The sequence below is a fragment of the Equus asinus genome, chromosome 18, assembly GCF_041296235.1.
Source record: "Equus asinus isolate D_3611 breed Donkey chromosome 18, EquAss-T2T_v2, whole genome shotgun sequence".
In the NCBI taxonomy this organism is placed as follows: Eukaryota; Metazoa; Chordata; class Mammalia; order Perissodactyla; family Equidae; genus Equus; species Equus asinus.
The window spans coordinates 8,059,718-8,131,806 of record NC_091807.1 but is presented as its reverse complement, the minus strand read 5'-3'; the positions used below and the strand labels follow the sequence as shown (position 1 = coordinate 8,131,806).

The following is a 72,089-nucleotide window of genomic DNA, read 5'->3' as shown; positions in this document are numbered from 1 at the left end:
TTTGTAAATGTGTTTTCCTGCATCCAACCCCTCAGATCACATTGTTTTCCATCAGACGGGAAAAAAAATTATACTGATAATTAGTTTTCCTATGGGACAATGTTATAAGAAAGTTTCCTCTTGTCAACTTTGATTGAAAAAAAAAGAAGACAGCATTTTGCCAGTGAGTGCATATTGGCTGAGGTTTTCAGTGTATTCTAGATTTATTTTTAACCTTGGCTTTCTGTTTGAGCCAAAAAAGATCATCTTCTTCCCGAGGATTTTTCTCCTCTTTTGCTGATTAGCTATAGAACGAGGAGAAGCACCTGACGGGCCACATTAAGAAGGATGCTAAGCGGTTTACAAGTCTCAGTAATTAATGACTATTTTTATCACAAAGAATATAGACTGGCTTCTTCCGTCTATCTGAAACTCAATGTAAGCCCCTATAAGCTTCAATGCAGCATAATTGGTGCAATAGAGCTGAAAATGAGATGGAGGATATAATGCAGCTCCAGTAATCCTGCCTTTAGCTAAAATGGAACAGTAGAAGCCCCTGGCAGCCTCCAGCGTGGTTGCCACTAAGATTTAAAACCAGCCAGCTGTCTAGTGTTCCTTGTGAAACCCACATCACTGTTTATATCCTCAAATAGAGTTAAAATGTTTCAAATAATGACACTTACGAGAATGATTTACTGTGGTAAACAATTTGTTTCTCAGCCTTTTGGCTCTAATTGGGTGTTTTCTCTGATTAGGAACAATCATGGACTATGTATTTGTATCAGTTTTTATTCTGACCACCCTGTGCTTACAAAGGGCTCTCAAACCTCTTGGGATGAACAAACAGGTTTTGCTTTCTCAGTGTTGTTATTAAAAACCCACTCTCTTGTAAATCATAACATGCTAATAATAGGTCTGAGAACTCAATTGGGAAAATGCAAAAAGCTCCACATTCATGAAGGCATGCTAAGTGACAGCGTGGTAAGTGCTGGGCAATGTGTTTGTTTTAGATTTGTGACCATCCCCTCTGTAGCCTGATAGCACTGCTCTGGCCAAACCAGCCATAACCACAAATAAGTGCCTGGTAGGTCTCTACAATGTTTCTGGAAAGAGTACTCAAAACAAAAAAGCAAACAAAGGGAGGGACGGGAATACCTCCTAGGAGGTTCTGAGACAAGTCAGCATTATTTTCAGCTACCTCTGTAAATAATGTGTAAGTGCTTCACTGACGTTCTTCCTCAGATGCCAGGACCACCAACTGTAAAAGTAAAAAGACTGGTTTCTTCAAAAGAAAGTGATGTTTACAAACCCAAAGGAGCATCTTCCATGAGTATTATATAACAGCTGCATGCCACTTTTCTGTGGATGTCACAAGTCAGAAGGTCTCTTCTAAAACCATTTCTCGAGAATGTGCCAGGTACTCAGAAATCAAAAGATTCATTGAAGAAACCACATAGAATCAGATTAAGCAGGGGTGTAGTTAGATTGAACACGATAATACAGATAAATCAAATGGGATAGAGAAAGCAGTTGTAGTTCAAATCTCTTAAGAATTATTATAGATGATGAGATCCTATGTTTGGATGGGAGTCCAAAATATTACCTAACTCATTACTCCATGACGTGTAACAGGAGGGTTTCAACATGAGTTCAAGTCTTCCAACAGACTGTCTGCTCCCCATTTCACAGCTACAGGAGACCTCAGTAGGGGAACAAGTTCGTGAGGCATCATGGAGGAAGGTCCAAGAATGACTCCAAATGTTGATGAAAAATGAAATGAAACAAAGGTACAATTTCAATTCACTCATTGCAAACAACACTCATCATAACAGAGCAAATCGGGTGTTATCTGGTATTTTTCTTTGACTTTTCTCACAAGGTTAAAGACTTTGCTCAGTTGAATTATGCAGTTTCCTATGATATAAATATGAGCACACAAAATTTTATTCCCCTTATACATAAAGCTGAGTAGTATTAAAATCCAAAGCCACTGCATCTGGGCAATATTAGAAGGGGTGTAGCAGGGTAGGCAAGATTGCTGGACTCCGGAGCTAGCTTGCCTGAAAGTGTTTCTTATTTCTGCCAATTTCCAGCTAAGTAATCTTGGGCAAGTCCTTCACTTAATCTGTAAAATGGGGATAAAAGTAGAAACTTCTTAATAGGATATTGGGATAATTAAATGAGTTAATGAATAGAAATACAGTGTAATTCAATAAATAAGTAAAGAGAAGCCTAAATATCTACATTACTTTCTCAAGATCACACGCATAGGAAGTAGTGAGGGCTGTAGCGGGGGCGTCCTGTGATTCTGACATAGACTCCCCAGGAGCCCCCACATGGCCGGATGCAGGTACTGATGATTCTGGTGAGAGTGATTCTGGAGAGGGGAGTACAGTGAATGAAGGACAAGGAGTTAGGAGAGGATTATACATCACAGGTTCTGAAGAAGGTAAAATGAATAACAAACACGGGAAAGATCAGAAGCTCAAAGGAAGGTGACTAGATGCTCCACCGCCATGTCTATCTGCTCAAACGCTCCATTGGAACGATTATATATTAGGAGAGGCACTTAGAGTCAATAGATGTGAACAACTGCTTTAGGTGAACAACACACAACTTATGTGTATTTAGTTCTTCCCTACCCTACACATCCATGACGTCTTTCATGCAGGGTCCTGAGAAACTGCTAATGCCTCAGTCTCTTCCAACCAGGGAATACAATCCTGTGACTGGCTAGTCAGCCTGCTCCAAACACACCTGGATGGATTCCTTTTAAGGTTTTCAATATTATAAAAGAAATGGATATTACAGTTGCCTTCCTCACAATTATTTAGTTTCATGAGCCATACCTACTGTCAAAATCTACTGGCTATTCCTCATAAGAATGCTGATAATATGGAACATTATACCATATATTTGATTTGTTGGTCCTTCCAATAAATCATTTCATCAAACATTGTCTATGCCAAAAATATCTCCTTTATTGTTTTACCTTCTCCAATATCATATGGAATGTTTTGAAAATATTATTTTTTTTTCAGTTTGGTACTCTTGCATCCCATTTAAAGTGATTTCCTCGCTGGAAAACCTTGGCTACATCGAACTCTGAACAATTCTCCACATTTTCGACAGGATTATCATAGTATTACATGGTTCTGTTGCTGCAATGCTATTGCATTAAAATAATAATGTGCCCCAGATAGGATTCCAGATTACAAATTTTTTAAGAAAAGAAAATAGAATCATTTTCACAACCACTCTAGGATTGAATATTCTCATGAATTTATTGTTATTTGTTTTTAGAATATCTATACACTAAGCTTCAGTTTTGCTTACTTCCTCTTTGTCTCACACTGTTTATAAAAAGAATTTGTGACTTATTCTGGTTACTGCAGAATTAGAATCAATGAGTGGGTGTTAATAAAAGCAAATAACTGCTCAAAATAGAGAATAAAAACCAACCAAACAAAAAACTACAGCAGTCCCTGATTCGTGTAGATACGCAGATGCCTTACAAGAAGAGGCATTCCTGCTATTAGAAATATTTAGAAGAAGCAAAGAATCTCTCTATCACCAATATGGTGGACAGGATTCCTGGGTCAAGTGAAAGGTCAGACAAAGGGCCCTCTGAGGTTCCGTTAGTCTAAACTAACTCACAATACATCTACCTCAGGAGGAGGGAAAATTTTTCAAGAAAAGAAGTCATAATTTTTAGAACATTTTCCACTTAATAATAGAAATTAAGTTATTGGATTATCATTACATAAAGGCAATAGCCATGGACTCTGCAGTACTGTGGACTTGGCTTTGAATGCCAGTTTTGATGTTTATTAGTTATGTGTAATTGGGCAATTTGCTTAACCTCTTGGAAGTGCTTTTTTTAATTGGTCAAATGAGATTAATAACACCTATTATACAGGGTTAATGTAAGGATTGAGTGAAATAACCTTTTTAATGCCATTACAATTCTCAGCACAGAGTGAGTGCCCAATACATAGCAGCTATTATAACACGTATAAATCAGTATACATAAAACTTTTAAACAGCCATAATACTGAGAATGTTTTAGAAAGTTGTAAAATGCAACTGTTCCATAGTTGCACATAGAAATGATTCATTTATAAAATGATTAAACCATTTTTTATCAAATCAATATATTCATTGCTGTGCTTCAATTATGACTTCTTGATCTGTTAATATTTCTTTGTTTGTTTATGTCACCTAACTCATTTATCTTGACATCCTCTGAAATCACTTTAAAATGAATCAAGTAATGTGTTTTTCTTGTTTGGCAGTTTTACCTTTTTGAGGAGCTGTAAAGTCAGAGACCATTATCTTTGATGGAGGATCTGAAGGGAGGTAGGGGGCAGTGGAAGGGGAAAAGAAGTGTTCACTGGAAGGAACCCGTTTAGTGTTGAGTGGAGAAATAAATGTTGGCATATACAAAAAGAAGTTCCTAAAGAAATGCAAGGAGAAAATCAGCACTAAGATGCTAAACACTAAGTGGAAAATTAAGAAACCAGGAAACCCAACAAAAGTAACAAAATGAGACTGACGAAATAATTAGTTTAAGCTGGAGATTATGTCCTGTTGAAATACTAATGTTAAATTCATTCATTTTTATATTTGGATTATAGAATGTTAGCACAGAAGATGGAAGGTAGCATAAAGTTATCTGGTCAACCCGTCTGCCTGAATCAGGATTGAAGCATCTTTAGACTGTGATGAGTACAGGCATCACAGGGGACTACCGAGAACATTTGCTTTGATTTTAAGCCATTTCAGGAGGTATCTGTTGAAGAAAAGCTACTTAATCTTAATTAATTAATTAATTAATTTACTTTATTGAGGAAGATTAACCCTGAGCTAACTACTGCCAATCCTCCTCTTTTTGCTGGGGAAGACTGGCCCTGAACTAACATCCATGCCTATCTTCCTCTACTTTATGTGGGGGACGCCTACCACAGCATGGCTTTTGCCAAGTGGTGCCATGTCCGCACCCGGGATCCGAACGGGCAGACCCTAGACTGCTGAGAAGCAGAAGGTGCCAACTTAACCCCTGTGCCACCAGGCTGGCCCCTAATCTTAATTTATAAATTGCTAACAGACATCAGTTATTTTTTATTTACTAATGCAGTAAGCAATTAAAATATATTTATAATCTTTCTTTGATATTTTTTCTTTTTTTTAATTTCTGCTTTTTCTCCCCAAATTCCCCCAATACACAGTTGTATATTTTAGTTGTGGGTCCTTTTAGTTGTGGCATGTGGGACACCACCTCAAAGTGGCTTCATGGGTGGTGCCATGCCTGCGCCCAGGATCTGAACCAGCGAAACCCTGGGCCACCGTAGCGGAGCATGCAAACTTAACCACTCCCCCACAGGGCCGGTCCCATCTTTCATTGATTTTGTTGATCAGTGTCGAAAAAGAGAGAGAAAATGAATGTCTCCAAACAGCAGATCTGTAGCATTCTTTGCCAATGGGAGTCAACTCCACTCAACCAGGACACAAAATTCAGATTCAAGGCTTTTTTATATTCTCCAAAATTTGTTTCCCTCAGAGCTTAAGTCACCAAATGTTAATAAAGCAGAAACAATTTTCTGTCTTAGATCCCCCATGTTACTAAGTTGCTTCAATTATCCATTGACAATATTCATTGTCCAACATACCTCTTTTGTTCTTCTACTCTATTCTCTGTCCTTTGTTATCTGAAGCTTACAGATTCTAAAACAAAAATAAAAGAACAACAATAGTAGTTCCAGCCTTTCCTGATCCCCTCCCCACTAAAGATGCTTCTGGCTCTGCCTGCTAAGTTTCTTCCTTTTCCCCAGACGATGAGGCACATTCTGCAATTCCAGTCATCTCTTTGCATTTCTGTGGTGCAATGCTATGGGAAAGAGATTGCGCTAGAGGCTGGACAGTTGGGGAAGACATTTTTTGGGAGATTTGGATGTTAGGGTTTGATACTGAGTTTTTTGGAGGTAGATGGGAGAGTAGTGCTATATAATGAACCTTGTCTCTTCCTGTGGAGTTTGAGACATGTCATCAATGTATTTTGACATTTCTTTTTCGTGGCTTGTCTTTTTCGTTTCTCTGACCAACACAAGGCTAAAGACTGAATGCTTGAATCATGGCTATATCATCTACACAACTACTTTTTACTACCAGTTTATTGGATCCTTACAATCACAAATGAAAAGAACCGTAAACAAGGTGGAAATTGAAGCATGTTTGATATTGTTTTCAGTAAAACCTGCATAGAATCTGCACCCCTTTACCTGGCAGTAGTACTCATCTGTGTGGTAAGGCTATTAAAATGGTGCTTGGAAACTTAGTACACAGCACAGGCTGAATCACATGAGGTCTATTTAGATATACCTCGGGGTTAGGTTTTAAATCAAGTTATTAGGCATTTGTGTTGCAGACAAAACTGAAAGGTCACGATGAAAAGAATTTGAGCTAAGTATAAGAAGCTCCAGGGTACTGCATAGCATTTGCCTACCAACTCGGGTCATATTCATGTCCTTAATAAATCGTGAGGTTGCATATCCATGAAGTTCTGTCTGGCCTACTGGTTGGCAAATCTGCCTGGAAGGAAAATCCAAAAACTGAGAATGGGAGAAATTTTTCTTCTGAGGCCTTCTAAAGTGTCCTGGGATGCGAGTAATTGTTGCAGCCTGACCTTTCTATCACCTAAGAGGGTAGTGTGAGTAGAACCATATAATGAGCACTAAATCCCAAAATCTTCTCTTCTATCATCTTCTTTAACCCCTGCAACAACCAAATGCAACATGAACTGTATTTTATGCATAAGGAAACTATGACTTTCAAAGTTATAGGCTCCAAATCACTCAGCTGGTTTGTTTGAAGGCCAGGATTTGAACCAAGTATACAGAGTGGAGTTTTTTTCATATGACACTACATCTTTTCAGATTTCTTCTCTTTCTTTCATTGCTTTTCTATCTCTAAAAATATGCCCTCCTAGACTTTATACTCTTTTTTGTTTTCCTATCAAAACTATTGTAAAAACAAGAGTAGTAGAATCATTATTGAAATAATATACCTCAGAATAACTTGCTGAAAATGTCTAAAACCTCGGTAGGTATAAAACAAATTATCCTAACAATCACGCTTTTGTCCTAAATTCAAACAGCCAGATAACTCAGAAGCTAATTTTTTCCCCAAGATTGCAATGCCATTAATGAAAATCCAAATTGATGCAAGTTTTCTAAGTGGCTTTGAAGCCATTAAGGAAATATTAAAATATCCTTAATAGGGTATCAGTGTTATGTATATTTTATTGCATTATAATACCTGGAACAATTTTCAATTTATTTACGGCTCATATTGTTAGTCTCAGACAATTCCCTGATTGTGACTTATAAATGAACGTTTAATGGAATTGTCTTTGTTCAAAGCTACAGGGTCACTGGGCTTCACTGCTTTTCTGTACTAACATATTGACTTTTAAAGTCATAGAAATAATAGTGTGCAGTGAGAAGAGAAACAGTCTTTCTACCAGGGTGGCAAAGTTTCCAAATATAAATTGAAGCAGAATCTGCATAAATATTTAAATGCTCCTTGGCCTATTATTATCCTGGTGTTCATACTATGAGATTCATCTGTGAAAGGAATCAAAGGCTGAATTTAAATTCTCTATCAGGATAATTACCCATTGCATCTAATTTTGAGGGTAAGTTATTAAAGAAACTGGGGTCATCTGCTTGTAGAGGACACACGTTAGCTAAAATCAAGGTATGACCCTTGCTGTCATATCTTAAGATTAATATCTTTCCCTCACTGTCTTTGTGCTCGCTTTCTTCCTGCATTAACCAAAGAGCTTCCACAGTGTATACTGAGAACTGATGTCTATTTGCATGCAGATTCTTACTGTGAAAAGTTAAGTGGTCATGATTCTGAAATAATCCTGGTAGGTGAACGTGGGTAGACCAGAATTCTCTGGTGATGTTTTTGAAAGATTCTGAATGGGTCTGAACTCAGGCTTTTAAAGAACTTCGAATCTTCATCTACTCCTGGATGCTGCCTGCCAGCTCCAATTTCTTTACTTTAAAGGACTAATCTCCTTTTAAGGAAAGGCATTAACTCACCAAAAAGGAAATGGTGTGCTTGTAATGACAAATGAACCTGCCTCTTCTCTTCTGTTTGATAGAAGGGCACTTGTTCTGCCTAAATTGTATATTCTTTTGTAAACAGACTCTCCAGCCCTCTGGTTAGAGGAATCTATGCCCTATGGAGATGGTGCAGACCTTTATTCAGAAATGCACGCACTTGATTTATATTAAAGTTTTGATATTTAACCTTCTGTCTAAACCTTAAACAGGGGCCCTAGGGCAAGGACAAATGTCTTCATCTTTTTAAATTTAAAAATTTGTTTCAAACTATAGAAGAGAAATTAAAATACCAGAATGATTTGAGTCTGTGAGCATAAAAATAGCCCTCTAGCATAGTATGCATTTATAACGAGAGTCATAATCTAAGGATCACTCTCTCAAAATGAGAATGAGAATCAAAAAGAATAAGAGGGAAAAAGTTGTGTCTGTAGAAAGACATATATAAAGCCATGTGAATATAAAAACCAAGCCAACCTAATTAAAATTCAAGCTTATTTTAATACATCTCTATACCCTGTTCTCCAACATACATACAAATATACACATAAAAAATACAATATAACCTAAAATTATGCTATTTAGAATTTTTTAAAAGTAATTACAGGACTTAACTCATACAGGAGCTGGGGAAATTATCACAGGTTGTAGCTGCCGCCACCATAAGAATTGGTTTCAATTCAGCCTTTAATGAGATCAGCTATTTCTATTCATTTTCATGGGTACCTACTTCTGTAATGAAAAGGATTAATTTGAAGTTCCTAGAAATGCATCACCTAGCTCATGTTGGAGGGTAGCTAGTCTGTGGGCCATAAATATAAATTCTTCAAGTAGAAGGTTGACTATTTCATTAAAACTGATGATGTTTTAGTACTTTGTATGCAGAGCCATGCAAAGGTTGTGTAAAGCAGAGTTTCAATATAGAATGTCTTTGAGGAGGAAAAGGTGTCATGGAAAAGTGATCATTAGTTACTCAGAGATGCATTGGTAGGGGTGGAGGGAGTGTCCTTTGTCAAGCAAAAGCAAAATAATCTCTGAATCTCAGTTGTCTCTTATGGATAAAACAGGCCCATGAAACACATCCCCCCCAGCTAACGTAGCCAATAAGAAGGCAAGGGAAGGCCTCTGTGGCATAGCTACCCTTCAAATGCCAATGATATTAATTTATTTCCTTTTCCCTTAAGTAAAAATAATAATGATTGGAAGGGGATATTGGAGGTTTGGGAGAAGGTGGTGCACGTAGTATGGTTACTCGGCCCCCTAGGGGTTAGCCCCTGACTGTAAGTGAATATTTCCCAGCAGTCCTTCTCCAATACCATAACCAATGCCATGCAGATAAACAATGTCAGCAGCGGCAGTCCACTGTCATGCTAAACGTGAGGGAAGCTGCAAAACTGGCAGCAGGTCCATCATTCATTAATTCCCTGAGAAATCTGCCATGACTCGGATCCCTTGTGTAAGGTCAGTTATGCACATGTGATAATCAAACAAGTAACTTCGCCCCAACTTGATCAATTCACTGAGGTGAGAAAAAGAAAAGATAGCCAGTCTGCTTTCATGTGAAGGGGGCAACTTGTATCTTGGACTGTTCACCAGGAATGTTACAGACTTGTGTTTTCCAGATTTCTATTTTCCAGCAAAAGAAGAATTGACTAAGATTTTGAGAGTTGACCATTAGAAACATTTAGAATACCGAGAATTATTTGTAAAATAGTGATTATCCATCTACTTTTTTAAAGTGGAAATCATGTAGAAGATGATAAAATGTGCATTTCTTTGAAAATTATTTCCAGAAGCTGTTCTGAATCTTAACATAGTATTCTTCATCTTGCAAGTGAATAATAACATATAAGGATTCTTGGCCCTGCCGCAAAAATCTTGCTTTGGGATCAGTATCCTCTGTGACATCTATAAACCAAAGACAAGACAAGATCACCAAGCACGATGTCCTGGACAGCAGTGAGCCAGAAGGCAGTGACATCCAGGGTTATTGTCCTCCTCTGCGCCAGACAGGTGGGGAGGGGAGTTTGTAAATGATGTATGAAGTCTTCTCTTGCAACTAACAGACACAGAATGTTTATCTTCCTAAAAATTTGCAAGACTCCTGTCACTTAGATATATAATACTCCAAGAAGACACAAGGAAGAGGGAAAAAGGAAATTTAAAAAAAAGTATCTTTCAACCCTTGTGCTATGGAGTGTCAGGAGAGAGGGACTGCCAAGTTTGATTAGCTCTACACTCTTCAGTGCATGTGTTTATGTAAAGTGAAAACCACAAATTAATTCAGTGAGAAGAGAATGAAAAGAATTCCGATTTCCTTATTTCCATGAAACAGCCCAAACACTGGTTGACTTTTTTCATTTTCAAGATTTCACCTGGTTGTTCTTTTGTTAGTGTCATGTTAATCAAAGCCACAATCAATAGAGTATTAGATGGAAAGAAAGAGGATTCATCTTCTCTCTTTTGTTTTCAGCCTTATTGAGGTGTAATTGACAAGCATCATCTTCTTTTAAATATCCAAACTAGTATGGATCTTGACCTCTAAAAGAAAATATTTGTTCTACCTGCTGCTAAGCACAGCCCTGTTAACTATTAACAATGAAGATTTAGAGATGTTAGAGCTTGAAGGGCCTACAAATTCATCAAATCCAGTTCTATCATCTTGAAGACTAGAGCTGGAGTTGAGAGAATGGTACCATCGGAATATAAGTTCCAAAATAAATCATGATTTTTTGCCTGTGATATATAATGAATAAAGTAAATACCCTTTTCTCAGTTGATGGTTGTGTACATGGGCAGCAGCCCATTCAGCATTGATGTCCCCTTACAGTCCACCTTGTTCATTACATGTTTGAAGGCAACACATATAGTCCCTAAGAGCTGGGCTTTGCAATTAGACCCAGTTTTCAAATACAGTGCCTCTACCTCCTAGGACTATAAAAAAGGCAGTTACTTTATCACTCTGATCCTTAGTTCCATCCATAAAATGAGATGAATAATTAATCAGGTGGCTTTAAAGATTAAGTGAAGTAACACACGTAAAGTGGCTAGTACATTGCCAGCACTCAATAAATATTAAATGTCATTATATTTTTATTTCTACAGTCAAAAAATATTTCAGTGAATGGATCAGTAAAAGTCAAGTCTTCCTTTTTTTTTTTTTTCTGTAAGATTGGCCCTGAGCTAACATCTGTTGCCAATCTTACTCTTTTTTTTCCCTCTCCCCAAAGCCCCAGTACATAGTTGTTTATCCTAGTTATAGGTCATTCTATGTGGGATGGTATTCTATGTGGGGTGCCGCCACAGCATGGCCTGATGAGCTGTGTGCAGGTCTGCACCCAGGATCCAAACCGACAAACCCCAGGCCACCAAAACAGAGCAGGTGAACTTAACCACTCGGCCATGGTGCTTGCCCCCTCAACTCTTCCTTAATTCAGACTTTGGAGCAAGTGTTAGTTACAGTGTGAAAAAATGGAACAGAAGATTAGGAGAAACTGAGGATCAGATAACTTTTATCCATTATAATTGACTTCCCATTTGTGATTAAACGTCAGCTTCTTCATAACTAAGAAGATGCTAGAATAACAGGTCATAACATTTGTTGTGGATATCTCCACATGTGGAAAGACCGATTACTTCTGACTACAAGGCACCAGAGTATTCACACTACACTTCACAATGAGGATCCCAGTATCAGCTCCTGATTTCATATGTGAATATAGCAGAAAAAGCCCGAGCGATTTGAAACTCAGAATATGAACCACATTTTTGTTGTCCTAAATAGATCATTTTCTCATACTGTTAGTCATGGATTTAGCAAATATATTTCGAACACCTACTATGGGCCAAATACAGTGGTAGTGCTAGTAGGAAGTATTAAAATTAATAAAACAAGATAGAACTTGCAATTGACACACATATTGCAATCAACTGAAAAACAAATATTGAACAAGATAATCAGCCACAGATCCTAGAGTTTAGTGGGATTTTGACAGGAAGAGATAAAGAGGAAAGGAACTGTGGTCAGAAAGAATGGCATGAAAAATATGTCCAAAGAATGGAAACATGAGATCTGATTTGCCCTTTCTGTCCTTTGTTTGTCTGCCCAAATCCCACTGTTCCTTCAAAGTCTAATGCAAATTTAAAACTGACTGTTCGTTTGCCCCTCTACCTTCTTAATTGTCCTCTTCCCATCTCATCTTTCATTTTACATTAGTAAGTTAAGAGCTCTCTAGATCAGGAACAATTACTGGGCAAAGTTTGGTTCCCCAGGACTTTACATGGTATCTGGTACACAATTGTCACTAAAAAATGTTCATTCTAGAATAAGGGGAGTAAGGGAAAATGAGAAGTGAAGTTGACCTCTAGAATTTAAGTTTCAATGACTGGTGGAAAGAGCACAGAAATATGGTGCCCCTGAAGAAAGAGGTTGTTTACATTGTTTGAGAAAAAGGACACTATGGTGATTTTAGTTTTGATGACAACTGAATAAATACCCAAATGAAGGTTCTGGCCAATGTTTACATATATAGGATGAGAATTAAAAAGGAATCCAGAGCATTAGAAAGAGATTTTTGAGAGTGGTCCATTTAGTGGTAACTGTGTGTGAAAAAGATGAGGAGTGCTCTAGTAAAGGAAACTCAAGGTACCATTCTATTTGGGGTACAGAAAGAAAATGTAAATACAGAAAACTGAGAAAATTAGAAAGAGATATAGGAGAGCTTATTGTCAGAGGATTCCATGAAGAGCAAAATAGTCAAAAAGAAAAGAGAGAGATCAAGAAGTACTGAGAAAGAGTTATTAGATGTGTGACTTCCGTGGTCACTGAATACCATCCAACATTATCTGGGGGCAGAATGGAAGTTATTTTATCAGAAAGAATTTTTCTTCCCATGCTGGGTACACTTACACCTATGAACATAGTATCACAGTGCAGAGCCTATAAAAAGTAATATGACATATCAATAGCTTTGTGAGGGGTGAAAAGAAAGTATTTATTCAAAGCTATTTCAATATATTACTGTGATTTGCACACAGTGACATCATTTTAATAGTGTGCTAGATGAAGATTTTATACTTACTTATGACTTTATAATATGAATTTTATAAAAGTCTATTATTATTAACACTTCTAAAACGTAGAAAAGTTACACCAACCATCACAATTAAACTACAGTGTCGAATCACTCTTGATGCAAGAATAAGAAGCTTACCTGCCATTTTGGAATCGTGGTTATTATTTTTTTGAGGAAAAGTGGATGTACTTATAAATTACAGTGGAAGGAGGATCAGACTACCCAGAGGTAATTTAGCTGGCAGGTAAGTAAATGTTTTGCATTTTGGAAATTGTGTATAGGTTGCAAGGCTAGGAATGCAAAAAATGAAGAAATGAAAATAGATGACCAAGCTACCCAGAGAATCTGCCTGATTCCATTTGCAGAAAGTATGTAATTAGGTGTTTAGATTATCACTTTAACCTTTAAATTATTTCAATTCTGTTGAGGGTGGAAGTCAAATTACAAATTGCAGGATCTGGTTAGCCGAGCTAGGTTAAGATAAAACAGATTCATACTGAGGATGGACTTTCTCTCTATACTATTACGTAAAGAGCAAAGAAAACATTTCTCACAGTAATATGAAGCTGGACATGTTTTCATGGTGGAATTGGTGTAGTAATCTAGATGCATGTCCTGTGAAACCATGTAATAGTCAGTATATTGTCCTTTTCCCCATTGGAGTAGATGTTCATTCAATCATCCACTCATTTATCTATTCAAATAATAATTGAATGCTTATTATATGTCAGGCACCGTGGTGAGTACTGGTCATAGAATCCTGAATAAGGTCCATCCCTTGTCCTCAAGGGCTGAAAACATAGTAGTACTTTCTAGATATTTCAAAAATCATCAAAGAAAATTAACACAGTAACTATAAGAATCCAATGTATATGTCATACAACTGCCACTTAAATATCTCATCATATTAACCAACATTCTTAATTTGCGCTGTGACATATATCCGATGTCCATAGCATACTGAATGCTCAAAAATAGGATCTCTCTTATGTGTTCTAATACTTTTCCTTCCAGTAGTTGAAGATTTTTATGTTTTTGTTTTTGTTTTTACCAAGAATACAATTTGGATTTGTTCCCAAACATATTTATATAAGTTATGCCTATGATTGTAATTATGTAATTGAATTAAATATTGCTTAAACTGATCCAATAGGACTGTGGAAGTGCTTCTTTGATGCTGTTGTTTCAATGAGAATTGAGCTGAATGCTTTGCTAAGACAATAAAAGTAAGTTGCCAATCGGGCTGAATTTGCTTCAGGAGACATAACTTTAAACAATTGAAGGGAAAAATCTTAAATGTTGGAAAACCTTCTCTACCTAGGTTAGATTACTTCACAATGGTCTTTAAGTTCTTGCTCCACTTAAAAATTACAACAAAACAGGCTTTCATACGACATATATTATGTGTATGATTTACGACAGAAAGATGATGAACTCCAAACCCTGGAACAATCCTCAAAAAACAAAAAAGCAAAAAAGAACTTTGGTCTTACATTAAAAAAACAAAAAGTGGAGCTGACCTGGTGGCGTAGTGGTTAAGTTTGTGGGTTCCACTTCAGGGGCCCGGGGTTCGTGGGTTCAGATCCTGGGCGCAGACCTACACACATGCCATGGTGGGGAGGCATCCTACATACAAAATGGAAGAAGATTGGCACAGATGTTAGCTCAGGGCCACTCTTCCTCAAGCAAAAAGAGGAGGATTGGCAACAGATGTGAGCTCAGGGCCAATCTTCCTTACAAAATAAAAAAGTTAGTGAATATATATTTATAGGTTTTAGAGTAATAGATCTTTATGCATATAACAGATTACTCCGTGATTCCTCATAAAATCAACTTTTTCGCAGACTACAATCCTAAAGGGTTATGGATATGACATAAGGGTGTTGCATACTAACTGCTTACATGGATGGATATCATTTTGTTAGTTCAAAACAGAGAAAGATGCTTTTGCTTCTCAGTTTACAAAAAGGAAATGGGAGGTGATCATTCAAATTACAAAAAGACAACCCATAAGGACCAAAACTAGTTCACACATGCACATTTGTCAACTACCCGATGGAAAATAATATATTTAACTTGTCACATAATACCACTCAACTTCTGGGAAATCACCAAACGTGTTATTTAAACTCAGTCTATGCTTAGGGGAATACTTTATTTAAAAGAACAGCTTTTGTGGGGAAAAATAAGAAGTTAGAACTTCATAGCCCTAAGGTCCTATTCTATGCTTACTTCTTAGGGGCACGACACTTCTCCCAGTTGATGGATAAAAAGTTCACATGGGGGAGCCATGAATAGGGTAGCGTGTCCCTGGAAAGGAATGAGATATGATAGTTTGAAAATTGAGTTTTCTATTGAAAATGTTGAGTTATTTAATTCTCAGTGACTCAGGGTACTGGTAAATGTTTTTGCTTGAAATGCACATCCTTGAATGTTATGTTATAAAAATGTCCAGAAAATGGGATCTGACCAAAGCCATTTTTCTCCCATTATGTACTAACAGAACAAAGAAAAACAAATGTGTTTATATACTTTGTGCTTTATTAAACTACCATGCCTGCAGTTTTTGCCTGTAGGATTTTTATGAGAAACTTTTCTTACTTTACTCACTTACATGGAGGCCATTTAATGGTCACATTTAGTCCCCACTCATTAGCAGACTTACATGATTACAACATAAAAACTAAAACAACAGTAGTTTAAACTACCAAAAACCAAAGATGAAGGAAAAGCAGTAGAACGTTTTCTCTTGTGAATCTCTTTGGAAAACCTAGAAGCCCAATTGCACTTGGTCATTTGGTCTAGAAAAGATACATAATTCAGTGACCCGCCCAGTGGTGTAGTGGTTGGGTTCACGCACTCCATTTTGGCTGCCCGGGGTTCACGAGTTCAGATCCTGGGTGCAGACTTACACAGTGCTCATCAAGCCATGCTGTGGCGGCATCCTGTATACAAAGTAGAGGAAGGTTGGAACAGATGTTAGCTCAGGTCAGATACTCCTCACACACAAAAAAGATCTAATTCAAATCATGACTTCTCTTTCCCATTTCCATGTTCTTGTTTTATCCCAGTTGCTGACTTTAATAAAGTCGCCATCTTATTTAACCAGCTCCTCCATTTTACCCTTAGATCCACTCTTTACCAAGTTTCATTGAGTCCTCCTTTTCATCTCCTTCACAATTCTCGAAACTACCACTCAAATCCCCACCTTAGCTGACACCTGAACTAGGACAAAAGTATGCTAAGTATTCACTTCAAATCTTGTTTCCTTTTGCTGTCCACACTGCACAGCAATTCCAGATGAATCTTCCTCAAACATTATTTTTATTACTTAATTCTCCTGCTTAAGAATAAATAAAGAAATCTGTTGACACCATCACCCTTATAAGTGCCTTTTCTTGTTATTCCAAGTCTTCCATAATCTGTTTCCACTCACTCTGATATTATAGTTGCTTCTAATCCGTTTTTAACTAGCTAGGGTTTTGAATATACAGTTCCTCAACATCAGCATAAATCCCATAGCTTAAAGCAGGGATCTGCAAACTATGACCTGTGAACCAAATCTGGCCTATCGTCTGTTTTCGTATGGCCCATGGCCTAATTGGGGGTTTTTACATTTTTAAACAGCTGGAAAAAGATCAAAAGAAGAATATTTCATGATATATAAAAATTATATAAAATTCAAATTTCAGTGTCCATACATAAAGTTTTATAGGAAGATAGTTGTGCTCATTTGTTGACGTATTGTCATGGCTGATTTCACACTACAATGGCAGAATTGAATAATTTCAACAGAAACCATGTGGCCCATGAAGCCTAACATGTTTACTGTCTAACCCTTGACAGAAATTTTTGCCAACCTCTGGCTTAAAGAATATCAGATCAATTGATGGTAGACAAATATATATATATCTAATTTCCCCTTATTCAAAACCTTATGTTAGCCATGTAATATTCTACTTCCCGAGCAATTTTACACATGAATCTCTTTTCAGCAAACAGAAAAATACTTTCATCAAAATGCTACTTTGGGTTTAGTGGAAAATAACAGCAGGAGAAAAGGAGAAAGGAAGAGGAAACATAATCAGGGAGTAAGAGGAGAAGTTCGTGAAAGAAAAACGTAAGTAAGGAGGGCAAGAGGGAATAATTTGTACTGACAGAGAGAAAGAGTTTTTAAGGAAAGTAGGAGCCATATTCTCGAATCTAGCTAACTCTTTTCCTTTTGCCTTTTCTCCTTATTAAAAAAAAAAAAAAACCTACTTATTATCTCTTACATGTGAGATTTAATTATATTATCTCAGCTGACCCTCACCACTACTCTAATCAAGGCAATAATATTATCCTAAATTCTAGACGAGGAGCATAAGCCCCAAAGAGTTGATCAAGTGAAAGACCTGTGTTCATAACTCAGGTATGGTGCCAATTCCCATTGGTATAACACCACACTGCCTTCCATTATTCTTCAGTATTATGTTCCTTATTCAAGAGTGTATATTTAGTTCTTTAGAAAATCATGCATTTTTAAAATTACTGTGGATACTGTCAAATTGAAACTCAGCTTGCCTCTTACACTTAATAACTTCAAAACCTTCTTGTAAAATCCAGGTGTTGATTTTTACCTAAGAGTCTCTTGTCAGAAAGAGTAATCGAGATTTTGTTGACATGGGGAATAAACTACACTAGTAGGTTTGTTTCAAGGCTACTGACTATTAATAAACTATCATCCTAATAGTGAATATTTATTGACCTCTTATCATGTTTCAGTCCTTCTGCTCTCGCAATAATCCTAAAAGGTATGTATAAGTATTATCCCGATTTGCATCCCAGGGAAGTTTTAAGCTACTAACCTGAAGTCAGTCTAATTCCACAGCCATAAGATTAACGATTTGCCAGGCTGAGAAAAATCTGTAAAAGAGTTAAATGTATGAGACTTATGAGTACCTAAATTTCAAAGACTATATTAGTGGATTCCATTTTTAAAAGAAATAAGGCAACAATTTGAATATATAATAAGATTATTGAAATATATATGAGCTGTCTTTGAAGAAAAAGCAGCACAGTATCCTGACAACAAACACACACACACAATTACAGTCACAGTGGTAAGGTGTGCTCTCGTGGTCAGGAAGATCCCATGTGGCATTATGCTTATCGACTTACCAGTAAATAGGAACCCCTGCTACGATAAGCAGCGTGCTTGGACCATCATAAGAGGAGTTGCTTTAGGTTCAGGAAGTGTCTCTCCTTCAGGCAACATCCCAACCAGCTTTCTCATCATCAGACCATGGCACTGTTCACATGAAGTGTTTGCTGTCATCAGTGGATTGTGAATGGTGCATAATGAACACTGCCTCGGGTAGCTACAGTCCATGAACTCCCCAAACACTGACGATCACAGCGATTGAGCTATCTGTTCAACCTTATTACTGTTTTTAAGTCGATTTCAAGATATAAAAGGTGTCTGGAACGAAGCAGAGGAAATTCACTGTGGCTGGTATAACCTTTTGTCGGTAAATTGCCTTGGATATTTTATCAACACAATGAACTGCATTTCACAGGAACTATACTATCTAAAAAGACAAATGCTAAAATTATAATGTAATATTTAGACACTCTTTTCCCCGAGGTCAATGTAAGGACATCGAGTAATTACACCATAACATGAGATATTAATTACAGAGGTGCATATTACCTCTCCTAAAGTCATTTTTATTACAGCAATTTCTCATTTCTAAGAAACACTTCTTTCTCATATAGGAAGTCTGACACCAGAACACATTTTCACATCCCCAAATCAGATGTAAATGTGTACCTTTAGTGAGGGGATACCCTTTCCCCAATGTTGATTTTAATTCTAAGTTACATCTTTAAACTAGAGGGCATCTTAAAATGGAAGAAAAATGAAATGATCTAATATTGGTATGATATAGAAATATTTTTTTAAAAATTAGAGAAAGCCCTTTCAGTGTTTTCCACTGCTGCTAAAATGAAACGTTTGTTTGGATCACAGAATGCTCACCACCTCCTCCTGACAAAGTAAAGAATTAATAGTGGCAGCAGCCATAACATCTCATCTCTCCTACTGCCAAAACCAGCGCCCTGTGACGTAGTGAGAATTGAAAGTTCCTAACCTTCAACTCAGTTGATTGGAAAGTTTTCATTAGAAATAGGTTCTATTGCGGCCCCATAACCTACATTTTAAAGCTCATTATCCTCTGTTTTAGCATTGATAAGCTGACAACTGTAAAACAGTCATGAAAACACAATTGCAGTCTTGATAAATGCTCCGCTGTGTAATCCATGGCAACAATGATCTATGCATTACAATGACTTCTTAAAGTACCCAAATTCACAAATTCACGTGGTTTACATACACAAACACACACACACACACTCACACGTATGGAAGATGTAGTACTGGGTCTTAAAACTTAGTTTTAGAATGGGTGTCATTTTCTTTTGTTCTCGGGAATTTTGCTTTCCATACTCCCATAGGTATTTAACATGAACAACTTTCTGTTTCCATCCATCAAACAGCGGTGCTCACCAGCCATACAAATACCCCACAGACAGTCAGTCCTGATAGTCAAGAAAATGTTACTCATCACGTGCACCGTGTTACATTCACCAACCTGTAATGCACTGTTTTCCTTCTCTCCTACAGTGTGAAGACATTTATAAGTCGGCTTGCCTAAAAGGTTTCTTATAATGTAACCACCAAAATGATTGTATAAGTAAAAAATAAAAGCAAACGTTTTCATTTAAAAGTTAAAAATATAAAATGCCCTGTGTAGATTCAGTAATAAATGAAATATCCTCCACTTACTTTAGTCTTCATTCTACTTAATAAATTAAACATATAAATATCAGGACTTTAGATTATAGAAAATGAATCTGAAAATACTCGGCAAAATATACCCCAGTAGACCTCTAGATGGCAAACTTTAGTAAATTATTATGACTGGCCTGAATTCACGGTTTCTTACCAATTCTGTCTAATCCACCTATTGAAATGATTTTCTGTTTAATAAGCTACTCAGAGGTATTTGTGCTTTTATGGAACAACGAATGAAAAAAGTGAATCATATATTTTTTTCTAGAATTTAATCCTCTTCTTTGAGATAACCTAATTGCATCAAGATGATGTCCCAGTGTCTTCTAACAGTGTCTCTTTGGTGTGCTGGATGTTCTGGAAAAGTTTTACCTGATAAATGATTTCAACTGGCCTCTAAAAGCAACTATTTCTTTAAAATTATAAAGATTAGTTACAGCTTTTATTAAAGGAGTTTCAGAAATCTCCTAGAACAATAAAAAAGACCTTTGAGAAATATTAAGTACAAATACGCGTCTGTCATTAGAATCTCAAGCACGCTTTTTACAAAACAAATATCTAACAGGACAAATTTCCAAAGCAAATCTCTTTTAGTGACATCATTCACGTCTGTTTAATTCCATAATCAGTGGTATTCCTTTAGTCGAGTTAAAAAAATATTTATTTTCAATGCCAACTATATTCAAGACTTGTCATGGGATGAACAGAAATAAAATTAGTAAGAGAGCTGATAATGACAACATATGCAAGCAGCATTGAAAAGGACAAGTCCACTCTGCATATAACATTATCAGCAAGAATGTTAAAGCATAAAATTCAGTAATAGCTAAGAAATGCATGTTAAATTTTCAATGAGGACGTGAACTCCTATCCTAAAGCTATCACTGGCTACGAGAAAATTCCTTCCTCAGTGTGCTGGGTATTGTAGAATCCCCTTTCTGAAAGACAGTACCTCCCCCATACGCAGAGTAACTGGGAACAAAATTTTAGCATGAGGTAATATTGGCTACTGACAGAAACGAGACATCTGACCCAATTGGTATAAGCATCTGACAAAAACTGGGACAAAGTTCTTTTCAAATTCCAACTTCTGGTCACTAGAATAGGTCCCTGATCCAAGATGAACCAAGAGGAATCTTTCTCAAAAAATTATAAAACTAGAAAAAGGAGAACAAATCTTTCTCTAGTGGCTAATGCTATAATACATATAAAGATGTAAAGTTTATACATTAGAAGCACCACTTTTGGTTTGGATTAGAGACGAGAAGGAGGCTGCTGGAAAAGAGAGAGAGACAGGTGAATACAGTTCTGAGTGTACTAGGCCCCTGATTCCAGTTATTTGTGAGGTTGAGCTATTGTCTTATCTTCCCAATCTGTGATACAGCCTAGAAGCCATTCATTAGATTCCCATTTTACTTAAGCTTCCTCACGTTGTATTTTGAACACTTGAAACCAACAGAATCTTAACTAATACTCTCTGCTTTTGTAGTTGTAATTGGAAGGTAAATAATTTTAGAGCTAAATCAAGCAGCTCGGTTTTTAATTCCTATTTATGTAAATATTAACAGAGAGTGAATATATCTCTTAAAATATGACAGAAGCAAGATAAAATCCAAGTACATTAATTATTATTTATGGTCAATAAATAGAATAGTATATTTAATTTAGGAGACTTTATTACAAAGAACAGTTAGTGACCATAGAAATGTAAAGAGAATCCAAATGAATAAAGATACAATTTTCTTTCATTTATAAGTATAAATGAGTTTTTTGAGGGGATGCATACATGTACCATCCAAGAAACACAAAGGTTGAGAATTTTTATAGCCCTTGTAAAATGCTTTGATCTAGATTGTGCATATGAAACTGAAATGTAGTATAAAGGTACAGCCCCAGCGCTGGCTCAGCTCTCCTGTTCACAAGCCAGGTACCTTTTCAAGAAATCCTTACAATCTCAGTGTCATGTTCTTTTCAAGCAGTAGACACCCTTGTTTTCAACAGAAAAATCTTGAGATTTGCTCTGTAAATGCTTTTTAGATGCTCATAGATTTTCTCTTAATTTTGGATGGTGAAAAATGCAAATGATTTCCACTAGGGGCTCCTAAAGTCCTGCCCTTGGAGAACACCTGCCTAAGAATTAAGTCAATTCACGGAGAACAGTGGAGCCAGTGAGGAGAGATGCGGTGCCATGAGGATTTCACTCAGCACGTGGACCAGTCATGCCTGAGTCAGTCCTGCCCTTTGACTTTACATTTATGTGAGCTAATAATTTCTCATTTTTACCAAACCAGCTTCTGTATGGTTTGATTAGAAACCAAAGGAATCTTGAAAAAGAGAGTCAAACCCCACCTGTCTGATTCATAATTTTCAGTGGAATCTCTTATTCTTCATGACTCCAAAGGGCAGAATCAGAGCTAGAGAATAGGAGGAAAATTAATTGCCTTTTAGAATCACTGTAGTTTTATACAGGAAACTTTAATATGTTGATGCAAGATGGAATTACATACATAGAAGCAGCATAAAGCGCCATCGGATCACACATCCAGATGTTTAAGCTCAGAAAAATGTTATTGACATATAGTTATTGACAGAATACGGTTTTCAAAAAATTGGGGAAACTAAAAGAAAAAGTCAGTCAACACTTAAAATATCAAAGACCTGGTGTGGTGACTCCTGGGTCAACATTCCCGACACCTTCCCCTATAACCCACTAGCCTATATAACTTCTTCAAGATTCTATGCCCCTTTTAAGATGGTTCTTTTAGATATCAGTCAGCCATCTTCCTTCTTGCTAGCAAGCTGTAATAAAATGCCCTTTCCCTGCTGCCGTCTTGCTTCTTAATTGCCTTTGTCTGGTAGGGGAGGAAGACATTTCCTCTACCCACTGTGGGTTCTTCTGGCTGGAGAACAAATTAAATTCACATGAGACAGAATAACAGGAGAAAATTAAACAAAGCTTTATAACATGTATACATGGGAGAGGCTCAGGCAAACTGAGCAACTCGCCAAAATGGCCGAAGCCCCCACTTAAATATCATCTTCAGCTAAAGACAAAGGAGGATGTTGGGGGTGGGGGGAGTCAGTTATAGGAGGTTACCAGACAAGCACAGTAAACAGGAATAAGATTGTTATGCAGTTTAAGTCCTTGCATTCTGCATTGAGAAGTGTTTCTAGAGATAGGGTCATCCCCACTTCTTCCTGGTACAGAGAGGGAGACACCTTTACAGATGGAGATTTCCCTTACAAATGTAAATGTCTCTTAACAAAGGATAAGTAAATTCTACTTTTCAGTTGCTTTCCTGTCTGCAGTTTATTAAAAGTAACCAGTCCCAAACAATCCTCATGCCAAAGAGACATATCTTGGGGTGGCCAATTCCAGGCCCCACAGTCTCATGGCAAGCAGATCATGCCCTTTGTGTGGTAGCAGGTCAATTAATGGGAAGTGGGAATTATTCTGTACCAATTAAATGGGCCATCAGGAACTTTTCTGGGAATTCTGAGACAAAGGTTCTCTTTCTCCTGTCATAGGCATTTGGCCCTGAATCTGCTGGCCACCTTTAAGTGACTATGAAGGAAACAATCCCAGGGTAGGGGCTAATATCTTAGAAACAAAGCAGACAAATAAACCAAAACTGTGTCCTTGATGACCAGGTTGAGTCATTGGATTGAACCTAATATTAAACCTTCATAGAGATGAACTTTTTTATTTCTTTTTAGTATTTGACAGTTTCAGCTCAGTTGGCTTTAACTTTAACTGAAAACATCTTAAATAATGCAAGTGAGGGAGTGATGAAAGAAGGGTACCAGAATATGCATCCCCCCCCCCCCACCACCAAATATGCCTCTTTGGCATATGGATTATTTTGAGCTAAAGGCCATTGAGAACCAGAAGATGAAAGTAAAGCTCCAGAAACAGCTCACAAGTTTTCTTTTTGTAAAGGAAATTTACATTCAAAGGGAAATCTCCATTTGACAAGTTTTTTCCCTTTCTTCTACCAGGAAGAGGAGGACTCAACAATTCTTATCAAAAGAAAAGACTTAAATCTGCATAACAAACCTTACTAAACAACCTCATTTACCATACTTTTCCTGGTCACCTTCCCATAACTTGCCTCCCCCACCCAAAAGCCCCAAATTCCTTTTTCTTTGTTTGACCTGAGATGGTTTCCAAGCCCAAGTTCTAACCATCCCTTTGGGTTACTCATCACTGGCTGCTGTTCTGGTACGCAGAACACACATGTTAATAAATTTCTGTTTGTTTTTCTCTTGTTAATCTTTTCTTAGGCTATGACAAATTGCCTGCTAAATGTGATTGAGAAAAGTCTGGAAAGTCTGAAGCTTTAGGTGAAATTGTGTAATGCATAAAATGTGGCTTCAGGATCACATTCCTCCCCTCTCACTCGAACCTATGCCCTCTGCTCCGAAGAAACATATATGCAGAATATTTATATTTGTCCATCAGTATATTTGTCCAACACATAGAGTGAATACTTCCTGGCTTCCAACCTCTGTTTTTCCTCTGCAAGAACTACATATGAAAGGGTATTGGGGTGGAAAGGACTTTATATTTTCCAATTCCCCAAGTTGTCTGCATTCTAAGGGAGTATGCCAGTGTGAGTCAACAGGCATGGAACTCCTGTAACAAATGTTTATAAGAACAGTTATAATAGAATATAACAGAAATGACTGTAATAAATATGAACCTCATAGTCCACAAACTCAGGTGTAAAAAAACCCAAAACATAGAAAACTTTATTCTTTTCATCACTTAATTTAACTACTATCTCCAGTCCTTGTTCTGTCTCATGACAGAACACTTACCTATCTTGGCTTCCTCTCTGCCTTCTATTATTGTCTCTCTTCCAGAGGGAGGGAGGAGGAAGTAGGAGATGCTGAGTCTAATTCAGAAATATTATCAAAAATAAAAACCCGTATCAAAATGTTTTCTGCTATACTGTCTTATTAGTAAATTTCTAAGCATTAACTAAGAATTCTGAATTAATCTGATTGTTAGATCTAACGGAACTTTATCTTAACCCAATCTTAAAGCCTCACTTTACCGAAATAAGATTGGTTTGGATAGACTTGAAAAAATAATGCCTAAGAGAGCAGAATGAGTGTCTGACAGCAAAATCTCCAACATCAGTGATTAGAAGACAGGAAAGAGACTAATTTAACCTATGTTAATGAAATGATTCAGAAGAGAGGAGAAAAAGAAAGGAATGGTTTCTAAAGAAAATATCTGAGAGCAAGACTTTGTATACAGTTTCCTGAACACAGGTCTGATAAAGCAAGAGTAGAAGATAATGAGCTGGGACATTTCCTCCTCTTCTGCAAACCTGTGCAAGCTCATCAAGATCAAACACAACCTGGCCTGGCTAGAAGTCAATTGGGAAAATAAATTATCAAAAATATAATTAAGTAAGCAGAGCAGTCTGGGCAAACTTCTCGGGCTTTTTTACATCAAAGCTGTAAAAATGGAGCTTCCTGGGGTCATTCCATCAAAATCACTAACAAAGCCTACATCTGGCTTGACTCTGACCAAAGATCTCTCCTCAGAATCAATTAGGGCAATTACGAACTAGTGGTGCACAAGGGCTCATCTGTGGCTAATTGAGTAAAACATACTTAATCAAGCTTTCTGAGTAATAAGTAAGTAGAAAATCAAAATGCCTAGTGGCCATTGGTTCTAAGTATCGCTACTTAAAATCTGGCTCTTTTATGGATGCGAAGGGGAAAATGTTTGAAGGAGGAGAATGAACGGCTCACGATGGTTTTTCTGGCATAAGAGGGGCTTAGAGGAGTCCCCTTCCTCTCGCTGTTACATGTTTTCTCTTATCTCTAGCGAGAGCACAAACACGTAAAAACAAAGAGTCAATCAAAAGCAGCTAACGTGGAAGTTGCATCGGTCCATAAGCCATACACGAGCGTTGATCCAAAACTCTAGCTCTTGAAATATTTTGCAAGGATGTTCATTTTTGATCACTCCCCTGCAGATGACATATTCTGAAAATTGAGTTAAGAAAATACTACTAGATCATTAACTTTGCTCGGCCCCACCTTTGGTTTTCAAGCTATTCCAAGAGGTGAGGCCAGAGAATACCTGCTTTGGCAAGATAGCAGAAAATACAACCCACACCGGCATCTAAAATTCACCAAACATTAACGTTTCAATCTCCAGTGTATCGAATTTTTTTGAAGACAGCTCTGTTATAGAAAAAATAGCCAAAACCATTTCTACTGAGCATGGGGCGAGGAGGCTAAGAGCAAATTATGAGAGAGTTGGGGTAAACCGTCAAAGTCTATAGGTTTCTACTGAGCAACACAATTTCTCGCCTAAGCTATTTAAGGAGTGAGGCCACTGTCTGTGGAAAGACTACCCTCTAATTGTTATCTAAAGCACAGGGCAAATAAGCAAGAATGATTTTAAAGAATCCAAACAGCTCATATCCTCCTCCTGCTGGGTACACTTCTGACAAGTTGGCATTAGCACACACCTTCCTCTGAACGGAAGAGAACAAAGAGAAAGAACAAACGAGATATAAAACAGAAAACAAAAACGCCCTAGGGTTGTTCCGAACTCCAGCGGCTCAGGCTAGGTGAATGGTGCTTCATCAGCACAGTAGGAAGTTCCCAAGCAGGCAGGTCCCATGCCCTAGAAAATGCCTCTGATCTGGATCTCTAATCAAACTAAACAAAGAATTTTAAAGAGAGGATGAAAAAAAAGTGGCGTGTTTTTGTGGGAAGAGTATTATGTTGCCTCCCCTTCTCCGGAATCAGTACTCTAGCACCACACAACTGTCTGGAGAGTTCTCTCCCAACAAAACAAGGCGCAAATTATTTACGTTTTCATTGTGTGGCATTACATGAAGCTACAATGCAAAATAATCAACAAAAAGAAGCCTCAGGTGACACAGATGGTAGCACCAATTGTTTAAGGAAAAAACCTGATCACAAGCTTTGCATTAAAACTACTCTGACAAACGAAATCATCATAAGAAGAAAATAGAACTTTGATTGAATAATAATTCTGAGTAAATGTCAACTTCCCCCATCTCTAGATTCATCTTTGGCATTAAAGATGGCTTTGGAATAAAATGAGAATGACAACGTTTCTTGTTTCACATGAATAGAGATTAAGTCCTGTTAAGATCTTTTGAGAAGCAAGGAGAATTCCCACAAGGATGGGCTCAGATGTTAGAAAATGCACCTGCATGTATGTGCAGCCTGTAAACACGCCTTCACATCCTCCGCACACGCACTATTTTTAAGTGTTCAGTCTTCAGGCATGTGGGAACAGAGGCCAACAAGCTAGTAGAATAGCAAAGAAGGGAAGATGCTAACCTAAGTTTGAATATATTTTCCCATGTTTTTCATGACTTACACGGAGGTGTCAGTGTGTATGAAAATAACAGATACATAGAGCATTTAGACAGCCTTTTCTGAAATGTTTATGTTTGTGATCTCATGTTGAGAGTGTCATTTGTATTGCTTTAATATTTAAGATGTCTCTGCAACTCTTTCGTTTCTTGCCCTTTATATTCAACAATGACACAGAAGACAGGGAGACTATCAAATACAGCTGCCAAGTTTGATGTATAACCCAGGGTCCTTCTAAATCCTAGGTTCAAATGGCTATACCCCTGCATTCACAGCGGCAGGTTCTCCAGGCAGGTCTTATCTCTGAGTTTGACACTGCCCTGGCATCGCCGACATGGCCTCTGTTATTCTTCTTTCTGTCTATCTGCTTCTAGAGAGCTAAGCCAAAGATTTCTCTTTTGTGAGTCTTTTTAGGTTGTGTGGCTTGCCGTTCTCAGTCGGCCCCCTTCCTCATGCTCTCCATAAGCTATTTTGGCATCTTCCTGTCTTCCCTCCCTTGCGTGTGACTTGCCTTGTGAAGCTCACTTACAGCTGCACACTTTCCATGCTGGTTGGCAGGCTGAGCTGCAGGATTTCATTTTTAGTGATTGTTGCGGTACTTGCTGTCCCTTCTGATGTAAATAGGACTCCACTGCTTCCAGAAAAAAAAAAAAAAAAAAAAAAAAGAAGCAGCATTCCATGTAAAGCCTTGTGTGTCATGGTAGAAAGCTTAAAGGAGATTAGTGAATTCCTCCCACCCTGGACGTCTTCCCCAGGTGTACCCAAAGTGAAAAGTCAGCATCCACGACCTCCCCTATTGCCTCAGTTTTCACAATGTTGCAGAGTGGTCTTGGAAAAGGGGATAATACATAGTAACCCCCAACGGATTCCCAAACTATTTTCACACCCCAAGCACAGGTCAGCCCTCTTTTCTCACCTATTCTCATACTGTTTAACAAACGTTTGTCAGAGAGTTTACAAGTCAGCAGACTGTACTGACAGCTTTCATTTCTGCATCTCCAAGGCTTATCCTCGGTATTGCAGTGGCCGTCACCATCTAAGGTGGTGCTGCCATTTCAGTTTTCTTCCAAATGGAGACACTGTCCCACGTATCTCTGCTGTGTGTGGCTGGCTCCATATTTCCAGTGAGTTATCACGTATGCAGCACGATTTCTGAGTGTTATAAAGATGTCTATAATTTTTTGAGCTGGAAGAGCTTCCCCAGAGGCCAAATTTATATTCTAATAACATAATCCTCATTTCTCATCTCCCTAAGCAGGGCTTCAGGAAAAGATGATCCTGAAGCCAAATCTACAAGCAATTCATACTTCTGCACCATTAGTAATGGGAGATGGTTCTAACACAGCCCCTCAGTTGTCATCGGCAAGGCCATGCCCTCATGTACTAGCTTTGGATCACAATTAATTCTATTCATATCCATATCTATTTAGAAGTACTACAAGTCTAGCCCATTAAGTTGAAAATACGTCCATACAACATTCTGAGAGATGTACCCAACTATTCATATAATTCCTCGTATTTGTCTCCTATAAAGAGTATACCATTCTTACCGCAGGCAAAAACCACCAATGGCTCTGAAACACTTATTTAGCACTGCACAGTAACTGATTGAAAGCAGCTCATTCAGGGATTGTGCCAGTGCTGGAGAGAGATGACAGGTCCTGACAATCGCTGCACTCAGCATTCTGACTCTCTTCTTCACAGATGGTGACGACAGGCAAGCTGCATCCTCAGACACATCACCAGTGCTTTATGGGAAGAATCCTTGGAGACGTCTGAGAAGCCTCTTCTTGTTTAAAACTCCTTGGCAAAGATGTGGCAAAGTCCAGGGGCTTCCCTATTTTTCATCTGCCTTCCCTGTCAACTTCTTGAATATTCTCTTTAGCAGCTTCTTGAGTTTTCTATGTAATAGAGAGCCTTGTGCATAATGGTAGGAGTCTTTCGGGAGGCCGATAAATTATTACTACCTTGGATTTCTTTTCCAAAAGCCCACATGGTGAAAGAGTAGAACCCATAGTATTCCTGTCACTGGATCCATAAGATACTCCCTAGTACCAACTAATGAGGAGCCCAAAAGAGGTATATGAACAAAGGCAAAAGCCAGAAGTGACAAAAAAGAAGTGAATGTGAGGGTTAGTCCTGGCCCCTTTAACTCTTCAGGGTCTGGCAGAGATGATCTGCACATGAGGGACTGTTCTCAGGAAACCTTTGAAAGGAAGTGAACTTGGGCAAGAAAAGTCTCAAGCTTACTTTTTTGGAGTTTGGATGTTAGCTTTGTCTTGAATAGGCTTTACCTTCTCAGCGCCTAATTTTCCATATTTTATTGGGATCTCGTGTTGACTGTCTCAGGAAATCTGTCATTGCCACTTTTAGAGTTGCCTGAGTATGGCTTACAATTTAGGACTCTGCTTACTTCTGAGTTTAAAAGAGCCATGTGGTTGAACAAAATGGTAAAATATTAATAATTTTATAATTCATCACATATTTATAGAACCATACATCATGGATAAGATGAACAAAGCATAATGCTCACCAAGGGAAAGAACAACGAGGAAATTCATTAAACAGGGTTCTATTTATACATAGAAACAACATTTTTTGAGCACTTATTCCATACCAGGCACAGTTCTAAGTATTTTACATGTATTCACATATTTAATACTCATAACAAAACTTATAAGGTATATGCTATTATTTTCCATAATTTATAGATGGGAAAACTGAAGCATGATATGAATCAGTAATTTGATCAATGTCAAACTGTTAGTAAGTGGCAAAGTGGAGGTTAAAAGCCAAGACATCCGACTTTAGAGCATGCTAAATTATTAACTAATTAACTAACTGGGAACAAAATTTTAGCATGAGGTAATATTGGCTACTGACAATAACTAGACATCCACTACTCCACTCCTACTCCATTCTGTAGTAATAACCACTACTCCATTCTGTGTATAGTCACCGCTAACTGTTGCTTTACCTTTACCAGGGCTATTGCTTGATTAAGATCACCAATGATTGCAGGGTATCAGTTATGTATTATGAGAATACTGCATAATAAACTACTCAAAACTTCAGTGGCCTACAGCAATGAGTACTCATGTCGTGCATCACTGGGATTCAGCTGATCTAGGCTAGGTCTGGCTGGGCGTGGCTGGGCTTATTTGTTCTCCTGCAAAGTGGTTCTGCTTCATATGCCTCTCCACCGGTCTCTGTTTGCATCTTGTTCACCCACATTCCATTGGCCCAATGCAAGCCACATGGCAGACTTGAAGAGTCAGACTGTGAGGGCCCCACCAAAGGTATAGGGCAGTGGGTATGGAAACAGGGAGAAATAAAGAATTGGGACATTATGTCAGTCTACTATAATTAGTAACAAGGAAAGTGATTTGGATTGGGAGCCAAATTCTATTCTGTTCATTCGTCCATTCATTTATCCATTCAGTAAACTCCCTTGAGTTTCATATATAAACACTCTCCTTACATGTTAGGCATACCAAGACTTCATTCAAAACGCTCCTTCAAAAAGGCCTGTAATCTCATGGGTGAGATAGACAAGTCAATAATTACATTATACCATAGTATTGCCAAAAATGTTATGAAAGCAAAGGCTAAATCTTCAAAGAAGAGTTGTGTTTAACTAAGGGAAAGAAGAAAAAGGAGAAGTGACTCCCCCCGAGATAATGTTTGGCCTAAACCTTTATGTGTAGGTAGTTAGGATAATAGCCAATATGCCTAAAGCATCTAGTACATGCAGCAGGGTGTCAAGAGATGAAGAAATGGAAGTTCAATCATGAGGGGATTTGCATGTTACCCTAAACAGCCCCTACTTTACCCTGAAGACAATAGGATGCTATGAAAGCTTTGAAAAAATTATCAACTTTATATAAAAAGTCTGAACAATGCCTGACAATTTTATGATGGATATTTTATAAATCAATATAAAGGTAAGTAAGTGGCATCACACCAAAAAAAGCTTTCTATAATGTTCCTTCACTCTGAAGTCCACGAGGACACTTTCTCATTGATGTCCCAGAATGGGATCAGGCCCTGAATGATGGCTCAGAGTTACTAGTAAACAACATGTAAGATAAATACCAAAGGATCAATTTATTTATATGCACTGAAAAATAAAACTCTCAAACAAGCCGTCAATGTTTGAGTCATCAGAGCTGACACAGAACTCCCAGTGCCCAAGCTATGTGGCCAAGCCATAAACATAGTCAAAGCCTGTTTTATTGATTTACTGTCAAATAACTGCAGTGACAAGGACGAAAAACAGAAAGGAAGACAGACATGGGTATCAGATTTCTTGGTGAGCCTGGAATCAAAACACTGGGAGTTAGGTGAATTGAACGTTTAATGGCAACAGGTGAGAATGTCTGCTCTTCCACCTCACAATAGAGTTGATCTTTCCATTCAGATCAGAAAGACTTGAGGGCCCCCTGGCTCCAAATCTCAGGACCAGCCTTCTCAGTGGGACATAAATAACTTGATGTCCAATGACTAGGATCCCCATTTTATTTCATGATCTACCATTTGCCAAAAGACATGGCTTCTTTTCCTCCATTTCCGTAGTTGATTGATGCCCCTTTTGTGTTGCATCTTTCTTTCATTAAATATGTTAATACTTCAACCAGAAGCAGTCTAGTCTGCTGTAAGTTGGCTGACCTATAATCTAATATTGATTTTATGATTTTTCTCCCAGAGAGCCAATTATTTCCTTCATTGTCAAAATTCCTATTTGGCTCCTTACTGTAGCCCTTAATACTAAAAAAGCAAGGACATTGGAATATGCAGTCAACAACTATTATATAAACATACATATGCAGTCACATTAAAAAAAAAATAGCAGACATTTTTGGTTATTTAGTGATCGAGCTCCACTGCTGAGTTCTGACCTGCGATAAAAGTATATGAGCTTTCTCTAAGTTATTTATATCAATATATTCATGAAAACAGGCTTTTTATCCACTGGAAATTTTAACTTCAAGTTTCTAATTATATAGTAAAGGGCACTGGATACCTCCAGGTAATCTTTGAAATAGGAGAAGAAACAACTTGTTTGTTCTCTGATTTCCTGTCCTGTTTTCTCGTGCTCTTTATTACCATGAGCAAAATATTTGAACGAAATAGGATTTTTGTTCATAGATGAGTGTCTTCTGTTAATGTCGAGAAACCCTCCTGACTCCTAAAAAATACTTGGATTATATTATGTATATTTCCTGGCAAAGAATGAAGGAAAAGAAAATAAAGGAAACAATTTCTAAATTGCTCACTGATATTAGGTATTTATGCCTTCAACTATGTTCCTATGTAATAAGCAATTAAAATAAGGTATTGCGTGCACCCATGATTTACAAATCATGCAGGAAAGTCAGAAAAAAGTTTAAAATTGTGTAGAAATATTGCTACTTATGTGTCTGTTTCTGTTTCTTTCTATTTCTTTAATTTTACACATGATTTAGGGATCAGACAACGGAGGATTACCGCATTTATCAGAATGCTTTCTGTTTGCAACTAGTAGAAAACACAACTCAAACAGACTTAATTAATAAAGATAATTTACTGTTTTTGTGGCTGAAAAGTCTTTCAAGTCGTGCGAGAACCATAGCTCAGATGGTATTCCCAGGGCTTGTTTTATTCTTTGTGCATGTCTCCACTCCACTTTTTTTTTTAATTTTTATTTATTTATTTATTTTTGAGGAAGATTAGCCCTGAGCTAACTGCTGCCAATCCTCCTCTTTTTGCTGAGGAAGACTGGCCCTGAGCTAACATCCATGCCCATCTTCCTCTACTTTATATGTGGGACACCTACCACAGCATGGCGTGCCAAGGGGTGCCATGTCCGCACCCAGGATCCGAACCCACAATCCCTGGGCCACAGAAGTGGAACGTGTGAACTTAACCGCTGCACCACTGGCCTGCCCCTCGACTCTTCTTTCTGGTTGTTTCTTTCCTTCATTAGAGGCTTCTCTCCTTATAGTCCAAGATGAATGACAGTGGCTCCCAAGAAACCACACCTCTGCATTTCTAACCAGCAAAGGAGAGCAGTTCTGTTACAACATCCAAATAAACGACCTGAGACTTCCTCTGGGCAGACCAGCTAAACCACAGGCCCACCCTTGAATGAATCACTGTGGCCAGGAGCTCATGTGCCCCCTCTGTACCTGACAATCCAGTCAGCTTTCTGCACCACATGATCTTCAGGGGAGAGAGGAGAGAAGTTCACTAAAATCAGGGTAGTGTGCCAAGAAAGAGAAGATAAATTTGGAGCCAAATAAGTGATTTAGACTCTGATTTTAACATCAAGTATACACCTTGAAAAGCTATTCCTATTTGCAGTAATGTATTTGGGCAATATGAATGGGCACACAAAGAAAATAATTTTAATGAGGTTTTCAATGAAAAAAAAGAGAAAAAAAAATCACCTGTAAAAGAGATTAACAGGAACAATGAGAAGAATAATTGATATTTACCTTCACCCATGACAGAACTCCATAGCCATCTCCATTCACCTTCAGGGTATCCCAAGGTGCCACTGCCAATCAAAAGCTATTGCAAGCAACTAAGTTCAACTTCCCCTGTTATCTTCTAAGCAGCCACAAACCCACTGTCCAGTTTTGCTTCTTATCTTCTGTCATCATCCTTCTCTACACCAGTAAAATGATGAATCATAGAGGCCAGCTCTGTGGCCAAGAGGTGAAGTTCACACGCTCCATCCACTTCAGCGGCCCAGGGTTTCGCCAGTTTGGATCCCGGGGGCGGACCTACCACCACTCATCAAGCCATGCTGAGGTGGCATCCCACATAGTAGAACTAGAAGGACCAACAACCAGAGTATAGAATTACATACTGGGGGGCTTTGGGGAGAAGAATAAAAAAACAAAACGATTGGCAACAAATGTTAGCTCAGGGCCAACCCTTAAAAAAAAAATGATGAATAATAAAAAGGCAGGAGGAACACTAACTCGTCGCTGACAAGGAGCAAATAGCTAACCCAACCCCACAGTGCTGAGTTTGCAATCCACTCAGGAGATGGGTCATCTGAAAACTAGAAGGCAACTATCTCATGCAGATTGAGCCATCTGTCCTTCATTGTAGCGCTCTGCCTGTTTGGTATTTGGTTGTTCCATTTTTTACCTTGTTTTAAATTTCTTCTAACGAGAAATTTACACCTTAATTTTTTTCTAAAGAAGCTACTAATTATCCTTAGGTAGTGACCAAAACAAAAGCCTGAATTTCCATCCTCAGAGCTATTTAAACCTGTTATATCTTTAATTGTTTCTATTTGCAAGAAAGCATTTATTCTATTTCAAGTGGCCCAGAACCCTTACCGGCTCCTGCAAAAGTAAATTCTTTTGCATGTAATCTAAAAACAAGGTAAAAGGACTGTACAGTTCTCTTCTTTATCCCCTTTCAAGATGGACTGCCACTTTCCAGGTACTACCGGGCCTGGGCAGTGGCAAATTTCAAGATGTCCATGTCACAGCATCTGGACTGCGATGAACTGAACCATCAAACTGTTTTGTGCATTAAATAAATTGTGCATTGGCAATGACTATTTCTCTAGTCAAGGCTGGCGTTATAAGGATTTAAGGTGCAGAAGCTCAGCAATAAAGTATAGATATAACCAGAAGCCTTGGAAAAGAATTGATTGAATGTGGGCTTAAAATCAAGTTTTACACAAACTTACGAGTGTTTTAATGAATTATTAGGTATTTTATTCTAATGAGAACTTAACTTCTATGCTAATCAGCTAAGGAAAGATGTATTTCCTTTAGATTAATAATTCTATATAATAGAACTTAATTTACTTTCAAGAGCTCCTCTTTTAATTATGACTACCTTGTACATAATAAAGGAAAAAAACATATTGTGAGTTCCTGTTAAGTATTTGAACTAGAAAGATATTCTCTTGCTTAATCACAACATAAAACTCCATATCCATAGGTGTTTGTTATAATCATAGTTGACTTCAGAAAAGTTGTTGATATTAAAGCATATGATTAATTGTGTATATTAAATGAATTTGAAACAAAGAAAAAGGCAATAAATGGAAAATGATGCTTTACAGTACAATTTCACAATTAATAATCAAATTCTTTAATTTGTCCCCTATATCCTTCCTACTCAACTGCCTTTAATACTCCTAACTCAGAACAGAAGCCACTGCCTGCAGCCTGGTTTTTCTGCCTTGACCTACTGATGACAGGGGTGTTCCCACATTTCTCCCCTACAGGAATGAGCACCCATTCCCCAGCTCCTAAGAGTCTAGATTGCTGGCAATTTTCAACTGAGCTCTCTCCATAGATTCCCGAAACCAGTGGTTCACAAACTTTAACCTGTATTAGAATCATGGGGAGAGCTTAAAGCACAGATGGCCGTGCCCCCGGATTTTTGATTGAGTAGGTCTTCGGTGTGGTCTACCTTTCTAACAAGCACCAAGATGAAGCTGATGCTGCCGTTCTGGGAACCACACTTTGAGAACCACTGCTCTAAGCTGAAGAGAGCTGCCTAACACGGGTCACACCTCCCTCCTTGGAAGCAGCCCAGATCCATTGAGAGGATAAAAGACAGGCCTCCTTGCCTCAAAAGCACAAAACTAAAGGGCCATTTCAGCTCCAGATCTCCTAGTGGGGTTGGCTGAGGCATTTATCACTGCAGTGCGTTTCAGTAATTCCCTCTGTCCATTCTCCCCAACGGGTGTTGATCCTATGTGTACTACAAGACACAAATTGATCTACTTAACACACCTATCTGACATTATAATGGCTCTCCAATATCTCTTGAACGCCACCCAAATTTGTGTCTATCTTTTGTATTCTTCACAATTCTGGATGAATGAAATCACTAGGTTTAACTGGCTGTTGAATGCTGCTGGAGAGAATGTGTACAAACTCATAATTCCTCCTCCAAAGAGGCCCTCCACACTGCCTGATAGTACTAGAAGGTGTGGAGGTAGTCTTCTCTCCCACTTTTCACATTAACTGTCTTCTCCATTTTCTTCCAACCTCCCACTCCACCAGCTCCTAACATACTCCAAGAAGATGGCCTTTTCATCACCTTACCTCACTGCACAAACCAGATGCCAAAGTCGTCCTCCACACTGCCTTTCCTTTATTCCCAGAATCTAGTCCAATATCAAGTTCCAATGAATCTATCTACAAAGTCTCCAATTTTTCCACACTTCTCCTTCCCAACTGTCCAGTCACGCCTACTGTGGCAAATATTGTTTCTCACTGTGATAACATTAAAGCTGTCCTGACTAGAGCCAGGTTTTTGTCACCTCAAACCTGTTCTCTACTTTGGCAGTGTTTCTAAAGTAAAAACCTGATTTTGTCTCTCCCTTTTAACGAATTCTTTCTATAGTCTTCTACCACAAACATCCCCGTGACCCACTCCTACTCCACACAGACACACGTTGATCTCAGGATAAAGTTCAAAATTCTTAACTAGGCTTGCAAGGCTGTTCATGGTCCCACTTCTGTATGTACCTCTTGCCTCGTCCTGTGTCCCCGTGTACAATACAACATGCTACAGTTATGCTAAACAACCTGAAGTTCCCAAGCTCTTGTATAAGCCACTCATCCAAAAAAATGTGTCTGAGTTCTCAAGGTTAAGAAAACAAACAAAAATTTATGGCAACAAAGTTTAAAGCTTTCCAGTCCTTGAGAATACATCCTCAGACGCTGAGAAGCTGGTCATAAAACCCCCGGTTGAGAAACACCGTCATAAACGCAATCCTCTTAGATAAACGCAAAAGAATTATAGAGTCTTGGGGCTAGAATGGACATTAAATAAAAACAAGTTCAACTCTCTCATGTCCCAGATAAGGAAAATGATGCTCAGAGAAGTTAAACCTTATACAACGGATATTACAGGAATCAGAACTTGACTGGTAGGAGGGTGGGAAAAGTCAAAGGAAATTTATAAAATATCAAAGAACTTAAAAAAAAAGGTGGTTGTAGGGACATCACCATCAATTTTGAAATCCAATACTGATAAACCCAATGTATGAGGGACAAGGGACAGACGGGAGAACAGAATCCCACACTGGTCTCCAAGACCAGTCCCCTGATCCCTTTCAGAAGGCACTGTTGCCAATGCTTCTTTGTTGCAGACAGTGGAGACATAGTGAAGGGTTTACTTAGATCCTCATCTCTTTGAGCAGCTGGATATAGCTCTAATAGCTAACGTCTCAGGAAGAAATGTATTTTACATCATTAACTGGGACACACGCACATGAAGCAAACATGCTCATCCATACAACTGAATACTAAAAATTTCACAAAGGAAATTCTGATGTTTTCTACTTTATTTTGTTCTGTTCTAAATCATTAAGAGAAGGACTAACCATGACCTTCTTAATTATTTTCACCGTCCATTAATGGGTTGTAACCCACGGTTTGAAAAATAATGTATACTTGATTTCTTATTATTTGGTCCAAATTTGAGGTCTTTTTCTCTGTTCTTTTATCCAAAACAGAAATAATACTTTATAATACCCCAAATATATGCGACCTTTTTGGTGAATTGCATTTGGTCCCCCAACAATCCTTTTTATTAAGACTAAGCCATGCAATAGGAAGAAGATGGATAGAATGTGTCTTAATCAGCTTACAAAATACCATGGACTGGTGGCTTAAAACAACACAAATTTATTTTCTCACAATTCTAGAGCCTGGACATCTGAGATCAGGGTGCCGACATGATCAGGGTCTGATGAGGGCTTCCTTCCTGGCCTTCAGACAGCCACCTTATTTCTGTGTCCTCACCTAGTGGAGAGAGAGAGAGAAAGGAAGCTCTGGGTGTCCCTTTTTAGGAAGACACTAACCCCATCATAAAGGCCCCACCCTCATGCCCTCATCTAAACATAATTAATTCTCAAAGACATCACCTCCAAATACCATCCACTGTGAGGTAGGGCTTCAACTTATGAATTTTGGGCAGACACACTTTGGTCCATAGCATAATGTAAAGCAATTCACTTCCAAAAAGAAAGCATCTTCTAGTCCTGGTGGAAAGGAAGACTTGGGGAAAGTGGAGGTGAAATGTAGTGTGTGACACAAAAATCCTATCTGCCTTGGAATCAAAATTCTAGGATAGGTTGTTAGGAATATCCATATTGATGGAGGAGGGCTTATTCCTTGTTTTTAGGTTATGACTTATAAATTTCAAAACCCTTTGGAGGAGCAGCCTGACAACACAAGGTAGCTCCCACAAAGTACCGATGATGGCATGACCTATATAGACAGAGAACAAATCATGAGACGGTGACCTCTGCATTCTTCATGGCCTGGGAAAAGTATGAAAGAAATCTGGAAGTTTTCGTGTGACATCTTAGTGGGTGTACGGTAAACAGCCCTAAATCACAGACTTGGATATCATGGTGTCAGAAGTACTTGCTAGGATTGCTTATGGGATTACCAAGGCGTGTGTCCCAGATAACAGGAGATGGCCAGCATCCCAGGAATTTTCTTGCACAGAGAGATGATATTAAGACACTTCACAGACGATTCAAGGACAGAAACCAAGGCCTGAAACCAAGCAGGACCATCTACACCTCAACTGGAGACATTCAGAAGCCAGCAGATGAGGATAGCATGACATTATGTATGCTCTCACTGTGCCCAGATGTCACCCAGAAAGAGATGTCGGAGAGAAGAGATGGAGCCTGCAAGTCTGGATATGAACCACAAAAATACTGAGAAAGATGGAAAGAAAACGTTAAACTGGAATAGACTGCAATGTAGTTGATTGCTAAGTTTGTGACTTAAAATGTGACATTGTTATACTTCACTTTTCTTTTTATGCTCACTCTCCATTAAAATATTCTGACTTGTCATTATAACTTAAGGAAATTATAAGGTGGTTTCTAAAAATATAACATAGGTTATCATAAGAAGCTGGGGTCAAGAACAATGTGATTCCAGACTAATATTTTCAGAACCAAGTAGTTAACTCCTCATTTCCCTTTACCCCAAAGATCATAATAGATCGATCTATGCCACATGTCAATATCACAGGTGTCACACAGTTCTCATTTATAAAATTGCTACTCTTTGTTTTATACAAAAACTACTCTATTCTTGGGACTCCTCCAAAATATATGAAAGTAAAAATGAATAATGAAGGTTAAGTCCAAGATAAATAGCCATTTCTGGATAAATTTGTAACTGAGAACAGGATGAACTCCATTTGGCCACGGAGCACCACTATCCCCTAGTCATTTGTGCGACTCTGAGCTATTTCTAAATGACTGTTGGCGTTCACTGTCCGCCTGCTGTGTACTTATCCCTGTGGTAAGTAGGAACTGAGGATACAAATTGAATGGGACAGAGCTCCTGCCCTATCAAAGCCGATTGCTTCTTCCAAGAAAGAGAAAACTAAACAGTTACAGAACAGTAATCCTGCAATCGCTGGCCTGTTTTATGTGCTACGTGAGCAGGGAGAAGGGGGAAGGACCCTCTCTCTGGGTAATGGGGCTGCATGCATGGGGGAAATTGTGAGAGCGGCTTCACAAAGAGGTAATAGCTAGACTAAATCTTATGTTATGGGGAGGAATGTTGTGTTGTTTTTTAAAAAAAATGTCCCTTTTTCACACTTAAGAGACATGGCTGAATCTAGTAAAAATATTAGAAAGGAGTAAATTAGGGCTAGAAAAAATTGGGAGATTTAATTTGGAAGGTTCACCTCATGATTTCATGGGTTGGATGCTACAACAAATAAGCCATTTAAAGATAACTTTGAAAATCCATGCAGTGGTTATTTATTTTGAGGAGATTGCAATATATATCTGCAAATATGAAGAAACAATTTTTTAATATTATCAGAATGACTACTTGTGGCTTGGCATAAAATATCTATCAATGACATCGTGTACCAATTCAAATATTTGTATACTTTAAAATATTTAGACAGATAAAGATGAAGTAACCTGGAAAATGCCTTGATGATTCAAAAATGGCTTAAGTGATGTTGATGAAATGGGTTTATAAATGAATGCTATTTTCACCCAAGTTAGGCCAAAGTAACTTTCTCATGAATTTTAAGTTGGAACAGAGTCCACTGTTTTTGGGTGCTAGACTCTGAAAAACATACAAAATTAGACCTGGGACAATCATGCTTGCCTCCCAGCTTTGCTGGGAAAGCAGTGAAAGTCCCACAGCAGAAGAGTAAAGTGCAGAGGGCAGCAAAATTAAAAGGCCATGTGAACTGTAAGAGAGGAAGAGAGAGACAGAGGGAAGTTGGTCTCTGGCTTGTCTTGATTGTCTTGGTTTGGATGCTCTTAGTTTTAGTCCCTTGAAGAGCCTGGCTGCACTTCTTATCCTTGGATTTCCTGAGATTTGCCAAGATTGTTCCAGGTTTTGCCTAAGAAATTATGAGCGGATTTTGTTACATCCAGGCAAATGATTAATACACTTGTGCCTTTCAAAACAAAAAAATAGAAGGTAGCCTAAGACCAAGAAGAAGAGGCAACAAATTGTTTAAAGTATGATCTATACAGATCCCTACCATTTTTTACTTATTGACCCCACTAGAGTCAATACTGAATAACAAGCAAGAGAATATAAATAAATTCAAATGCTACCTTTATATTCTCCTGGGATCCACAGTATAAATAAAATTGTATGTAATCTTAGCTGAATGAGATGGCTCCATAGTTTTATCCATAATATTCAGTTTAGAGAAAAATTATTCAGTTTATCATTTCCAAGTTTATTCTTTTGTTAAGTAGATTAAACTGTAATGTTCAGGGTGATCCCAAATTTCATTTGGGATTATGATTTCTTCCATCTGGAAAGAAGGTTAAAAGAAGAGTAGTTGATTAGCCATTTATTTTCAAATACTCAAATATATTGAGAGTATAGTTGAAATTTTCCATGACCCAGATGTTGGACATATGTAAACTTTAAAAGAACAAGCAACTGCCACTTGATAAGTCATAGGTTAGGGCAGCATTGGGTGTAGAAAAAACTTTGAAGAGACAAATCTGACCTTGATGGCATCAACAATGTTTTCCTGTTGAGTGGCTGCTCTCGCCATCCTATGCTACATTCAGTAATTTTATAGAGGCTCTTCTTACTACTGGCCCCTCTAAATTCCTTTTCTTATTAACTCTTCAGAAATTCATTCCCACAAAAGGGATTGATAGTTACTCAGTGTAAGCTCTCCCAGGAGAACTGTCATTTTAAGCCTTTAATTAAACAGAACAACCTTTTACAGCAGGATTTTTCAAAATGTAGTCAAAATAAAAGGGAGTATTTGAAGAACAAGCAAGTTTCCCTGCTGCCTCTTATCATACCAGGTTGGGAACTGTCCACTACATCTCTTTCCCGAACAAATCAGGCCTTGTTTGCCAAAAAAGTAGCAAGCAGAAGTAATTGTTCTACTAATTCTGTCTTATCATTGCTATTCTCATTCACGAATCATCTTATTTTCCTTGAAAGTTTGTATATCCTTCCCAAAAGAAAAAGAAAACAAAAAAAGAGAATGAACTCAATGAGGGGTTAAGCAAATGATATCAAGGCGACATGGCACCAGTGGCAATTTTTATGAACATATATAAAACAAAATAATTATATAAACAATAACATACATAAAAGGGAAAAGGTAACTTATTCAAAGCAATTTCCTGCATGTTGGTGTCTTGCAAAGTTCCTTGAAAATTTGCAATACAAGTGCTTAAGGCAAATAATGCTGGTGGAGCACCAAGGTGGTGACTAGGTCACCCATCTACCCCATCATATTTGCTGTAGCAGTAGAGAGGGGCTCTAATTCATGATTAAGTCAGAGCAGGAGTTGGTGCTCCCCAAACCAAGGCAGCTCAGGTAGCAGGTCATGCTATTGGCCGATTCACCAAATAGCAGCCACCACAAGAGTTGGACCCCGGCTCATGACAGGAAGAGGTAGTGCTTCACAACAATTCAGTTTAAAAACCCCACAGCCTGAGAGCCGAGGTCTCTCCCCCAAGTCTGATATCTGTTTCAGCCAAAGTGCAACGGGCAACAGCAAACCCCACATCTACAATTCCTATTATCCTGTGCACATTCTAAATAAATACTTCCCCAGTAGGACAGGCGTGTGTGAAGTCTGGCCATTTGCTGTAAGTACTTTCTATTGATTCATCTCTCGACAAATCATTTTTTGGGACAACTCTGTGCCAGAAGCTGTGCTCCATAAAATACATACTCAGAACTGGGACAGAGGACAAAGAGCGAGAATGGGCTTTGGAATTATGACAATCAGATTAAAATCTCAAGTTGCTAACGACTAGCAGTGTAACTTGGGCAAGTTATCTTCTCTAAGCCACATTTTTTGTTCCATAAGATGTATAAGCTTGGGATTAATGAAAACATATGAATAGCACCAACATTAATACGATGGCTATAGTATTCCATCTTAGTCAACTTGTTTATATTATCACACTTTGAAAAGGAATTCTGGTAATCAGGACATGTAAATGGATTCTTAATTTCAGAAACACGAATGATCAGACAACACATTATAGGAATATCGGGATCAGATTTTAAAACTCTTTAGTAAAATATGAGGGGTAACTTTTATTGAAATAGTCCATTATTAGAGCATGGATGCATAAAAACAGTATTTGTAAATAGCTTCTTCCAAAATTCACACTGATAATTGTTCATTATTAAGCCGTCTGTCAGTGGGAAATATATCAGCTCTTGGTGACAAAAAAAAAAAAAGCCAAAATAACAAAAGGACTTCTCAAGAAGTCTTCTCATGTACAATTTCATAGAATACATCTAAATAAGTCAGTAGTGTGGGTGGGTTGCTAGGAAATGTTGTAGCTTAAGGTACTTATGGTATAGCCTTCAAAACATGGGTCCATGTAGAAATTAAACTATAAGAATTACATGGTCAAATTCCTCCACAGTACACATTTTGAAGATATTGCATACTGTCACAGATTGTACAGAATTTCCTACTCATAAGCTGTAACAACTAGGTGACTTCCCATGATAGAGCTAAGAGGATGCTTTAGCAGGAAGATTCTTCGCCATACCTTCCTTTAGTTGCAGATTAAAGATCTTTAAATTTAAGCAAACGAGCCGAAAGCTTCCAGTCCAGGGCTCTGAAAGAAGAGATTGCTCCTGGGACGTTAAGTAAGAAATGAACTAAACTGGTTTATTCCTAAGGAATTTACTACCTAAAAGTGTTTCTATTCCCACCTCTTCCTGAAGAATTCATTTCCCAAAAGGATTGTTATAGAATGAAGTTTATTTGGAGTATATGCATGAGAAAACATAAGGAAAAAAGCATTTTTTAGGAAAAAAAATGAATTGCACTGGTTGCATAATTTTATAGCCAAACTTATTCCAAAAATAGGACCAGGATGTTTCTAGCATCCAGTGGGTACACGGTTAGATTCGATGTTTCCACTGCAGTTCAGACTAATATTAAAAGTTCAATATATACAGGTGCTTTGGGGGAAAAAATGAATAGTTTAAGTAAATGGAACACGTCATCCTCAAATAAGTTTAGAAGCATCAATGAATTAATCAATCCCAACATTTGATGCTTTAAATATATGACCCTTCTTCATCTCCACCAGAATTCCATTTTACAGATGAGGAAAGTGATACACAATGACCCTTGCTTACCCAGGAGGAAGTGCTGGGGTGCCAGTGTACTGGCCAGGGCCGTGCCCTCAAACCAAGCATCTTTTCGAGGCTGTAGGTGGAAATTAAAGGACAATTGAAGAGATACATGAAATACATTCAGGCAATCTAATCGCAGAAAAAAGATCACCAAAATATATTTCTCATTACTGAGACAGAATAAAGAAAAATGATCCAATAAGTAGCTTCTACCTTGACCGGAAAACAGAATAGGAGCTTCCATGTGAAGTACACAAGCAGAACCTGTAAAGGGATTACATATTATTTTTGAAAACAATGTTTCACCTTGAGGCGTTGTCATCCATATCACTTCCTTCCTTCACTGAAGGTAATTAAACAACTTATTTACTTTTCTCTAAATTAAAATAAAGTTCATAGAAGGAATACATTTTTGAAATTAAAGTCTATCATAAAGAAGGGATTTTAAGGAGCTTCTATAGCCTTGCCATCATTTTTAAAGCACACAATGGAATTAGCTGAAGACTTGGAAAAAACACACTCCAGGGAGCCATTCAGTATTAGCTAAAGAAATACACTCTGTTGTAACGGTGGTTTTTGTTGTTTTGATTTCATCACTTGTTTCTAAAATGCTATGATCAAGCTCTTGGAAATCCAGACTTCGACGTTTCTTCCCCATATTCTACAGGACTGTGCAATAATTTAAGCTTTTCATCTGAGTTAGAGTCTGCACTTCCGGAGTTCGTCAACCTCATCTGTCATGTCTATGTCACTGAAATGAGAAAGACCTTAGAAGGCAGAAAAAAAATTAAAAACAAATTAATGTGGGAAGATGATATAAATCAAGTGGTGAAGCCAAGAGTAAATTATCAAAAGATCTTTCATTAGGAGTGAATACATTTTCCTTTCTCAAGAGGAGCCCATTATGTGTTTGTGTTTGCACTATTATGCATCAAGTGGCATATTAAAGAAATAGATTTATTAGGATTTAGAATGTGTTTTACTCTGATAGGAAAGAATAGTGGTGCCTCAAATTTAGTTTGAAAAGGCTTAAACCGTGAGAGTCTACCTAGGCCACGGCTAGTCACGAATGCTAGGAAAAACAAATACTATTTTTAAGTTAAAACACACGAACCTATAAGACTTCTTCTCCCTTCTGAGAACGCAACACCAGGTTAGAATGAGCATGAAACAGTACCATGTCAGAATAAGCATTATGTATTCTACCTAAAATCCTCAGAATTTATTCACTTAAATACCACAGTTTGACGTTTTTATGGCAAATCATGCTCTGTTTACTGAGAGGGGAAAGAAACAATTAAAACGAGCCTTGCTTGTGTTTTCTGAGCTTATTTTTCTTCTGAGTCAGACTGATTGGCTTTACCAACAGGTTTTGAAAGACACATCTACGTAAAACAGAGATCTCAATACGGGGTTTGAGATTGCCAAGCAATTTGGGAGGACATCAAAGGTGGATAGAAATTCAGAGATAAAGAAAAATCTGCTTTTCTGTGGTATGCTACTTGTAACTTGTGCATCACCACACCTGTTCCTTTATTAGAGAAAAATAGCCATATTGGAGCCCTTCTGGAGAAGTGTGTACATCTGTTTGTGAGAGAGAGAGACAGAGAGACACTGGGGAAGAACCATCTAGGCATTTAATGGGGCCTAAGCCAGGATAAGCAGGAAGATGGGGCAAAGCACTACTGGAACAGGGAGAACGCTGACCAGAGATTTGCGAGTGTCTCAAGAGTTAAGCAGAAAAGGCCTTTCTTTCTCTGGAGGAGCAGACAATGCTAGAAAGAGCCAGCTGTGGGGAAGTGGGATAAGGGTGGTCTGGTGGGACATGAGTTCAGAGAATGTTCTACTGTGAGACCAGCCTATTCTTGACAGGGGCTCTTAGGGAGGGGTTGTCAGGGTGGCTTAAAGTTCAGAGACCTGAGTGAAGGACAGGAACTTAACAAGTTTGGTTAACCAGCGTTTTCTGCTGAGTGATCAGTGGCGACAAGCGGTTCAGCGAGGAACAGTGTCTGAGGCAAAGAATACAAGTTTGGAGAGTTTGTGTCTGGCCTTGTCAAGGGGGCATCTGTGAGCGTATCTAAGTCATATATGGAAGGGGGCTTCTCTGCAGGATGCTGTTTCCTGGAACACCAAGCCTGGGGGGGTTTCTCTAACCTTCTCTGTGTTCCAGGATCACAGGGCTAGGGCAAAATTCCACACTGTCAGTCTTGATGTCACGCCCAGCTCTGAGTTTTTCTTCTTGCTCTTGTCCTATAAAGGAAAGGCTCCCCTTATCCTCTCCTGACACAAAGATCCTGGGAGAACCAGTGCACTTTACCGAAGTGCCGGGCTGGGGAAGGGAGAATTAGGTTGGAAAGTCTTTAAAGAGGAAAGAGACCCCCCGGGACAATGTCTGAGCTGAGATTGGCCTCCTAAAATGATCATAGTCTCCTTAACAAGATAAAAAGCTTGGGACATGTCCTGTCATAAAGTCCCCTCAGCTGCTGGGAGTCACTGCTGGAGCCTGTGGATGGTTTCCAGCATTCTGACCATGGGAGGGATCCGCCGCAGCCTCTGGGTGGGCCGACAGAGGGAAAGGCAGCGTACAGGGAGTTAAACAGATGTTTGAAGCCTCTTCCAGGCACGTGTTGGTGACAGGGTCAGGCCTGAACAAGAACAAAAAGGTCACATTTGACAGCAGATCTCATCAGGGTAAGCTAGTATACGCCAGTGATTTTATCACGTCCCAGAAGCTCAGAGGGAGGAGGTACATGAAATTAAGTAGGTGGTGATCTTTTACCTCCTGGGAAATAAATGCTGCATAAACTTGAACTAAACAAACTGCATAAAACCTTGAACTCCCTGTGTCTCCTTTTCTTAATCAAGAACACTGCTTACCACTCTGATGACTTGTAGGTTTATCCTGTGAATTTCTAGACCAATTAAGAGCTCGAGAAAAAACTTCTTCCAAATAGAACACAAGGATTGTTACTGTTATATACACTACTAGCGTCTGAAGCATTGAAATGCATCGTAAATTATATACTTAACTCCATAAGGGTGAAAAGAAATTAGTTCTGCTCAAAAGTAACAAAATGCTGATAAGTCTCATTCAATTTCACCGTTTAGGAGCATTCAGACCTTTTATCACTATTGTGATAAATTGGAAGTGGGAACAGAGTCTGTGTTTTCTGTAATTTTGCAGTAATAATGCCATTTCTGACACACTTTGTCTCTGTCATCAAGGTAATATGATTTGCTTCTTAATTACATTTCTGGGGAAAGGAAAGATAACAAAGAACCACGCCAGTGAATTCATCTCCTTAGAATACGTGTTACAGTGAGCCTTGGTTAATGCTAAAAAGGTGGAGAGGAAAGAGGCTCAGGAAACCAGATTAGATTGTCTCTTTCTCTTACTTGTCCAAGTTTACAGGATGTTATTATTCTGCATTCCATAAATTAAATGTAATTACATTTTAGTGTCATCTCCATTTCTCATAATGCTAGAGTGTTCATTGTAACTTACCAAGAAGCCTTAAATGTGGGTGCCTGGGAAGTTGGAAGGAACAAAATGAGCCAATCCTGCTTTCTGTATCCTATTATCAAGCTTCATTTCACCATTTTCCTGCAGGAGGGGCCGTCACACCTAAATTACACCACCAACTAATGGAGACCACCTAGAGAGACGCCGAAAGTCTTACGCACAGTAATTTTTAGAGATTTTCCATTATCCTTTATTCAGCAATATTCCCAATATCCATCTTAGCATTTGGTGAATGATTCTGAATCTGAAGCATCATTTTCTCCCCTAATCATCACGCCCAAGATCCAGGTAAGTTCTGTCACCCTCCAGGTCACCTCTAAAAGCTGCCATGTCTTTGTACCACTTACGGTGCAGACTCAAGCAACGAGCAGCAGGGACTAGAAAAAGACCCCCTTGCTTCTCATGCCCAAACTGGAGAAGCCAGCTGAGGGCTATATTGTAGAGTAGGCCGACCTCAGCTGATACTCCAAAATATTTATTTAGCACTGCACTAGATGTAAATAGAAATTAAGATAAATAAATATAGGGCCCAAGTCCTCCGGAAGCTGACAATGTACTCATCCACTTGGGAAGATTCTGATAAGTTTATTCACACCAAACTGTTATTAGCTGACAAGTGTTAGTTCCATCAGGTGCTGTTGCAACACATTCCTTAGCAACCCACTTTCTCCCTCCTTGGTGGGTATGTAGAAGGGTGGAGGCTGGGTTATTTGGGTATTGCTGTGTGGGAATAGCTTCAGAGAAAATCTGTCAGAGAATTATAAAGTTGCCCAACGGAGGCTCCAGAGAACCAGCTGTCATCCTATTTCATCCTGGACCTTTTACAGAATGGGTTCCCAGAAATGTCCCTTAACAGATTCTCTGCCAACGGAGAGGGCGATTGTGCAAAGCTCACCTTGGAGCCAGAAGTCTCAAGAGAGTCATTTTCTCATTAAGGATTTTATTCCTTTTAAAAGCACCATAATGTAGCTTGAAAAACTGCTTTCCTTTGAGAGCTTGTTTCATAGCCTGATGTACTTTTCAGGGTAATGGCCGCAGAATTTAGGTTCAACTGGTAGTAATCCTAAAGCGCAGCATACCAAGTGTGCAGTGCATCAGGAATTTTAGGCTGAAGATAAAGTGGCCTGCTGAGTGAATGTCACATTTCTGTGAATGGATAGAGGAGATGTGTCCTGAAAAAAAGGTTTTTTGGGGGAAAAAATCTAGATGGCTTTCTTATAGGAGATATCTGTATTTCTATCTACCTATGAATGTATAGATATTTTCATACCTATATATCCTATAATACCATATGTCTGTATATATACATATATGATTTCTTATATTCAATCGTTGGTTATTTATCAGTAAAAAATGAAAACTGGGGCCAAATACTTATAGAAAAATTTATAGGATGTTTCTTTTATTTGGTCTATAATCATAAAACAGTAAAAGAATTTTAAAAAATGAAAACTAGGGACCAGACTACTTACAGAAATTTTCCTGAAAAAAAATTTAATGATAACCTCTCCTATCATTTAGGCACCTTACTAGATATAGTTGGGTTTAAAATATGGGAGGTCTGTCCTGCAAATCAAGGCCTTGGCCAGTTGGCTTGGGATAAGGCTTCTTTCATCTGTGAACATATAGATGCAATAAACTGTTATTAGCAGAGGATGGTACCCTGTCTTCCTCTGCTCTAATGCCAAGGAATAATTGATATAAGTTAAGAATCTAATGTAGAACATGATGACTATAGTTGACAACACTGTGTTATATAATTGGAGTTTGCTGAGAGAGTAGAACTTAAACGTTCTACTTACGTGAGGGGATGGATGTGTTAATTACCTCAATGAGGGGAATTCTTTCACACTGATATATATATCAAATCATCGCGTTATACATTTTAAATATCTTTCAATTTTATTCGCCAATTATACTTCAAAAAAATTTTTTTAAAAAATGTGGTCTGTATCTGAATATTAAACTTATCCAGAGGAGAAAATAAAAGGATTTTGTTAGAAAAACTCTTCTGACTGACACCTGTCTCTTCAAGTTCTGAAGTTTTTACCCAGAGCCTTAAAAATAGAAAGTATCAATTAATCAATGCCTGACAGGAAGGGAGGGTCCCTGACCTTAACCAAGAGGTTCCATAGGACAATAAAATATGTCAAAATAAACAGTATGTGGTCGACACAATAAATGCTTTTACTGAATAATAATATTAATAATAATAGACAATGTCTTTGGGGAACTCAGTATGTGCTGACACTTGGCTACACGCCACACTCATGGGGTCCCAGCTCCAAAATATACTGTTTTCAAAACTCATTTGACAGCAACACCTGACCCACCTTGAACTCATTTGATGGCAAAACTTGACCTGAACTGCTCTGTGGCTATTTCTAGTCTTTATTTATTTGACTTACTGTGAATATTTGTATATTTTCCTGCAGAATTGTTAATATGCTTGACTATGCTCTCCAAAATCTGTCATGGGGTATTATGTAATACATTGTACATATTCCATATAACCCTTTTTTAAAAAATTAAAATTTCCTAATTCTAGAATACAACTAGTCTCAAGGGTTTGGACAAGGGTTGTAGATACTAACTCCTTCCAATAACCTTTGATATAGTGTTACTATAGTATTATTGTTATATTTATTTTGTGGTTGAAAAAGTGTAGCACAGAGAGATTAAGTGGCTTTCCTAAGGTCACACAGCTGGTGATAGTTGGAGTTATAACAAGAATTTAGACAGTTTCTCACCAAGACCTATGATCTCTACCCACTGCTTTGTACTGCTTCTTATATGGATAAGGAAACATAACAGAGAAATGATCAAGTTTAGTAGTAGGATAATGGAACAACTACATGTAAGCAATAAGAAAATATTTATAAACAAGCAAAAATACTTTGTTGCATTTTTGACAATTAGTCTAATGCATTGACTAAGAGCTACAGGCACTAGGCAGCAATACTAGAGAGACGAGGAACAGGACAAGGCCGCTTTGTCAGTGGCAGGGCCTGGGAAACCCAGGATGTCAAAGAAGAAACAATCATCAGAGGAGCCTCTTAGGAATCTTTGTGTCAAAAGCCTGGAGAAACCCCAAAGCAGTCACTAAACAGCAGGAGCCACAGAAATCAGGAGAACCACAGCTTTGCCAAAGCCCAAGAGACACTTGCGAACCTCTGCTTCCTCTTTCCCTTCACCTGCACGCTCCATTGGGATTGCAAGCATCTTTCCTGCTACTGGATGCCCTTTCTCTTATCTTCCCCTGACAGGTGAACAGACTTCGGGTAAGGAGGACTTCATTTCCTACGTAAGAATGTCACAATCTGTGAAAGCTAGTGCAGAGGTTACTGGGGAAAAGGGAGAGACAGCGAAATAGCTTGCATGATGCTAACTATCCATCTTGATAACATCTCATTGAAAAAAATGTCTCCCAGTTGTTTTAAATTTTTTATAAATACACTTAAAACAATAAAAGAGAAAGAAGAGTAGAGAGATGGAAAGTGACGTTCTCAATAACAAAGGTGAGGGCAAAGCCCTTTGCAATATGATTGGCTACTAAGAAAGGGGCCAGAAGGGCTGCAAGCAGATGCTGATGGTAAGCAAGGCGGAAGTTGAAAAAACAGATGCTAATGGCTTTAAGAGAAATGAGTTTTCCAGAAAGTTCTATCACCATGTGTTCTAAAGCTAGAAGGGGTCAAGATGAAATAACTCTACAAGTAAGGAAAGGATAACTGAGTTTGCTAGTCTCTGAGCTAAATGCTGGCCAAGTAGAACGGGTTGCTCGATGCACCATGTAAAGTGGTGTCCAATTAATTCTGGGACTCTCGGGCTCTGACTATGGAATTAGGAAGGTGAGTTCTTTTAACTAAACAAAGATGGTTATTGATGTGCGTAACAATTCATTTTCAAGCATGTTTTTATTAAGCGATGGTATTAGAAGATAACCCTTCAAGTCTCCCGAGGACAGTGACTTATCCTGGTGGCCCCACGGATCTACAGAAATATAGAGCCATTTGTCCAGAGATCAAAAAGTGATGCTAAAACAAGCTTGCTTACCTTGGAGGTAATGTTGGAGTTAAGTTATACATGGACTTTGAGCGATTTGCGTCAAAGACCAAAAAGTGACTTCAGAAAGATTTAAGCTCTCCTCCCCCTTTATCCATATAAAATGGCCCTTCTCCAAAGGACTCTAAAGAGTTTCTAACAGCAAGTTATTACAAGGCTGACAAATCAGCTAAATGGCCTTTTTTAATCACTATAAAATGAAGCATACTTGCAGAGATCAGAATGCCAATTATTTTATCTAAAATTTCTTTCAGAGAAATTACATTATAAACTATCAAAACGGAGCCTGGAACTGATTATAGCATGGCAATGCATTCATGCCACTATCGTTAGCAGCCAGGAAATATTGAAAAGTAAAAAGATATACATTGTTTGATATCCAACCACACGTCAGAAATTTTGACAGACAAACCTGGTATGGCTTCAGTGTTTTCAGATAAACTTTGAGGATTCATTTCACATCAGAGAACCCTTGAATTACGTTGCAAGAAGAAATCAAAGTCTTCCTCCTCTGGGACAGAAGGCAGAGAGTAGAGGGAAAAAATTACGGAATGAGACTTCTTTTAAAAATAAGTATTTCAGCATGGTTATATAATTTAACTCTTCGACATCCTCAAACTGTAGTAATAGTCCTTTGTTTTTTTTCTGCTCAGCATGCATTTTCCCTTTGTCTGGCAATTACAACTCTATTTTTCTTTGCTAAGTAATTCAGGTAAATCTGGCCCAATCTATCCTGCTCTGAGGGATGGGAAGTAGCCGATACACAGTCAGATAGCTTTACAATGAGTAGCTCAAGGACAGGCATGTGACCCTGTCTGAGCCAGGGAGTTAAGCCCAAGACTCTTTCAGAAATCATTGGAAAGAGAAGCTAAATTGATAAGCCGAGAGCTGCCAAGGGCCTCTGTATAGTGAGAGCCTGCCTGAGAAGGAGCCAACACAGAGAATAAAAGAGCTGAGAGATGGATAGAAGTGGTGGCTGGGAAGAGGAGTGGGGAACAGTGGAGAGACTGATGAAGTACTGATGATACTCTTTGGCTCTTCCTAACACTGGCTTTCTCATTTCTGGATTTTTCCATTATATAAAATAAAATAATCCGTTTTGTATTTATTATGACTATTTTAAGCAAAATTATAATTGGGATTCTGTCACTTAAAGTTTAAAGATTCAAATTTATAGAAATGGATACTTGCAGGTGGGGTAAAGTGTAAGCTTTTGGATTGACTGACTCCAAGTGGAATAGGAGAAAGCTGGAACTGCTCTACCCCAGGGAGATCATTGACATTGCCTGTTATGCAATAACAAAGCAACTGGTTAAATTATCTCTTGCTATATTTTAGGAGTCTGGTGATGTCTCCACTGTAGCTGGAATTTTAGGTTAATAAGTATAAAATGTCAGAAGACAGCTAAATCTTTCATCCTATGTCCTTAAGGAAAGATAAAGCATATGGTCAAATGCGGCACATCTGAAAGTAGGAACAAGGAAAAAAGTAGTCTTAGTTTTCTCATTTACTTATTTGCTTCTTTGTTGCTATGAAGCTACAGTAATAAAGACAGGGCAGAATGGTAGATAAATAGATTAGTGGAAGAGAAAAGAAAATCCAGAAATAGACTCTGATTTTCCACAAGGCACATCCGAGCAATTCAATCGGGAATGAAAAGTCTTATCAAGAAATGGTCTGGAAAATGAGATAAGAGCATGAAAAACTATTAACTTTAACCACTATCTCACAATAGTAAAAAAAAATCATTGGAGAAGATCATAGACCTAAAACATAAAACCAAAACTATAACATTTCTGGAAGTAAACATAGACATATATTCCTGAGAACCTCAGGTAGATAAAGACTTCTGAGAAAGGACTAAAAAAAAAAGCACCAACAAGAAAAGAAAAACATACAATACATTGGACTTTATCTAAATTAAAAACTTCTGCTGGTCAAACGACACTATAAGAGGGGCTGGCCCCCTGGCATAGTGGTTAGGTTGGCGCATTCTACTTCGGCGGCCTGAGTTTGTGGGTTGGGATCCTGGGTGCAGACTCACACCAATTGTCAGCCATGCTGTGGCAGTGACCCACATACAAAATAGAGGAAGACTGGCATGGATGTTAGCTCAGGGCTAATCTTCCTTAGCCAAAAAAAAAAAAAAAAAAAAAAAGAACATCATAAGAAAATGAAAAGCCTGGAACAATATTTGTAATACATATATCTAACACAGGACTTGAATCCAGAATATCTAAACTCCCACAATTCAAAAAAAAGAACAACAATAAAATTAAAAATGGGTAAAATATTGAAAGACACTTCACAAAACAACAAATTGAAGTAATTTATAAGCATGTGGAAAGATACTCAACACCATCAGTCATCAGGAAAATGCAAATTAAAACCACATCAGTTAGAAACAAATTGAAGGACCCGATAATACCAAATCTTGGCAAGAATGTGCAGCAACTGGAACACTCACACATTGCTGGCGAGAGGGTGAAATAGCAGAAACACTGTGGAAATATGTTTGGCATTTCCTATAAAACTAAACATTCACTTACTAAATCAAAGCACTTACCAAAGACAAAATGAAAATACTTTTATACACAAAAGTTTGCACATGAAGGTTTATAGCAACTTTAATCAATTCTATCCCCAAACCGGAAACAGTTCAAGAGTGTCTCAGCAGGAATATAGAAAAACAATTTGTGATGTAGTCATAGACTAGAATACTATCCATCATCATCACCATCATCATCAACTACTGCTACATGCAATACAATGAACGAATCTCAAACATTATGTTGAGCAAAACAATCCAGACACAAAAGATTACCTACCATATGCTTCCATTTCGATGAAGTTCAGAACAGACTGTTGCTATGATGCATCCCCATCATAGCACTCGGTTTTACCCTAACCCTATCCCTAACAATATCACTTCCATCTCAGGCTCAACTCTATCCAAGGGCTCTCTTCTGCCTTCCCAAATTAAAATCTCCCTCCTGCACCAATTCCACTCACTCTCCCAGCTGTCTTACCCAAGGGGAGATAAAGGAGAAAAGGCAACAGAAACTTTAGTTGATATAATCTGTATGACTAGGAGCTTATAAGACGGGCGGCAACGAAGAGCCTTCATTCTGCACTGAGTAGACACGGCTTTTTCAGGGGCAGCATTAACACTTACACTTCTACTATTTCTGACCTAGACAAATTGGCAAGAGAGGAAGACTATGAAAGTACTAACCTATGGTGGTAAAATCAGAACAGTGGTTGCCTCTGTCAGGTAGGGATTAGCTGGAAGAGAACTGAAGTCACTTTCTAGCGTGATGGAAATGTTCCTGACCTTGACTGGGATATTAGATACGCGGGTGTTTACATTTTCAAAACTCATTGAATTACATCCCTAAGATCTTTGTGTTTTCTTATATCTAAGTTTTCCTTCAGTGAAAAATGAAAATTGATGTGCTTAACAATATTTCTTTAAGTGTGGAAAAACCGAAAAGACCTTAAGGCCATGGGTTACTGTTTGTGGCTAGTAATCTGTGATGCCTGCAAATCAAGTAGTCGAGTTTGATAGGATTGGAAAAGCTGAATTCTCTGTGAAAAATACAGTTAGTCCTGGCGGGAAGCAGGATATAAGATTGAAACCAAGGAAACCAGAGCTTGAATCCTCAGGCCCATTCCTCTATTTCCTTCTTGCCTGAGAAGACGGTGAACACCACATTCACATTTCTGATGGAAATGGCATTTCAACCTAAACTTTATACTCAGAAAACTGGTTCATAAAGTGAGCAGGGAGAAACACATTTTCAAACATGGAAGAACTCCAACAATTCTTAGCCTTTTCTTAGGAAGCTCTTTGGGGATGTGCTCCAAGCAAACAAGGAAGCAGATGAAGAGATAAGGCATTGCTCTTAGGAACAGGGAAGCTCACAGAGGATCAAGAAGGGATATAGGGGAACTCTCAGAATGGCCAACGTGTGCCAGGTACAAAAGACCTTCAGCCCCGACTGAGCAGGATGGTGGAGTGTGGCAGAGAATTCTTCAAAAGTAAAATAAGTGTGTGCGTGTGTGTGTGTGTGTGTGTTGGGGGGTCAGGTCACAAGACATGAGCAAAGAGCACATTATTTATTACGGGCAACTGTGCAGGTTGGAGATCACCACAGACTCCCCAAGAAAACCTCTAATATGATCCTCAAGAGAGCCAGCCTGTGAACTTCTGCCACACAGAAGATGCCAGTAGCTGAATTACAAAAGCACTGATGACATAAGGTCTTTGCCACCCTTGCCCTAAGCTCTTCACTCCTTTCATCTCCTACCCCTGTGGAGGGGCCAGGAAGTATGGAGGGTGGGGAGAGAGCTGGAGGAAGAGGGAAAGGACAGACCCTATAATCACTTCCCCATTGCAAGTCTCCGAGCCAACCCCAGGACAGCCTGAACTTGAGGATGGAGGGAAATCGAATTAGAGATGACATTGAAGGTTTAAGTTGGAGCGGTCTGGACATAATACCTAAAAGTAGTCACAATTAACTTTTGCTTATACGTGAAAGGGACCGGAAAGTGATGGAGGATCTGACAGAGCAGGTGAAAACACAGTGATGGGAGAAAAATTACCTTTTTTCCCCTGTTTTTACCCCACTGAGTTCAGATTGTTCGATAATCTGGTTACAGCATCTGCTACCTGCCTGTTAAGATTGTCGAGGTTTGGCTATGTATTTTTCTGATACCACCACCCATCTTCCATTCCCAATCAGCAAATGGACATATACCAGAGTATTTGATTTGGTGTATTCACTGCTTACATCATTGTGACTATGTAAATATTGTTTAACTGTGGATCCACATGTAGCACTATGATCACCTTTCTTCATGTTATAAAGCTTTGCATTTTCCCTCAGTTACACCTTAGCTTAGCTTTTTAAGACTCAATTGAGAAAGCAAGAACTGTGTTTTTAGCACAATAAAGATCCTTACAGTAATCTTCGGAAATATGTGTGTATTTGGTAAAATACTAGATATGCCATTAAATTGTGTTTCTTTGTATTGTTTGTTTGACTGTTTGTTTTGAATTAAAGTGTTGTATATTCTGAGGATGCGGTGGTTCAGGCCTAGCAATTTGATTGTTCTTTGCTTAAGCTTAACTTCTGGGCATTGTGTTGGTTTATCGAGTGAAATAGAGTGAGTCTTCTTACATAGACTACCCCTGCTTAACCACTTACGCATCTACCTATTTTCTGTGACCAGAAAAACAGATAGAGGGAAGACGATAGAAAGATAGATAGACAGATAAATAGATGTATTTGTTGTTGTTAGAGCCCGTGAGTCGTTTCCCACTCCCAGCAACCCTGTGTACAACAGAGCGGAACCCTGCCCGGTCTTTCTGCGCCATCCTCTCACCTTCCCGCACTGTATCAGACAATGCTCTGCTGCTATTCACAGAGTTTCCATATGGCCAATTTTTTTAGAAGTGGGTGGCCAGGTCCTTCTTCCCAGTCTGTCTTAGTCAGGAAGCTTCGCTGAAACGTGTCCACCATGGGTGACTCTGCTGGTATTTGAAATCCCTGTGGCACAGCTTTCAGCATCACAGCAACACGCAGCCGCCACAGTATGACAACCGACAGATGGGTGGTGTGGTTCCCTGACCAGGAAACGAACCTGGGCTGTGGCGGTGAGAGCGCCAAATCTTAACCACTAGACCACCAGCACTGACTGGATAGATAGATATAGATAGACAAATAAATATTTATATATAGTGATAAACAATATCAGTATAAAAATATTTCTTATATATGTAATATGACTCATGTAAAATTGAGACAAGTTACTTCATAAGGTTGTTGTGAGGATTTACTGAAATAATTTATAAAGAAAATAGTGCCTGTCAAATAGTGCTCAATAAATTTATGTTTAGGATAAAATATACAAAATTATTCACTCATCCCACAGCATAGTAAGAAATATGGACATATTCCAATTATTTAAAAAGTAGGGAGTACAATATTGAAGTTTAAAAGACCTAGTTTTTAGTCCTGGCTTCTGTATCCAGCTAACTTTGTGACTTTTGCCAAAACGTTCCACCTCTCTGGGCCACAGTTTCCTCATCTTTAAAATTAATGGTCTGATACGTACCTCCTCTTTAAAGTCTACTTCAGCCTTGACTTCCATGATTTTCTTACTTTAACAGCTTTCCAACCAGAGAAGATTTGTGAAACTGAGAAAACTAAAGGGGAAATTTAGAGGTGAGTAGTAAGTTAAGAAAATGCATTTTTCCACAGCCAGTCGTGTATGACACTCGGACAGAAAGAGTTCAGCCATAGTTTGAAGCTGTTACGTTTAACAAGTATTTACTGAACACTCACTCCGAGCAGGTCTCTTTATGAAGCCCTGGGCTCGGGGCTGGCACACAAAGAGATTTCTGCAAATTTGGGGACCATATCACAGAGAAGATTCTGTCTTTATTGATAACATATCTTTAAGACTATAGCTATGGCACCTTACCTATATAGCTAGAGCACTTTCTTTGCATAGCTCTAGCACATGGGACTTCGACAGCTAAAGGACCTCAGTGCTAACTTCTAGAACGTGTAGTTTCTCCCTTGTGACGTTTGGATCCAAGTCCATCTGTCAATGGCCGACTCTGCAGAAACTGAAAAACTGCTTTTGGAACGCTGTCAGCTCCTGCTTCTGGGCTGATTTCTAGCAGCTGTTGTCCCCTTGTGACTTCACCTTTCCAGCTCCCGTCCTTTGCACTAACAAAAGGAGTCTCTCAGCCATTTAGTGCACTTGTGGAAAGCTCCATAGCCCAGTAGATGGGAGCGCATCTGGATTAGGATTGCCTTGTCCCCCTGACATAGAAAAAGGAAGCACCTCTTTACAGCTGGCCACTCCCCTTCCAAGCTGCTTGCAAAGGACCTGGCAATTTGATAGATTTACAACAATGACGCTCTGATAATAGAACCAGGGGTTACATTGAGGCATTAGGACAGATGTAGGCTGTCACCTACTGACTTCACAACCACCACAACAATCTTACCTGGGATAAAGAAAGTGTTCAAGTTAAGAGTCTGAAACATTCAGGAGTAAACCACATTCGCTCTCTTTGGAATTACACTATGCCTGCGATCAGGATTCCGATTAGGACTGACTTCAAATTCCCATTTTCAGGAAGGTCTCATTAACATCACCAACTGTGGGCAAAAAAGGTAAAATAACACGTTGATTTCATGTGGCAAATAATTTCATGTGGTGAATGCTGTGTTCTCTCACAGCTTCACAATAAGTACAAAGCTAAATAAAAATGGAAATTATCTTGCAAGCTTTCCTACAACTTAAAAAAAAATGAAAGAAAGATACCTTGGGACTTATTTTCGAAATACAGATTCTTGAAGTTCTTTATTCTTTTATCAGCTCTGTTGCCCAGGGGGAAATGTGTACAACAGGCATCATATGTCTTTAATAATGAAGCAACCCATGATCGCTCAAATCTTTCGAGCAGCTAAGAAACCCAGTTGTGTGTAGAAAATGCCAGAGAGTTTGTTTTCCCAGAGAGATAAATTCAGCAACATTCAAGGGTTAGGCTCAGTTCAGTCAAAGGCAGAAAGGCAAAACTGAGGAAAACGTTTTAAAGGATAATCTGTATAGACTTGATTCTGAGGGAAGTTTCTCATGAAGCAAACATCTTCCTTATACCAGACAATTCTAGAATCCTTCCTTTACTTTTTTTTTTTTTTTTTTTGTTTAGAGTGGCTCAAACTTTATAGGACTCAAAACAAAGTTTCATTCTTCTTGAAAAGAGAAAAGATATTTATTTTCGAAGCTTCTGATAATATTTTTCCAAGTGAAACGTTTTCTCTATGATCCAATTTACATATCTGCATTTCAGATTGAAAACTGCAAAACTGGAGTTAGCAAATTAGATATTAAAGAGCTTCTGAAGACACTTTGTTACACCAGACAGCACGTTATATGCCTTCCCTGGTGGAAGGACAAGGACTAAAGGTTGCTATTCTACAAAGTGCATATATTAAAGATGACTGAGAAGATAATGTATTTAAAGCATCAAGGAAACAATTTAGGCCTCATTTTTATATGTTTCAAATTGATGTCATATTAAATACTATCCATTGAGACTTAAGATGAACTCAACCAAAAGGCGTCAATTCAAGTTACTGTAGATTTAAAGAATATTTAGTCAATAATTCATTTTTCTTTCAAAAACATCCATTAGCAGAAAAGTGTGTACATTTAGTGAAAGAAAAGGAGCATGTTTACTTCAAAATTTTTGTATGGCAGACCTGGGCACTATGAAAAAGATTGTCCTGATAACAGATTAGCTCTGTTCTTAGCTAAGAATAATTAAGAAATACCATCAAAAATTGATGTGCACTTGGTAAATTGAAGGATCATAAGGCATCTTGACTAATGTGCTTTCTAGCTTGAGACTCATCGCAGGTCTAACATTTACAGGTCACTTGGCAACAAACCTACTTCAGGGCAAAGTCCAAGTTAATTTAATGCAAATACTGCTCAAGACAATCTCTTTAACTTTAAGAGATTCAACAGCAAAATTCCTTTCGCAAACAAGTGATTTCTTTATTTTGTAATTAACAAATGGTAAGATAGTTTTTCCTGACTCTATCTATCTGTCTTGAAGTATCTGGACACCCCAAATGAAATAAGTCAGTGTCCTTGTTCCAGAACTTGGTATGTTAGACAAATCCCTTACTGAAAACTCTTGACTCCTTTTCTAAACACAGTTCTAAACAGCATGCCTATTTGACTTTCTAATCTAGAACAGGTTAAAAGCAGAAAATTAGAAGGGGCCATGACCATATTGGCAGGCCATCAAAGAGTGGCAAGAAATGACATCTGACACCCTGACAGAGAGGGGCAAGTCAGAGGAACCGTAAAATTCACAAAATAATTATAAAAAGCAAATACAACGAACTGACCCAAGAATTGAAAAGGCATGGGCCCTCGAGGTAAATGTCTCCTCAGATAATTTCTTTACTATTACACTGTACCGTTGATACGCACAATGATGACCCTCAGTCATCAAGAAAACATTAAATTATGCACCCTGCTCCAATAAAACAGGAAGTAACACATCACACAAATGGTCCCATGAAAATTCTTAGCTTATTAAAAAAAGAAGAAAAAGGAGAGAGCGTGAGTAGTCTGGGCGGAGCCTTTATGGAATATCTCCTTCTCAATGATGGCAGACCTCTGAGGCCAGACTGCATTCAAGTCAGAATTTGATGCTTAATATGACTGCTAGATGCCGTCTGATAGCTCAGGGAATAGAAGGTAAAACAAATAATTTACGTGTAACCTTAAAAGTAACCTAGTGCTGCATTGTTTTCATAATTATAACACTTAATGTCTCCCAAATATTTCTTCGAGTGGATATTTTAAAATTTATTTTCCACTCCTCTTTGGTCGATCATTTACCTTGTTTATAATGACATCATAGTTAAAGCTGCATGTCTCAAGATGTTTTTTAATGTAAGTATCAGAAAAAAAGAGTGTAAATAACTGAAATTGATGAACATGTGTTTGTTTAGATAGCTGATATCCAGAGGCAGGACAAACTCCAGTTCTCTTCGAGCCTGCTTTCATTTGTCTGCAATTCCTCAGCTGTGCCCTTCCAAGGGCCTTGACTTAGTCCCAGAGCCAGCTTCCCTTCTGGTTGCAAAATGCCTCCAGCAGTGCCAGGCCTCACACATCCACAAGTCAAGATGTGTGGTAGGGCAGAGGTCGTTTTTTTCTTGATTTTGCTCTCATAATGACTCAGAAGACTTCTTTTCTGTCACCCCCAGGAAAACTCCCTCCAATTTCACCTCAGGAATTATGTTAATCCTGGTCCCTGAGCCCTGTGGCCAACAGAAGGCCATTCACTGATTGATTTAAGTCTAGGTCATTGAACTAATCACTGTGGGATTTCCCTGAGACAGTCAAGCCCAACCTTGGAAGTTGGGGTGGATCACCTTGACCGCAGAGGAGTCAACATCCATATGCAAATTGGGTTCTTATGAGAATGAGAGGAAATGGAATGCTAGATGGTAACAAACATTGACTGCTACATTAAAATGGATGTTGTATGTACATACAGAACTTTCTCTTTCCTTCTTTAGTACAGTTTATCAAGCATAACAAAAATATTTTCATTTAATAATGTAAACTTTTTTAGTCACAATGACTGAACCCCATTTGAATTATTTAAGCAAGTGAGGACGTATTTCGAAGTAGGTAAGGTACATTTATTGTCTTGGTTTTTTCCAGGCCAATACCCTTCCCCTTTCCTGGGGAAAGTGTTTTGAAGGGAGCAGGCTTGTCTTGTTTACATGTTGTACTTTCAGGACAACGGTGACCAGGTGAAGGACGAGCATCTGATCCAAGATCAGCCTATCACAGTTTTTATCCCTTTATCCCTGACTAGACTGTAATTCATCCAGGGGATAGACACATGGTCCAAGCCAGATTAGGCTACTTTCCAAAGAGTGTTATAAGTAGGAATTGTGGGAGTCGGGGAGGGTGGTTGAAAGCTGATTTCCTTTCATCATGAAAAACCCAGGGCTGCTGGCAACCACAGTTCTGGCATTGTGGAGACAGCAGGTTTCAGAGAAACCAGGACACAAAGAATTGCTGAAAGAAAAGATGGAAGAAAGCAGTCCTGAAGACATTGACAAAGATTCTCTCCTCGATCAAACTCTACTTAGGCGTCACTGAACTTTTTCAACTTGACCTCCACCTTTGGACTTCCATGTTCGTCTCTGCAATGTCCAGTCTTAGCAGGAATTCTGCAAAATTCGTGTAGCTAGAATCCCCCACCCTCTATATCTGATCGCCTTTGATATGTCATTGGGTTCCTCATTCTTCACCATCTCCCAGGTGATGTCTGAGTACCCTGGCTGCCTTTAGCAAGACTCCTGTTAGGTCACTTTAGCCAGAATCCCCCCTTATCCTTGATGTTTCCTCTTAGTAATTTTCCATACACTGACTCCCATCCTGAGCCTTGGCTATAAATTCTCACTTGCCCATGCTATTAGAGTTGAGCCCAATCTCTCTCTCCCACTGCAAGACCCTGTTGCAGTGGTCCCTATTTCAATCACAATGGCATCCCTTGAATAAATTCTTCCTTACCATCTTTAACGAGAGTCATTGAATAATTTTTTTCTTTAACCAAGATCCAAGCGCCAAATTCTAGTTGTGTCCAGCAACATTCTGGCCCCTCCCATTTCTTGGGGTAAGCAGTTTCCAGAAAGTTTGCTCCCAGTTACTTCTATAGATATCTGCTTATATTCAATTTGCTTTGCCAAAATGTTCTGCTGATTTATAACATATTTCATCATAAATCAGCATGTATTTTTTATTTAAAAGATCACATAATGAATACTTCTGAAATGCATACCGTGTCACAGGAAAGTAGCGGAAGCAGAGAAAATCTGTCATAGTGAAAGGAATAGGGTTTTCAGGGTCAAGCAAACCTGAATTCAAAACTCTGCTCCTCCTGCTTACTAACCATATAATTTTGGGACAGTTACCTGAGCTCAGTCACTTCAGTTACAAAAACGGCCGTATTAATGCCTAGCTAGCGTCCAATTAAAAACCCAGCCTTTAATAAAGATCTTCTTTCCTTTTTCCAGGAAGGAAAAGATCTATTCCTAATTTAACCACAAATAGCATGGGCTAGGGTACTCACATTGCTCACATCTCTGTGCATCATTATCTTACGTTTTAACTAGCAAATTTAAAAATCTCCTTAAAATCGAATTTTTGATAATTGGTTTAATATCTTCAGATGTATAAATATTGTTATAACCTAACCAAGTTAAATGTGCAATAATTTATATTTATGCAAAAAGAAAAGTTCTTTTTGGGAAAATTATTACTTAGAGAATAAATAAGTAATACTTGTCTCCATGGAATTTCTAACTTCTTGATACTGGTCAATTGTTCCCTGACCCATTCACGAGGCTGACATTATTTCTCTGGTATCGTTAAGCCAAATCCAAAATTGCACGAGGCTTTGGTATTTCTGAGAAAGCTGTCTCCAATCTTTACATTCCCTTTGGTAACACCTTGTTGCAAGAAATTTGTATCTTTGGGGATTTAAGGGTACACTTAGAAAAACGGAAAATCTACCTGTGTGAAATCACTGGCTTTGTGAGGTTCCCAATTATATACTCAAAACATAGACAATTGTGTAAATTTCATGTGTTAATGAATTTTTATAGTAAAATCATGAATCTGTATAGATTTATCAGCATTCTATATTGACAGCTATTTCTTTGTAGATTTTTCCAACTTAATTTGCAAGCTAGAGAGGAAATATTCATTAGTATATATTCTTGAAGTTTGAATTATTTTTAAGGATTTAATGAATCATTTCAGCAAGTTCACTTTAATTCAAAGAGAATACTTTATTGCTTAGCCTTAAATTTTAAATTTATATGTGTGCTCACTTCAGGAAAGCACCTTAATTATTTAAATCTTTCCTTAATATATGCAGATATGAAACAATAGTTTTTTGAAGCCTGAAATATTTTTACATCAGAAGAGACCAGAAAAAAGTAGGTAAGTGTTAGAAACACCGCTGTTTCTCATTTCCTTACATGCATTTGTCAGATAAAGGTTACTTTTCAGGTCAAGAAAACTTGTACGCTAATCCCTTCTGATGAGAGAATCAAGGAACCATGTTGGGACTTTGGTTTTCTTAAGTAAAAGAATATTGTAATACTCAGAGTGGCAGAGACACGTGTCAATATGATATTACATTGAATTTAAAGTTCCTTTCTTGTCTTTATATTCTGGTTAGGTATAAACATGTAGAACTCACAAATATATACACACATACAATCTAATGCTTATCCTTCTTTTTTCATTTATCGAAAAGTTTGCTAAAAAGGGGAGCAAAGTTTTAAGTCCTAAATCCCCTTGTAATGCTTGCACTGCAACACAGAATCTGGAAAACCTCTAGACACTTTTATTGTACAGGTAAAAGGATCAGATATTGCATAAAGCTAGAGATCCATGGGGGAGAAACTTGAAGAGTAAAAGCTATTAGAGGAAATTGCAGGGGGGCAGAGTGTCATGTTTGTTTTCCAGGAAATAAGCAATTTGGTTCCTTTTTCATTTAATCCATATTCATCCCTAGAAAGGAACACAAACACCTATACACATGGACATGCACACACACAGAGCTCACAGTCATTAGAGAAACAGCCATTGGCAATTTGCTGTTTTTTTCAGACAGTGGACAGAGGTACTGAAAGCAGAAAATACTTTATTTTCTTCTGTAGATGTATTCTTGAATATGAGCAATCGACTGAGATTAAAGATCATGGATATCCTCATCGTGTATCTCAAATAGGTAAACGGAGGTGGTAGACTATGGCATAAATTCGGGATTAGAGTTTTGTTTTGTTGGTATCATGGGAGACTTGCAAAGGAGTTGAGGATATAAATATGTTATTAAGTATTTCTGTTGCTGAAGGCAAAAGCAACTGATAGTCACTGAGAAATTATTGGCATCAGGAGTATAGGAAGAGAGAGGATGAAAGAATGAGAGATTTCGGTCATCCAACGGCATGTTGGATTTCAAATTTCAGAGGAGGAGCAGCATTTCCTCATGTCAGATCTTGAGGTATAGAGGAAGTAATGACTAAGGTATCAATGCTTCAAAAATTTTGAGAATAAGGGATGATTGTAGAATGACAGCGATGAGGAGGGGTAGAGTGTGGCATGAAACTCAAAGAAAGAAGGGATTTTGTCCAGGGTAGAAGAATAAATGTTGGGAAATTGCAATGCTCTATATCATGATGAAAAAGATTTGGTCCCTGTTTAGTAGTCATGAACGGCATTCTGTAAAACACAATGGGTCCGCATTCTTTTGACTGAGAGCAGTGTCAGGTGAGGCCACTTTCCTGTTATTTGCTAGCCTCCTACATACCGGCTTGACATTGATACATTACCTTTTAATGAACAGATTCATTGAATAGTCAAGGTGGCAGAGCTAAGTAAACACACCAAACATTTTATTACTCATTAGAGGTATTTGGTCATTTGTAAGGTTGGCATATTGCTGACTGTGTTTTCACTTCCATTTTCTTCAGCTAAGTCATAATGCTCAGTTGTTTCTTCCTTATAATGTCTCTTACGTTTATGCATTCCTCTCCATTCCCTTTTTCTCAGCAGTTTAGAGTTAGAAATCTGCAACTATTTTTGCCAACTCCCCTCTCTCTTCCCTTTCAATCATTTTAATGCATCAATCTGATTAATCTTTGCAAAAGAATGATGTCATTATCTAATTCCATTGCTCAAGAGTGTACACAATATTGATTCTCCACTGGGTATGCTATTTAGTTCTATTAAGTCCTTCATAAATCGATGTCTTCAGCCTTGTTCCCCACCATGCCCAACCCAGCACTGTGTATTCTACTCTGGCTGATGCTCTCTCTGTCCTCTGATGTATAATGTTCATGCTCACATTTGTGTCCTTGCTAATGATATTTCGTTTGCTTCAACTGACCTTGATTTCCCATTGATGAGTCCAAATTCTGCCCTGCTTTGTGGCCAAATTATAATTGTTTCCACAAAAATTTATCATTTTAAATACCAGCCTACCATGACTTCTCCCTTCTCTCAATTTTATACATGTAACCATTCTCTTGTTTTTTCTCTCCAAATAGATTTTAAGCTATTTGAGGGAAAGTGTCACATTATATAGTTCTTGTCCACTGCCATAGTGCACAGGAACACGATGTTGGTGTTCTATGGTTAAGTACACATGGCTGTCATTGTGCTCTCAGTCTGCCATCAGAAACACAGTATATTTCTTCAGTGATTGCCTTGGTGTTTTTTAAAGAATTTCATCAAATGTTGGCTACTTCGTGTGATATTTTTCATGTTGCTCAGTTCTTTTCTGTATCAGAATTTGCCAAAAGTACTACCCAAAGTACTGCTAAAATCAGCTCGTAATAAAGTCATCACTAAAATTGTCAAGGCCATTGCACAAATGGACTTTGATTATAGGTGGATGTTAACTTTCAAAGAGCAAGCTTTGACTATTCAATTCTTAAGTCTCCATTAAAAAAACACTCCAGTGACCTCAGTCTTAAGCCCCAGGAGAGTCAATTCAATTTGTGCTTCATAACCTGGGAAGGCCAGATGCTAGTCTACTCAGTTCTGTAGCAGAAAGATATTCAGAAGCATCTGAAGGTCAATCATGAGGAAAAACTCAAGCTCAATAAAAGAAATAGAAAAGTGAATAATTTAAAGTGATGCATAACACACCATTTCGTTGCAGTTAATTCTATTTTCCACCTCTTCACTGTAAGACAGTCCAAACATAAGAAATTCTAATTCTTTTGATACCCTGGAAAACATTTTTATGAAGAATTAAGTGTGAAAGTGACTCAGGTTCAAAAGTAATGAAATTATTCCTATGCTTTAACGTTGTATTGTAGAAAATCCAGACAAACTAAATTTCTCCAGTCAGGAGAAGGAAAGTCAGACAACAACATATTTTAGAGTAGATGACAACCCTGTGTAAACGTCACGTGGCTTTCGTCCTGGTTGTTGCTATTGTTTTCTTCCATTGTCTTCAGGAAGTTAAAGTCATCTGAGTAAACGCCCATTTCCCTCACCTACAAAATGAAATCGCTAAGTCTGATCAGCCTTCCTGGTTTGAGCCAGTGCATAACGAAAATTAGATTATCATCTCAGTTTATGGGAGCCAGTGAACTGCATTGTGCGAGCCTTTTGTAGGCAAAATATCAAGAGGACAAATAATAAATTTAGGTGAAAATACTCTCTTCTATGGGAAAAACTATTTGTTCACGCAAAAATTTATTGAGCATATTCTCTGTGTCACTGTGCTATCCACTGCATTGTGAGTTGAAAAAAGAAAAGAAAGCCATAGCATACAAGGAATTGAGCTGCAAGGTTTTATGCTAATATGGTTAAAGAGACAAAACACACATACAAGAAATGTTCATAGCAATGAAATATATCTCTCAAAAAAAAAAGTCACTGGGAAATGTTAAATGCTATGAGTTCAGGGGAAGGGGAAATCAGTGGGTCAAGAAATAAAATTCGTTTCAGCTGTTGGATTGAAAATCAATACATACCCACATGCTAGATGCTTTTCTCACATTACTTCCTTCTAGGAAATTTAAAGTGGGTTCTGAGCAGGAAGACTTTTGCCACAAAAGGAGGGATGGAAATCAGAAGTCTGAAGACGGGACAGCAGAAGCACAAACAAGATAACAGGAGTAAAGAGAAGTTTAGAAATCCGGGGGATATGAAATCAGTCTGGGGGTGAACACAGAAATTCAGATACTCTCAGCCCCTCCAGTGCAGCCCAATTATTCTCCTCCTGAGGCTCCTTCACCAGCTATCAGGGTTGCTGTTTAAAGACAACCTTTGCAAGAGCATTGTAGACTACCCTTTCCTTGTGGCTTGATTTAGCACATAACTAGCAACTACAGCATCAAAAGCACTTCCTAACCAAAGTTTTGACTAATTGTGAACTGCTGGCTTCCCAGTGGCGAACTCAGGAGAGCTTCAGAGCCTGCACTTAGATAAATATATCACACGTACCTATTCACACATAGACGGATTTGGTAGCCATATCTTGTTTATGCCAAGAGTCCCTTGGTCAGCTGCCTCAGCATGGGCATCTGTTCTTCTGCTGCCCTCCCAGTGTGCTATGGACAAGTTTCTTCATTCGCAGGCCCAAGATCATATTCTGGGAACAGAGTAGTTAAATCCAAAAAATTACTGTTACAACAACTTCAGCAATAATATGGAGTCCTCAAGTTGATTGTGACTTTATTTCCACCTTTTCTGGAGTATATCAAGGTTCCAGTTCTTGATCCTTAATATGTAATTCTGATATAAGGTAAGTAAATTTCTTTGATCAATCTCCAGTTTAGGAGGCAATTCTAAACATAAAAGAATTAGTTTATCTTTATGCTCATTAGCTTAAAGCTTAACCCAGGTTAGGTTTCCTCTTTTCATCAAATGTTTTCTTTTTCCAGGTGGTTCCAAAGCAAGAATTGTGGATTAGTTTTTAGAATTGATGTATATACATCCATGGCAAACTCAACATGAACAGATATGACTCATCCCCAGGTCATGGTTTGTCAAGCATCACGCCCAAATGGAAATAATTATGTGGAAGGAAAGATACTTGTAACTTGTTTCTTCTGGCTTGTTCACTGAAAGACAAAGCTATCGGATTTTATTTCTTAAAAAAAGTTAAAAAAGACAAAATCTCCCTTTCATGTAATAATAAATTTTTTATTTTTTTAAGCTCTGGGAAAACCTATTTGATAGAAGATAAAGAAAAATGAAGTTACACTGAATAATATCAGAAAAGAGTCCCATAGAAAAAGCTTCCTAAGAAAAAAACAGAAGATCCAACAGTCTGACATAATTCTCCCTGAAAAAGAGATAAACACATGCAGGGCTTGAAGAGGCACCCTAGAGTTGTATGAATATAATTATGCATTTGAACTTGAAGATAAAGTATTTGACATTGGTGAATTTTCACTGAACACCTGTAAAGACAAATTCTTCTTTTTTTGCCAACAAAGAATTGCTTGCCATCCTTAATAAACTTGATCTTTGCTATCATCTGTCCTACAGTCACTATATATTCTCAATTCTTTCAACTTGGTTCCACTCTTCCCACTCAGACATGCTTTTTAACCAGTTTTCCTAGCACTAAAAGATCACTTTCTTGCTTCACTTCCTGCTCCATCATTATCCCCCTAGAAAGACTATCATGCCTTTTCTCTAATCCAACTTTCAAGTAGCTAAGAACTGAAGTAGAAAAAATTCATAAAAATTCAGCTCATCCATGGGTCAAATTCATATGATCCGATCTACCAGATGAAGTTAAACAACTCCTGGAAAGTTCTTTTAGATATGTTTACCAACTCTGATAATGCCTATTATAAACTATTTTCAGCTCTTCACAAGTTCTCAACTTGATGCTGCATTCTTGCTCCTCAAGGTGAAGAAAGGTGCTAAAGAAACTTCCACCAGTTTCCCTCTTTTTCACCTAAAAATTTTACTTGATGCCTCGTCTCTCTTTTCTGTCACTCACAAAGAAATGCCCTTATTGGTGTCCAATCACATTCAGTCTGCTCTCTCAACTCCAGCCGCTCCACTTCTTCTAAACCTACAACTTCAATATTCATCTCTCTACCAGATCCTTCTCTGAAGTAAAATACGTACTCGCCTTTCCTAGGAAAAGAGACGGTGCTTTTCTTCTCCGGGTGTATTATCAAGCTCTCCTTTCTTTCTCTAACAAATGTCTCAAAAGTATAACCCACATTTGCTAGTCATCAACTGTCCATTGCCCACTCCTCAAGTCTTTCCCTTCTCCTTCTAGCTCTCAGCATTTTATTGACAGTTTTCTTTTCAAGAATCACTGTTGACTTTTTAAATGGGAGATCTAATAATGGATTTTTACTTAGGACTTATCTTGCTTCTCAACATCATTTTTACTATTGCCTACCTTTTGTTCTAAAAACTCACTTCCCTTTGCTACATAATTTTGCATTTTCTGGATTCCTTAGGTGTCTCAGGATGCTACCGTCTACCCTTCTCTTGGTTTGTTATCTTCCACACACCAAGTACATGTGAGTTCTAGGAAGGAACTGAGTTGAACTATTTCATCTCCTAACTTCATTTACCACCTCTTTGTGCACGGCGTTCAAATTTAAATCTTTAGTTCCTAAATCTCCTGAGATATAGATTGAAACTGTAACAACCTGCTGAACATTTCCACATGAATTAGCCTTAGCACCTAAAACTTAAGAGATTCAAAATCAGTATCTTCATTTTTCCTCAACTTCTCTACCACTTGTTTCTATGTCACTTATTCATGTTACCATTTTTCCTCCCTAAATTTTGAAGTTATCATTGATTTTTATTTTCCTCTTGCCTCTTATTCCCCACACTATTACAGGACTCCAACTGGTCACCAAGCCAGATACTCCTTTCTTTGCAAGTTTCCAATATACAAGAATTTTGGTGACTGTGTTTTAGTTTAATAATACTAGTTCCAAGCAACACGGTTCAAATTTCAGTTACCAAGGCATATTAACTGGGTATTGCATAACGTATGAACTTTCTGATAGCTCTTCAGTCTAAAATCATTATGTAATTAACAGCTGTGCATCATAATCAGTGGCCAATAACATCACTTCCTCCAAATTATGTTGATGATAAGTCACTGTAGGTCTGTTATTCAGTTCATGCGTAAATTACATGTAGTTGTGTTGACTCCTTTTCTCTCGCGAAAAATTCACATGCCATTTTATAAAAATGGACAACTGGAAAAGGGAATTAGCCAACTAAGTTGAAAGTGCAGCAAAGAAATGATGCGATAGTGCTGAAAGAGACATTTGAATCAAATGTAAACAATGTTATAGAAAAAATTGCTGACTGTGGGAGTGTTGACACGGCCAACGTTCAAGAGACTCTATATATGCGGCTAGAAGTCCACTAGTCTATTGAAGGTGGGCTCAGTGAGGTAAATGAGGAAAGTGCTTGTAGGGAAAAGGATGAAGGTGTCCCAGAGGAAGTGATGCTGGCAAAAAACTACATTAAAGGAATTCTCAGAAATATTTCACGGCTCTGAAAGTTCAAAGTATAAAATGTTGGAAGCTGATCTAAACTTAGAAAGGATTCACCAAGGCGTCAAAAAGATGTTCTTTCCATGTAGTGAATTATACGACAAAAAAGGTAAGTACTGTTCAAACTACTCTTGATGCGTTTTATATAAGGAAATCAAACAAGTTGATTGACAGTGTTTCAAAAGGTTTAAATTGCTGTGTACTAAATAAACATTAGTTTTGCTATTTTTTCACTTCCCTTTACGACCTATAGTAAGAGAGATTTTAATGCTTTGACAAAATTTTTAAAGGTTGTTAAACAACTATAATTTTTCTTCTTGATTATTAAGGTCCGATGCATAGTTTCATTTTGCACAGTCATTTGGATGATTCCTCGTTACCGTGCAAAGCCAGGACGGGGGCGCTGTCGATTCAGTGTCAGCAGTCTTACGCATGTGTCCTGTGCTACATACTGGGTGTTCTTGCACAGGAACTTCTTATCCTTCTTAGAGTAAGGACATCAGCAGACGGCAGAAGGGGAGTTTTGCCGGGCTTCTAGCATTCTCCTGAGAATTACCCACTTCGGTGCTATAGGCAGCTGTGATAACCAACAGCAACTTCTAGAAATAACTGGGCATCCTCCTGAGAATCGTGGGCTTTGGTGTTTCAGAGAACTAAGTTTATTAGCAATGGCTTTTCTGTATGTCTTATATTTCCGGAATTTCTGAAAGCCAGAAGTAAACTGTGTTACCTCTGCTTTACTAGCACTTCCGGGTCTCTGTAATAATTCACTTTATATTCGCAACACCTGTAGTGACGTCTGTTTTCCTGACTGCCCCTGACTGATACACTATTTGGCTCC

At 38.2% G+C, this 72,089-nt stretch overlaps 1 long non-coding RNA gene across 1 annotated transcript; it reads right to left on the bottom strand.

Moving 5' to 3' along the window:
- Nucleotides 1–15,710: 15,710 nt before the first annotated feature.
- On the bottom strand, nt 15,711–68,339 carry LOC123278074 (uncharacterized). The gene is made up of 9 exons (XR_006515338.2): nt 68,199–68,339; nt 58,630–58,783; nt 57,726–57,816; nt 56,994–57,305; nt 52,018–52,116; nt 38,066–38,170; nt 18,344–18,644; nt 18,031–18,088; nt 15,711–16,128 (listed from the first exon to the last, which is right to left on the bottom strand). It is a non-coding gene; the product is annotated as an uncharacterized lncRNA (long non-coding RNA).
- Nucleotides 68,340–72,089: the final 3,750 nt, after the last annotated feature.